The 72,089-nt window shown below is 45.0% G+C and overlaps 1 protein-coding gene across 1 annotated transcript; it reads left to right on the top strand.

Annotated features, from left to right (window-relative positions):
* The first annotated feature begins 21,450 nt into the window (after positions 1-21,450).
* On the top strand, positions 21,451-67,621 carry HIF1A (hypoxia inducible factor 1 subunit alpha). Its single transcript, XM_083167322.1, has 15 exons — positions 21,451-21,811; positions 51,484-51,674; positions 53,096-53,241; positions 54,442-54,526; positions 54,920-55,032; positions 55,407-55,609; positions 56,152-56,258; positions 57,495-57,642; positions 57,965-58,191; positions 58,283-58,548; positions 59,189-59,311; positions 59,624-60,000; positions 61,261-61,369; positions 64,903-65,023; positions 66,301-67,621. Exons 1-15 carry the CDS (start codon positions 21,780-21,782, stop codon positions 66,450-66,452), a joined length of 2,400 nt encoding a protein of 799 aa, XP_083023448.1. The 5' UTR covers positions 21,451-21,779; the 3' UTR covers positions 66,453-67,621.
* The last annotated feature ends 4,468 nt before the right edge of the window (positions 67,622-72,089 follow it).

Genomic DNA, 72,089 nt, shown 5'->3' with positions numbered 1-72,089 from the left:
ATAATGGCCATTACGGTGTGTGGTATATTGTGTATGGGTATTACGGTGTGTGGTATAATGTGTAATGGGAATTACGGTGTGTGGCATGTTTCATGTGATCACACCACTTCATGACAGGTGACCACCCCCTAATGACAGTTTTTGGCACATGCTACTGATCAGTTGGCATAGCAACATGCAGCCAATCGCATTGCTTCGTGATGCAAAACAGGGACCCAGAAGACACTACTGGTCAGAGACTTAAGCACAGAAACATCTAACCCTAACTCTAAATGCAGCCTAACCTTAACTCTAATTGTAGTAACTTAACCCTAACCCTTATGCGCAGAATCAACTGTAAATATAACCAGGGGGCCCCAAAGCATATTTTTGGACCTGGGCATACAACTGGCTGGTTCTGTCTCATGCTTGTGGAATCCAAAATACAGGTGAGTAGAGGAACATAGCACCTTTTTGTCATCAAGTTTCTCTTGTCACCCCAAAATTCCATTCACTTTCCTGTTAGTGGGTCTTTGCAGTATCCCTCTTCCCAAACTATTGTATTGTAAGGCCCCAATATACAGAAGCATGCATGGATTCACCATATACTCCCAAACCTTTTTTCCCTATCAGCTTCAGACTGGGATTCCGGGGGTATGGATCATTAGGTCTACAACACAATGGTCTACACCAGGGGTGTCAAACTCAAATTTATCGGGGGCCGCATCAGCAGTTTGGTCACCCTCAAAGGGCCGGTTGTATCTGTAGGACTATGTGTCCACTCTTTATTATCATAAATTATTGTCACTGCATTCAATTATTGTATACTCAGCAGTAGCATTTCCCTCCTGCTATTGCTGTGAACTGCAGTGCATTAGGGCACACGCTGCCTGCACAGGGGGGCAGCACTCAGTCTTAGGGCATATGTCCTGCTTATTATCATGGGACACAGCAATTAATGATGGGCTGCAATGTGCCAGTGCACACACACACACACATAGGCAGAGAGTTTGACACTTACCCGCTCTGATGCGTCCACTCCAGTCTGAGCTGCTCTCACACAGGCGCATTTCCCCCTCCCTCCTGTGAGTAGCGCTCCTCGCACTATCTATCCAGGAGTGGGGGCAGCGTGCTCCCGGTCACTGTGCAGTACACACTCAGCAGTAAGTGACCTGGAGTGCACAGCAGCAGCAGCACCATTCACCACGACGGACCTGCTCTTTCCTCTCTCTGGCTCCTATACAGCAGGTGGGAGCGGAGGAGGTGTTGACGACCGGCGGCACTGCGCTAGAGGGCAGACGTTCTCTGGCTTGTAGGCTGCCGCACATGCGCTGAAGAGGCGGCTTTCTTGTTTAAAAAAAAACGAGAATAAAAGGTGAAGGCTGGTGGCGGCTGCGCGGGCCAGATGAAGAGGTCTGGCGGGCCGGATTTGGCCCGCGGGCCTTGTGTTTGACACCCCTGGTCTACACCATTAGGTCAACATGCAGCAAGGTCAACATGGGTCTAGGTCGATATGAGTCAAGATCGGCACGGGTCTAGGTCGACAGGTAATTAGGTCGACACAAGCATTAGGTCAACATGGGCAAGGTTGACAGTCAAAAGGTCAACATGGGGTTTTCCACTGTTTTTTTACCCGAATTTTGACACAGTCAACATGGACACTGATGTGGATGGTAGGGCATGAAATACAGCATGTCGGCACATGTCAGCTCAAAAAAACAGTGAAAAACTCCATGTCGACCCTGCCCATGTCGACTTAATGCTTGTGTCGACCTAATGACCTGTGGACCTTGACCCACGTCGACCTTGCTGCCTGTCAACCTAATGGTGTTGAGGCAATGCTTGTAGACCTAATGACCGTATCCCGATTCTGGATTCTCCAGAATGAAGCAGCAACTGCCTGTGTTTAGGACTCTTGGCTGAGAACACACAGGTGAATATATCTGCTTTTATATGGATATTCCACTGACCAATATTCTCACTTACAAGCACTTGTAAATCACAGCTGGGCTGGTTTGGGAGTGCCCTGCACCCCAGATGTGGACCCATAGTGTAAGGGGCATTTCTCAACAAGGTTGACCTCAACGTTGGTGGACAGGTTCATATCTATGGCCAAATATATGCTAATGCTAACTTCTTATATTATTAAATGTAATTAAAAGTAATATATATATTATGTGAGCAGTAATGATTGCATAGTGCTCCTGCATCCCCCTTTCTTGGTTGTGGCATAGTGTGTAAGGGGCAAAAATGTGTTGCATAATATGTAAGGGGCAGTACTTTTTGGCCTAATGTGTAAGGGGATACTATTGTTTGGCGTAATGTGAATAAGGGACACGACTGTGAAGCGTAGCGTGCATAAAAGGTACTACTGTGGCTTGAAATGTTTATAAGGGGATCTAAAAAGTGGCATTATGGACTCTACGGCGCAGTGTAATGTGAATAAGGGGTACTACTGTGCTGTGTAATGTGAATATGGTTGCTGTAATATGGGTTGCCATCCCTATTTAAAATATAGGAGGGGGCACCAATGCTTTTTCTAGCACAAAAAATACTAATTTCGGCTGTGTCATTAGAAATAAGTGACATCACTGGCTAAGAGTGGCATGCTATATCAACCCAAACAGGGCACTCCAGGATTTGATGTAAGGAGTAGTTGACACATTTGGTCTTCTCTAAGCTGGGTACTCAGCTTGCTTCTGGCAGGATGATGGCCGAGTGGATATATACTTTTAAAGGGGCAGTCATTTATAAGGCAAAACCATGCCATGTAAGTGACTTTCCCTTTTAAAAAACTTCTGAGTACCTTAGGCGGGATGCCGGACTCGCAGCGCATTCCATCCAGCCCTATAGAGGTCATTCTAATTGGCATGCCCTGCCGCACGTTCACACAGGGGAGCGATGTTTAGGTACTGTGCATGTGAATAAGCATTAATGCACATGTGCAGCCTCTCTGTGCGAGAGGACACAGCGAATTTATTATTTGCCACCGTGGTTGCATGCAGCAGTGCAGACAGGGGCGTGGGGCGGTGGACATGGGTTGCGTGCATGGGAATGTCCAGCATTATTCGGCGATGACGTGGTTGCTGGTGTCGGGCTGGTGGCGGGCAGCTGGCGTCACCGGATGTGAGTTGCCCACCCTCTTCCCGAACAAAGTAGCTGCAAATCTGACATACCAGAGAGTGCCTTAGAAATCATTCAACGGTCGGCGAAAATTCCATTCACATGCGTGCTGCTGAAATGTGCGTGCGACGGGTAGTGTTTACTTGACTCATAAAGCTGCGCATTTCGTAGCTTTGCGAGTCAATCAGAATGACTTCCTGTATGTTGATATTTGGATGAGGGTTTCAGACCCTTTACATATAGGACATTTGTATAGTTATAAATGTAGATTGCCTAAACTAAGGTATTGATATATTCAGGTAATAATTTATACCATTTTTTCTCAACTAAATAGCAATTACTATTCAAAGTTTTGCTTCATAGTGTTAAATAATTATGTTGTTACTATGCCGTTATCCAAAATGATTTAGCTGATTTTACACAAATAATGTGAATGCGTGTGCAAGAAGCAAAATGATTCAGAAACATATGAATAATGCTAACGTCAGGGAAATTATGGCCAAGGTTCTTCCAAAAGTTTCAATGGTTTTAGCCATTTGGAATGCAGAAAGAGTCATAATTATAATAATTACATTCCTATTTTAGTACAGGGGGTGCAGACATGGTCCAGTTTTCCTATTAAAACACCATTTTATTGCGACTAATATGAATATCCTTTTTGTCATGTTTATGTTTAGGCCGGTTTCACACAGTCTGGCTCTTGCTGGATGGCGAAATCCCGCACGGCCAGGGAGCCGTGCCGCACACATTAGTTGTGAATGGACACTAGTGTGTCCATTCACACGGGAAGGCCACGGTCCGGCCGCACGGTTGCAGCTGGATCCCGCCACTGGAAGGGACGGCTGCCAGGCTGTGGCCATCCCCTCCATGATAAATTACTGTGTGCTGCACGGCTTCCTGGCCGTACGGGTTTTCGCCGCCCGGCAGGAGCCGAAGCGTGTGAAATAGCCCTAAGGGTTTATTTCAGGGTTGCCTACCTGACTCTCTCCTTCAGGGAGAAAATGCTCTGTTCCTGGACTGTCCTGGTAATTAGGGAAGCCAATCCCGGGATCGGGATCGGCGGGATCCCGGGATTTTGGCCTAAAAAAGGTGGGATTTCAATCCCAGGATTGAGCCTTCCAGTCCCGGGATTGCGGGATTAGTGCCCGATAGTAAAATACCGGCAGACAGCAGTGTGGCTGATAGGAACAGTGTGCTGTAGCGGCATCATGGCGGTGGCCGGGCTGCGCAGCGTGACCCCTGACATCACGTCACGCTGCACAGCCTGGCCGCCGTCATACCGCTATAGCACACTGTTCTGTACTAGGTCACCTGGCCACACACCTGCCCGCTGTGCAGCTCGTCCTCCTTGGCCTCCCACTGTGCAGCTCGTCCTACCTGGCCACCCGTTGTACAGCTCGTCCTAGCTGACCGCCCGCTGTGCAGCTTGTCCTACCTGGCTGCCTGCTGTGCAGCTCGTCCTACCTGGCCACCAGCTTGCTGGAGATGTTCCTGCTACTGCCTGTCACCACCACCATGTGGCAGTGCAGTGCAGGCAGGGGGATAGTGGCGGGATTAGTCTGCCTTTAATTGATGTACAGGGTGGGGAGTTTGGGGGGGATGGGGACAGCTGTGTGTGTGTTTTTTTTTTTATCAGGGAGGCCAATCCCGGGATCGAGCATTTTTCAATCCCGAATCCCGGGATTGAAAAAAAGCCCCGGGATTGGCATCCCTACTGGTAATGTATGATTGCCATCACCTGTGGTGAGCTGGGTAATTGTTAAGATAGGTATTTTACCACAGGTGCTGGCAATCAAACATTACCGGGGAAGTCCAGGAACAGAGCATTGTCTCCCTCATGGAGAGGGGCAGGTAGGTAAGTATGTTTTGAAAGTCATAACACCTTCACCCACTACAAACAATGAGGAGATACAGTGGTAGCCACTCTCATCCATTCCTATAATAGGATTAAGTGAGTAATTGGATTACTATGCTATTCCCCTACTATATTGTTCTATGTATTGTATTGCAGCTGAGAACAATAGGATAGCCATGGTGAGCCATGCTGGGCCATGGCTTAAGGAAGATGAATGAGAGCGGCTCCCAACATGACCCCTCCAGGAGGGACACATTGCTCTGCTTCTGCACTTCCCTCTTATTGTATGATTGCCATCACCTGTGTGGAAGCACCTTTCTTATTAATTAACCTGTTCAACAAAGACGAAGAGTATCATGCATTAAGTAGTAAGTCTAGGAGCAGAGCATTGTGTCCCTCCTGGAGAGGGTCATGTTATGAGGAATGTATGACATCTACCATCACCTGTGCTGAAACACCCTTCTTGTCAATAAGCCTGTCCAAGACAGTGATGGCAATTAAACATTAAGAGGGAATTCCAGAAACAGAGCATTGTGTCCCTCTTGGAATGGGTCATGTTGGGAGGTATGCAGATGTATTATACTTCCTGCTTCGCCTCATAGAGCTCTGGTCATAACCCCCCAAGGTGGTGAAATAGGTGTGGTCTCATGGGAGTGTCACTAAGTCACACCCCCTTTCAGATATACCACGCCCCTTTACTGGGCATATCTCCAAAGTTGGGAGGTATGGGAATGAAAAAGCAATGGTGCAGAAACAGGCTATGTATACAATGTGGTACAAGCAGTGGAGGGGTAGGAAAAATGTTGTTACAGATTAGCAACAAAATATCAAAAGTACAGCAGCACGGGTACAGATATCATTTGGTAGGGGAAATTGGTGCAGCAGTATGATGAGACGTTTCATCCCCATCCCTAAAGTAATCTGCAGTGTTCAGTGTCCTCTCTCCGGGCTTACCTGGAGAGGAGACTGACAAAGTAGGTAAATTCAAACACACGGGGCAGATAGAAGGGGGAGGGATATTAATGTCTGATGCAGATGTCCAGTGGGACCCCCTTACCAGCCAGCAGAAGCAGCTCTTCTCAACCCAGGACAGGATGCTATGTTCTGGGCTGCTGTGTGGTCAGAGAGGAGCTTAATGTGCTATTGTGTTCTCTATTTTATTCTAAGGGTGTGTGGCCATGCCCCTATAATTAGCTTACAGCTCTAAAGTTAGTGCAAGTGATCTATCTTAAATCAGAGCCAATGCCTCTTTGCCACCCAGTTAGGGCCATTCAAGTGGAGCTGCAAGGGAGAAGCCTTCATCAGGGTGTTCATGTCCTTAGGCCCCATCCTCGACTTGGGGAAAAGCCACAATTTGCGGGTACATGTCAGGACTACAAGTACGCAAGTTATGTAATTTGGAACATCCCATCTGTATTTATTTAAAGTTTCTTATACAGCGCAGCAGATTCTGTTGTGCTTTACAATTGTACAATTTGTACCACATCCCCTGTTAATCCTTTCATCCTGCCCGCCATGTTAACAATCACAATGTAAACATATTTTGAATATGTCAGTATTGGCTCCTTCAAGTGTGCCTGATGATGACTATCAACTTTCCCGCCTTCCTGCACCGTCTAATCCAATGACAGCCGCCCACTATGTATTTAGGGGATCTGTCCTGGTGAACTGGTGTCAGTGCAAAGGTTTCCTAGCCTTGTGCAGTTGGAGACTCCTGGCTCACTCCTGTCCACTGCAGCCTTCACCTCAGTCCACCCTGCTATTGACTCTGGGAAACCTGACCTCTCACTGCCTTCTTGGTTGTTCGCAGGTGGACCCGGTGCCGCCTCTCCATGGGACCTCTGCCTGTACCCCGAAGTCCGTCAGCATCCCACCAAGTTATGCCACCCTCTGGAGTACCCTGTCGCCTGGAGACCACCCAGTTACAGTCTTCTCCGTACCTTCTGGATCATCACCCACTTCTTTCCCGTGACCTTGCTTGGACTTCAATTACCTCCATCATTGCCTGTCTTTGCCATAAACATCCATTTCATCATCAAAGCTCTCTTTCCCGTATATTGGATCTCCCTCAGTCTCGCTGGTCACCTCGTGAGTTTATGCAAGCCGTATTGCCATATTATTATTATTTCCATTATTTCTAAAGACTTTGCTCAAAGACGTTATTTGGGACTTTTCCTTGTTTTCCTTATGTCAAAGCTGTTATTTGAATAAGAGATTTATTTTCATTTATGAAACCATCTATAATAAAACTAGCTCGCTTTAACCCTACTCCATCTGGTCCTAAAGTGATTCCTGAGCACCACACGATCCATCCCAGCCCTCCACCCGTGACAGAAGTGATAGACAAAGAGGGTGTTGGGGAAAATAGAGGAAGAGAGGGGTGGTCAGGAGAAAGGAAAAAGAGGGGGCTTCCTGAAAATAGATTGAGCAAGAGAGTGAGTGTCAGGGAGAGGAAGGGAGTGAGAGAGACAGCTCCAGTTTAAGAGAGGGGGGGGGGGGGGCGTGAAAGAGCAAGGAAAAGACTGTCAGGGAGCGGGAGTAAAGAAAAAGAGAGACAGAAAGAAAGAAAGCATGGGGGAAAAGGGGGAGAAGAATGGTAGAGGAGAAAGAGAAGGGAGAGAGAGAGAGAAAAGATAGAGGAGTGAGAGAGGGTTGAGAGAAAGAGAGGGGAGGGGGAAGAGAGCAGGGGAGAGAGAACAGAGGAGTGAGCAGGGGAGATAGGGTGACAGACGAGGTGAAGGGGGTTCACAGGAGAGAGAAAAGGGGACTGAGCAAGAGTGAAAATGAGAAAATGAGTGTGGGGGGGGGGTAAGACAGAGAGAGGGGGTGAGTTGATGGGGTGCGAAAAGGGGCAAAGTGACAGGATGAGGTGATGGGGGGAAAAGAGGTGAGATGATGGGGTGAGAGACAGGTGAGGTGTCAGGGTGTGGTGTGATGGGGGACAAGCTGAGAGGGGGTGAGGTGTCATGGTGTGGTGTGATGGGGACAAGCTGAGAGGGGGTGAGGTGTCAGGGTGTGGTGTGATGGATAGGGGATGATGTGACAGGGTGATGTGATGGAGGGAGAGCTGAGAGGAGGTGAGGGGACAGTTGGTAACAGGGGGTGAGGTGACAGTTGGTGAAGGGGTGAGGCGCCCTCCAGGCCCTCCTGTTCCCGGCTGTTACTGGTCCTAGTTCTGGACACTGCTCCTCTCCTGGTCCCAGTGCTGGGAGCCGCCGCTGCTCCTCCTCTGGTCCCGGTTTGCCTCCACCACTGATTCTCTCCTGGTCCCAGCACCTGCTGCCTGACAGCTCCTCCGAATAGACTGCAGCAGAGCGCGTCCCCAGGAACCTGCTTAGTTTGTAAAGCTAAGTCCCGGGTCCCCAATTAAGGGGAAAAAAACATGATATAGTGCATATTTGCGATTACTGACCTGTATGGATAGAGGGCACTATATAGGTGTGTATTCAGGGGACTATACACATTTATTTCCCTGCAGGCAATGTGGGACCAATTATGGCTGACTTGCTTTTAATTCTGTATCAGCAACACAGTTTCAAGCTGTATTTATTAAAAGGCTGTCCAACCAGTGCTTTCTATAAATGGGCTAAAGCAAAGTGCAGTATTATACAGTAAGCATGTCCATGAAAGGCTGGGCAAGGCTCATTTCTGAGCAACAGTTAAAGTTTTTGCAATTCATAATTGGCATCTCTGCTTCCTCTGATGAAATCTAAAGTTAAATACTTACAGGGCTGCAGAGTGTTGGATGAAACCCAAGCGACTGATTCTGGAAAACTGTTACTGTAAGAGCAGCATAGAAAACTGAACGGGATGAAAGCCGCGGTGTGATGCATTCCGCCAGCTCGGTCACAATAAAACATTTTGAATTACGTTTTCATTCATTTAAATTAATTACTGTAAACGTGTGGTTATCTTTTAGACAGATTTGAGCATTAACAGTCAATGTATGATGTCATACTGATGGAGGGAATCCTTAGAGGGGTCAGGTACCTTCCCCCTGCCTCTCTCCACCCCTTAACCCTCCTGCCTCGCAACCCAATTCTCACCACCCCCACCCCAGCCTAGCCCTAAGACATCCCTTTAGTGCCTAACCCTAACCCCCATACCCCGCTGCCTAAACCTTGCGTGAAGCCTAACTCTAAACACCTTCTAAACACCCTCACTTCCCTCAGCCTAACCTTTCCCCCAGGGGGCCCCGTACAGCCTAAACCTTAGTCCGTCCCCCCATCCTGCCTGTCTGGTCAGGGCTGAATCTGCTTGGAGCAAAATGAAGGCTAACTCTAAAGAAATGACTTCTTATTAAGCTTAAATCAGATGGTGGCTGTTGTTAAACTTCTGAATTGCTGCCTCCACACTTTCACCAGTGGCTGAAAAGTGGATATTAGTGCGTGGGTAGGGGATGGGGGGTATTAGGCTGAAGTTTTGTCTAGGGTGCTAAGAAACCTTACCCATAATGCTGTTAGCATGGCCCTGATTTCAATAGGGCAGAGGAGAACAGTAAGTAAGTAAGTAAGTTTTATTTATATAGCGCACTTTCTCCAACAGGACTCAAGGCGCTTTACAGACATTAAAAATAATGCACATACTGTAATACAAAGGGTTGTCAAAACGGGCAACAATGGCAGTACAGATATACATCACACATACAGATATGCACTAGATGCATTCTAATGAGGGACATGGACAACATATTTACTGAGCTGTACAGCACCCAGGCAGCCATTCGTCGGCGCCACATGGTGATTGCACCAGCCAGAAGGGTAGACAGGTAAGACAGTACAGATATAGGACACATACAGATATATACTAGATGTACTCTATTGAGCGACACGGACACGGGAACATATATTTACTGAGCTATGCAGCACCCAGGCAGCCAATCAGCGGCGCCACATGGTGATTGCACCAGCCAGATAGGTAGCCAGTAACAGTACTGATATATATATACTAGATGTATCCTGATGGGGAACACGGGGACAGGGAACATATATTTACTGAGCTATGCAGCACCCAGGCAGCCAATCAGCGGCGCCACATGGTGATTGCACCAGCCAGATGGGTAGACAGGTAAACAGGTAAAACAGTACAGATATAGGACACGTACAGATATATGCTAGATGTATCCTGATGGGGGACACGGACATGGAGCACATAGTGTAGGCCGCTGCTGTCAGGCTATGCACAGCAGAGGCGCAACACGCGGTGCGGGATAACAGGAATAAAATTTAAGAGAATACTACAGTGGCATACAAGGCAGTATTAAGACAGTGGTAAGGTCAATAAAATTATATTTCACATGTTTCAGGGAGCAGCAGATGATCTTTGTAGCAATAATGGAGCAAGGTGGTCCAGACGCGCGAGTGGATGATATAGTCAGAAGGGTATACAGAGCAAGTAGGTAGATGAATGCGGTCCTTAGCAGAAGAGTTAGCTGACAGGATAGTCTCCATTGTTCGTCTGATGTTTCCCTTCTGTTTAACTCCTGTATAACTCCAGCTTCGATATAACTATTGTAATATCACTTTGAACTGATCAGCCTTGGCTATATCAGCCTAGCACTCACTATAAGTAGGGCTGCTATCAGGTGTCCACACAAAAATCACCCCACCCCCACTAGCCTTCCTCCAACAACAAAAGGTCACCAGTTAAGTAAGCAAATGGTGAGAGGGCAGTCTATACAATACAGAATCAGTGATTTCCTGCCTTAATTCAAAGTTTAAAATAAGAAGGGGAAATATGCTGTAGTCAATTACCAATAAATTTCAAAGCTGGGATATACAAATTCAAAGCAATAGGGTTTGTTGGGTGTTGTAGTCAATTACCAATAAATTTCAAAGCTGGGATATACAAATTCAAAGCAATAGGGTTTGTTGGGTGTTGTAGTCAATTACCAATAAATTTCAAAGCTGGGATATACAAATTCAAAGCAATAGGGTTTGTTGGGTGTTGTAGTCAATTACCAATAAATTTCAAAGCTGGGATATACAAATTCAAAGCAATAGGGTTTGTTGGGTGTTGTAGTCAATTACCAATACATTTCAAAGCTGGGATATACAAATTCAAAGCAATAGGGTTTGTTGGGTGTTGTAGTCAATTACCAATAAATTTCAAAGCTGGGATATACAAATTCAAAGCAATAGGGTTTGTTGGGTGTTGTAGTCAATTACCAATAAATTTCAAAGCTGGGATATACAAATTCAAAGCAATAGGGTTTGTTGGGTGTTGTAGTCAATTACCAATAAATTTCAAAGCTGGGATATACAAATTCAAAGCAATAGGGTTTGTTGGGTGTTGTAGTCAATTACCAATAAATTTCAAAGCTGGGATATACAAATTCAAAGCAATAGGGTTTGTTGGGTGTTGTAGTCAATTACCAATAAATTTCAAAGCTGGGATATACAAATTCAAAGCAATAGGGTTTGTTGGGTGTTGTAGTCAATTACCTGTGGATGATAAGAACAGGAGAGCCTACCCCCTATACAACTGAGCCCGGACCAGCAGGGTGCACAGCAGATGGGCAGAGTAGAGGATTAAGATAGTGGCCAGAGCAATACCCATTTGCTGCTGCTCTTTTGCAACCTCCTGCCTCTTGGAGCTAGGCAACCCTGCCATAAAACAGGTTAGACCTTAAGAAAGCATTGTGAAGTTTTTTAGTGATAGGACATGACAGCTGAGGTATTTTAACAAAATAATATATCATTTATAATGTTCTTCCTATTCGGCTACTAATATAATAACGCAATATGTGCATATTCACATAGAATTCAATCAATTATTTTTAGATGCCCTTTGCACCACATTAGTGAACAATTGACTGTTGTTTAGCTGGAATACATGTGGAAGTGAAATCAGTGCTGATACCAGTTCTTGTTTACAAGTGGCTATAAGGTCAGGCATTCTTTTCTTTTCTGCTATTGTGACATTGTTATTTTAATTTGTAAATGCTGTTTTTACTTGTAGATTTACTTGTAGATGTTCAGTTATTTTCAATGGAACTGATTCAGAGTCAGTTGCAGTTTTGTGAAACTTTGAAAAAAACTGCAACTACTGGTGCAAAGCTGTGGGAAAGGCAACCTGGCTCCCTGCGAAGTTGCCGCAATATTTTGCAGGCACATCGCTAAAGTGTGAGCGCTTTGCAAAACAGCGAAGTACTCAAACAGTAACGGCTGTGCAGCCTAGCTGCCAATCCAGGTGCAGACTGACCATGTGATAGGTTTATAAAGTATTGTCAGGCATCTGGGGGTTGACCCTTTCACACAAGAAAAGTACCTGTTTTGAACAACAAACTAGTGGGTACAGGGCCGGTGCAAGGCACCGGAGCGCCCCAGGCGAGTCAGGGTGGGGGCGCCCCGGTGCCGGGGGGAGGGAGGGGGGGTGGTACCTGTGTAAAAAAATTGCTGCCCCGGCGTCCCTGCAGTGCTGGGGCGGTCAGGGGTGTCCGTGCCGTAGGGGTACCTGCGGCGCCGTCATGTGTATAAAGCTGGCTGCGGCCGGCGGGGTCCCTGTAGTGAATAGCAAATAACTAGCGCCTCCCGCGCTGCCGCGCTCATAGCGCTAGTTATTTGCTATTCACTACAGGGACCCCGCCGGCCGCAGCCAGCTTTATACACATGACGGCGCCGCAGGTACCCCTACGGCACGGACACCCCTGACCGCCCCAGCACTGCAGGGACGCCGGGCAGCAATTTTTTTACACCGTTCGCTGGGGGTGAGGGGCGAACTGCCGCCCTCCAGGTACCGGCGCCCTAGGCAAATGCCTAGAGCTGCCTAGTGGTGGCGCCGGCCCTGAGTGGGTAAAAATACAAGGATGGTTGTAAAGACAACCCAAATGGGCGCTGTGGTGGGTTGTGATGTGGGGCTGCTTCTAATAAAGGGATTGAGAGTCCCTTTAAGAGAAGACATAAAAATAGTAGCGCTAGACAATATTTAAATTTAACACATTTAATACATATAGTGCACATACAAATTAAAAATTAAGTATTTGCACCAACACCTCGAATATATAACTGCCTACAGTAGGGTCCATTCCTAGTATGCTGCCTAATTTTCAGGAAAAGAAAGTCTCCTTATGATAAGGGAGTGGAGGTATATTTACCCCATAGGTAGTTCAAAAGTGTATTATTCCATTTAGGATTGCATATCAGCAGAGTCCAACAATTGGTGTTGAGGAGATGGACCCCAAAGTTCCATATAAGCGGTTTTTGAAGATGGAAACACTCCGGTGGCGGCTGGTCTGGATCCTGGATTGGTAGATAGATAGCACGTAGGTGGGCGGCTGGTGCAGTGGTGCTGACGCGTTTCGCTGCATCAAAGTGCAGTTTTATCAAAGGATATTGCAAGGCATTTGTTGAGGGTTTATATACCTCTCCTATCAGTTTAAAAAAACATAAAAAACATAAAAACGAGGAGAGAAATATATATATATATACAGTGGTCGAAGTGGAAATGTTGAAGTGGGGGTATGGAAATTTTGAAGTGGGGGTATGTAAAAAGTAAAGAGTGAATATAGTGCGCACCTTCGTACACCCCCCTGTCCATCAACGTCCCCTGCCAGACTGCCCCGTTGTACAGGGGTATTATAAAAGCACAATATGCGCTGCTGAGTGATAAGAGAGCATCCTGAGGGGGGAAAAAAAGTTTTTTTTTTTATCTTCAGATTAAAGTGGCGGTATGGCATACCCCCGTATACCGCCCCACTTCGACCACTGTATATATATATATATATATATATATATATATATATATGTGAACAAGGAGGCAAAGTACATATATAAAGTATTAGAAAAAGAACATAAAATAATGCAATCTAAGGTTTTATTATCAGAAGGTTCAAAGATACATGTAGCATGATTAGTCAGATTCTGCTGTCACTAGTTCCGTATATGAGTCGGTTACCATGGATACATTAAACATTTGGGGTAATCATAAGCACATGTGCTTATGATTCCCTACCACTATTGGTTCTTACCCCGAATGGTTTATGTATCCATGGTAACCGACTCATATACGGAACTAGTGACAGCAGAATCTGACCAATCATGCCACCATATAGTGCAGAAAGCATCACTGTGACCACCATATAATGCAGAAAGCATCACTGTGACCACCATATAATACAGAGAGCATCACTGTAACCACCATATAGTGCAGAAAGCATCACTGTGACCACCATATAATACAGAGAGCATCACTGTGACCACCATATAATACAGAGAGCATCACTGTGACCACCATATAATGCAGAAAGCATCACTGTGACCACCATATAGTGCAGAAAGCATCACTGTGACCACCATATAATACAGAGAGCATCACTGGGACCATCATATAGTGCAGAAAGCATCACTGTGACCACAATATAATGCAGAAAGCATCACTGTGACCACCATATAATGCAGAAAGCATCACTGTGACCACCATATAGTGCAGAAAGCATCACTGTGACCACCATATAATACAGAGAGCATCACTGGGACCATCATATAGTGCAGAAAGCATCACTGTGACCACAATATAATGCAGAAAGCATCACTGTGACCACCATATAATGCAGAAAGCATCACTGTGACCACCATATAATGCAGAAAGCATCACTGTGACCACAATATAATGCAGAAAGCATCACTGTGACCACCATATAGTGCAGAAAGCATCACTGTGACCACCATATAATACAGAGAGCATCACTGTGACCACCATATAATGCAGAAAGCATCACTGTGACCACCATATAGTGCAGAAAGCATCACTGTGACCACCATATAATACAGAGAGCATCACTGGGACCATCATATAGTGCAGAAAGCATCACTGTGACCACAATATAGTGCAGAAAGCATCACTGTGACCACCATATAATACAGAGAGCATCACTGTGACCACCATATAGTGCAGAAAGCATCACTGTGACCACCATATAATACAGAGAGCATCACTGTGACCACCATATAATGCAGAAAGCATCACTGTGACCACCATATAGTGCAGAAAGCATCACTGTGACCACCATATAATACAGAGAGCATCACTGGGACCATCATATAGTGCAGAAAGCATCACTGTGACCACAATATAATGCAGAAAGCATCACTGTGACCACCATATAGTGCAGAAAGCATCACTGTGACCACCATATAGTGCAGAAAGCATCACTGTGACCACCATATAGTGCAGAAAGCATCACTGTGACCACCATATAATACAGAGAGCATCACTGTGACCAACATATAATGCAGAAAGCATCACTGTGACCACCATATAGTGCAGAAAGCATCACTGTGACCACCATATAATACAGAGAGCATCACTGGGACCATCATATAGTGCAGAAAGCATCACTGGGACCACCATATAGTGCAGAAAGCATCACTGTGACCACCATATAATACAGAGAGCATCACTGTGACCACCATATAGTGCAGAAAGCATCACTGTGACCACCATATAATACAGTGAGCATCACTGTGACCACCATATAATGCAGAAAGCATCACTGTGACCACCATATAGTGCAGAAAGCATCACTGTGACCACCATACAATACAGAGAGCATCACTGGGACCATCATATAGTGCAGAAAGCATCACTGTGACCACAATATAATGCAGAAAGCATCACTGTGACCACCATATAGTGCAGAAAGCATCAATGTGACCACCATTTAGTGCAGAAAAAAATCACTGACCGCCATATAATGCACATGAGCATTGCAGTAACTGCCATATGTACTTGTATATTATCACAGCGCCCAGTTTTGTTACGTACGTTAACTTAGTGAAATTACATCGAAAGCGATGCAATGCGATTTTACCCTTCCCGCTCCATGTCATTCCCGCCCCCTGTCACATCTTGTCAGAAATTCACTCTGAGGTGATTTTCTGTGGTGACAAGAGGTGTATTTCAGAGCCAGTGATTTTTCAGTGTTTTAGTTATTTCGAAGGTGATTTGCAATTTTTTTGGTGAGATGGCAACATCATCAATAAGCCTATTCACGCTCCCTCAGACTGAGGAGGACGCTGTTCATTTTTTCCAGGAGCATCACCTGCTGCCAGTGACGGCGACTTGCACGAATGGGCACCCCATGCGCGGTAGTCCATCAAGGAGTGTATGTGGAGGTGTGGAGGGGCACGGAGGTGCCCCCTCCCACGGCTTCCAGACGCAGCTCCAAGGCCGGAAGCCGTCCGAGGCCCCCCGAATGCGTGCGCTCACCCAGCGACGGCGCTCGCCCTGCCCCAGAAGCCCCCGCGGCGGGCTATGTAAGGAGAGACCCCCTGCAGGAAGGCTGTTTTGGTGTCCCCACGTGGAGGAGCAAGGAGCTGGACCCTGGACCGGACTGGACGGAGCTGCTGTGCCCTGGAGCAGTGAATTGCCGGAGAGGAGAAGGTAAGCCCTCAGTGAGGCTTTCTTTAACTGCATTTCATGTGTTCCTTTAACTGCATTGCTTGTGTAGCTAGGCCGTGTGCATTGTAGTTAGCCTGCGTTGCTTGTGTAGCTAGTGTCACGCTAGCAGTAGCACCAGCTGGAGTGTAACGGAGGCTTGGTGCCTTGATGTAAGGTTTTTGCATAGACAACAGAAGGGAGGGATGCAATTGGATAAAAGAAAACCAGTTTCAATAAAGATACTGCAATACAGAAGATGAACTGTGGCACAAAGGTAATACTGAAGATATGAAATAACCAGAGTCAGGGAAGGCAACAGGTTTCAGAACCAGGAAGTGTGTGCAGTACACTCCCCGTGGGTTTCCTCCGGGTACAATCCAAAAATATACTGGTAGGTTATTTGGCTCCAAACAAATTAACCCTCGAATGTCTGTGTGTGCATGTACATGTGGTAAGGAATATAGGTTGTAAGCTCCACTGGGGCAGGGACTGATGTGAATGTTGAAAATATTCTCTGTAAAGCGCTGCAGAATATGTGTGCGCTATACTGTATAAATAACTGGTAATAAATAAATAATAATTATTACACCACCTCCCCTACAGTATTAATCCTCTTGTCCAGAGGGAGGATCTGCCTGGTCTTTTTTTCAACAAAAACACCATAGGGCTTATTTTTGGGGTAGGGATTATTTTAATAACATGCCCACAGTCCTTTTTAAACAGCCCACAGTCCTCCTTTCATTACATGCCCCCAGTCCTCCTTTCATTACATGCCCTCAGTCCTCCTTTCAGGGCCTCCGATAGAGGGGTGCTGTGGGTAAAGCTGTCCTAGGCCCCGGCCTATGGAAGGGCAGGTCCCAACCAATGCAGGACGCCGGCAGCCAATAAAAATGCTGCACCGGCTTATGAGCCAATCAAAGCTCGTGTACCGGCTCCTGGTACATGAGCTCTGATTGGCTCACCAGCCAGGAGGGGATGAGGGACTTGGAACAGAAGTCGGGCGGTAAGTGAAGGGAGAGTAGATGAGGGGGAGATGGGGAGGGAGGACTGGAAATCAATCCTGGGCCCCTAAATTCCTAGTGGCAGCCCTGCCTCCTTTCAATAACATTCGGTAGGGTAATGCTCACCAAAAATAAAGAATTCTTATTCTAACTGCCCCATAGCTTCTTCTTGGCTGTGCGCGCCACTACTCCCTGCCTGGCTCCCTCTGCCTGCTGCAGCTGCATGATGTGCTCGGTGACGTCACACGCTGCCCGCAGTGCATCCCTGGGACCGGGAGCTGTCTGGGAGCAGAAGTCAGAGCGGCACCTTACAAGCAACGCGGAGGTGAGGGGGGGGGAGTTAGCGGGGGTGTAGAGGGTGTACCGTAGAATTTAGTGACTGCACTATGGAAATTTTGAAAGGGCTTATTTTCGGACTAGGGCTTATTTTGAACCAGTGTCCAAAATCAAGGGTAGGGCTTAATTTCGGGGTAGGGTTTATTATCGGGGAAACACGGTATTACACGTTTGTGTACTACTCATGGATTCAGTTTTCTAAATCTGCAGATATCTTTACACCAATTGGTGACTGAGATGGAAAGGGGCAACCTAAGATTAGAGGGAATGCTGCAGAGGTAGGTGTCAAGGGGATGCCCCAACACTCAGGGCCGGTGCTAGGCACCGATGCATCCCAGGCGGAGGGGGCCCAAGCGCTCACCCGCTCCACGGGTGAGTATCTCCACGGGGGCGGGGGGGATGTGCGATGCGGCGTTAGCATGGAGGTAGGGGGGGAGGGGAGGGAGGAGGAGAATGTGCACTCACTTACTGCTGCTGGTGGCCATGCTGCTGCCGCCAAGTTTTTCCATGGGGGGCAGGGGGAGGATGTGTGATGCAGCGGCAGCACGGGGGGGAGGAGGAGAGTGTCCCACCCACTCTGTGCCCCCTGGACCCCAGCACCCATTCTGCACCCTACACAAGGCAATGCCACCCACTTGCCAGCCCCTTACAGCAGACCTGAGCAGGGTACTCACTCTGCCTTCCAGGGTGGCTTTGCAGAGAGTGGCCGGCTTTTGCTGCTAGATCTGCGGGGAGCTCCAGGGCCCAGGGCTCTGGCCAGTCTCCGGCTCCTCGCTGTGCTGGACGGCCAGGGGTGCTGGTGCCCCTGCGGCTGGGTCTGAGCCTGGCTGCGGGCAGGGCTCTCCATGGCCCACCATCTGGATGGAAGACTGGGCTGCTCGGGCACAGGCTGGGTTTGGAGCGCAGGCTGGCCAGCCACAGGTAGAGCTGGGAGCGGAGGCCGCCGGGCACAGGCTGCGGTTGGCCCCGTGCTTCTCCCGCCGAGTATCTCCACGGGTGGCGGGGAAGATGTGCGATGCAGCGAAAGCATGGGGGAAGGAGTAGAGTGTCCACTCACCTCCTGCTGCCGAGTCACTCCACGGGGGGCGGGGACGATGGGCAGGGGCGATGCGGCAGGCGAGGATGACACCTAGTCCAACTTCCGCCCTCTAGTGGCTGGCGCCCTAGGCAAATGCCTAAAGCTGCCTAGTGGTGGTGCCGGCCCTGCCAACACTACATTGTTGAGCAAGTATATAAACCTTTGGGGCAGATTTTTCAACAAGTGTTATCAGTCATTACAAATGATAACTGGTTCAGCAGCCAATCAACAACTATAATGTTTTTGAAAAGTGACAGGAACTGATTGGCTGCAGCACAATTTATCAATGTAATGATGGTTATATCACTTGGTAAATCTGCCACTATGTTTTGGAGTTTAAATGTGTTTAACCCTTTGATTTCCATCTCTGTGAAAGATGTGCAAATTATCCGTTAAATATGCCAGAGTCGCTCACATTTCTTATATAAATTCAAATAAAAAATGTGTCAAAAGAGAGTATGTTTTCTACATAAGGTAAGCAATACAGGTCATTATGATGATTTAAAATGTTTGCCTGGCAATTTTTACACCTATTTTAATAAATTCACTTGGCACTTAAAGGGTTAAATGCATAACTAGCATTTTTACTACTGTAGATGAGGGAAATAATATGCTGTGAAAGGAAGGTCCTTAAATGTGTTTTAAAGTATGTTTTGTAATCCTTGGAATGAGAGCTTTAAAACGTTGCATCATCCAGATGATTCTCAGGAAAACAAAGTCGAACAAATGATTTGTAATTTGTTCGGAGAGAAAAAACACGTCCCTTCCACACTCCAAAAATGGCAATCAGATTACTCTGTGATATCACAGTGAGGCCTCACCCTGCTGCTGGGCTGTATAAACATGAGCAGTGATCAGCAGTGTGATCTCCCCAGTGATATTCCTATTTCAGAACTGCCTGTTAGTATTCACAAGATGTATTTTATTATACTTTGCCCTTACAGTTCAGGTTTATGCTTGATTCCCGATGGTTAAACCAAATCTACTGGGGTATCAAAAAGTCACCTGTGCTCCATTGTGGATATCCTTAAAACCAATACCGTAATGCGGTGCCGGACAGTTTCCCGACACTCAGGATCCTGACAGTCATTACCCCGACCTCGGGATCCCGACAGTCAAAACCCGACACTCGGGGTCCCGACGCCCACCGGCTATTCTCCATCGTGGGGGTCCATAGAGGGACAATAAAATAGGTGGTGAGCTTAGCGAGCCACCATGCCCGCAGCGTGGTGAGCACAGCGAGCACGCAAGGGGCTTTGTTGCGCTTGCCCCGCTGTCTAAGTCCGGCCAGTCGGGATCCTGACGTCGGGCTAATGGCTGGTGGGAACCATATATCACACCCACCATAATGGCAGAGTTTGGGAAAATCCACATTATACCCACACTTGCCTACTTTTGGAAACTAGTTTAAGGGAGATTATAGTTGGTAGTAGAATTTTGCGCAGCGCCCCATTGAGGGTGCGTATCATGCTCCACCCAAAGGGCGTGTCTAATCCATATATGGAGAGATTGTAAAAAGATATTGTGAACGTGGCACCTAGAAGCGTGGGTGTGTACTGCTGCATCTGAGAGGAATCTTTTAAAATTACTCATATCCAAATGTAGATGAGCCCCAAATATATCTATCTCTCATTCCTTTTTAGCCCCAAAAAATGTAACAGTGTAATGTGGGCTAGGTGACATGAGGGAGATTGCTAGATTAATGAGGGAGAGAGGGAGATTGTTGCTATTTCAGGGAGTCTCCTGCAGAATGCAGGAGGGTAGGCAACTATGTTTATACCTATTCCAGTAACAACAGAGGAAAACAAAAACATAAAAGAAAAAACCTTTAAAATGTTGTTGTCATAGAAATCTGTGAATTGAATTTGTGAAATTAGGATCCGTGTCTATAATAGACAAAACTGAACTTGGAACCAAGCACTGGTCTACTTGTCACTCTGTATTTCCGACTTCAATCAAGGGGGATTAAGCCCCCCATATAGCACGCGATGTATCTCATGAAGCGTTGCATGCGCATGGACTCGCTGGACTCCTCAGCGACTAGGATCACATACGATACATCATATGCTTCTTTTTTTGCATACGATGTATCGTATGCGATCCCAGTGATGACAATCTCCAGATCTGATCTGATGTGTATGGGATTGGATTCGGAGGTCACATACCATAGAGAACTTTTAACACGTATCCAATCTTTGCCCCATACGCATTGGATGGGATCACCTTTAGGTTTATTATCTGGGGTAATGTTATTGTGTTGCTCCTTAACTCTGGAATACTTTCCCTCTCCCTATCAGATGCTCCACCTCTTTGACTACTGATGCAGCGCAGCAATGTTTATTAATCTTGTGTAGTAGTATTGTATTTTATGTCACTGTTTCCTTGAGTGCTCATTTATTTACTTCTACAGGTACTGCATTTGCAGAACACTTGCGGGGTCATATAATGGATATTATTATTACATCAGTTTAATTTAACCCAGGATATAGCATATGGAAGGCGGTTTTAAAAATATCAGGTTGCAGACATAACCAGGCCTCTGTGGCTGGCAGCTACAGAGTTAACCTGTAATTTCTCGCACTCCCATAACCTCTCCATGGTTAGTTACACCCCCTGCACTGATCAGCTGACTCCATATGTGGGCGTGTACGGAGAACCGGGGGCTCGGCTTTCGCCTACCCTGATTGGTCCAAGTGGTGACGTCAACAAGTGCTCCGACCCTCACGCTCACTGCGGTGACGTAAGCGCAGTCCCAGCGTTTTGTTTGCGTGTGAGAAAGTCGGAGAGACACCGGAGCGTGAGAGCGACGTACCGGCTACGCACCGCGTCACCACCACCAACAGGCGTCACGGCCTAGTCTTCTCAGTACTAGTTAGCCAGGCCAGCCCCCTTGTCAGGTCACCGGACTCGGGCTTCTGTTACTTGAGTGGACTGTACCCAGCTTCTATCTCTAGGCCTCAGTGTCTGAGCGGCACAGCACAGACCCCGCGCCTGCCACAGCTCCGGACACCTCCTTGCCTCGGCTGGCATGGAGGGGATAGTCGTCAACGACAAGAAGAGGTGAGTCTGCCGTATATATGCGTGTAGTCTGCCGTATATAGGCTTCTCCTATGCCATTGCGGGCGCTCGCCGCTAGGGGCCGCCTGTGAGATTAGGGGTAACTGATCTTTCAGACAGGGGCAGAATATTGGCCTGATATTGGGGAGATGATTATCTCCCCATCATATGCACTCCTTTTGTTTTGCAGTATCTGAGTTCCTCAAACTTGCTTCCCCTAAGCTGGCTGTAACTTTCATCGGTTCAGTAGTATAGTGTGTATTATACTAATGATTTCAGCAATTATTGCGCCCATCTGATACCTGAGCGAGTGATCAGGGCATTTAACTGCATTAGACAGTGTCCAGGTGGTAGTCATTTTTATTTGGAGTTCATAAACAATAAAGTGCTCTATTTATAAACCACTAGTTCCACAGCACTATACAATTGATACATGTATTGGGTTTATGTTATTGTTCAGCATAGTGAAAACTGGAGTGGTCCCCATGCAGAACTTGCTGTAGTGTCCTACTGTTTGTATCATCTCTGGTGGTCTCCTTGTTTGCATCTGTTGATGGTGGGTGGTGCTCATTACCGATGCCAATTTGTTATGGAAGTAATTAGCACCCATGCCTTATGGAGAAGAATCCCCTCTTTGTGGAAGATGAGTCTGTGACACTAGTCCTTGGTTTGCTGTAAAAATCGGTAATTTGTGAAACCAATGTCTGCGTTCGGTATTTCTGTCCTTATGTTACTGGTTTATGTTCTGCGGGCTTATGCCATTTGTACAGTTTATCAGACAATTTTACCTTTGTAAAAAGCCACTTATATTATTGCATATCACTGATCTTTGATCTCTGAAAAATATTGCTCGTTATATCCTAATTGTCATTAGGAAACCTGTGTTTTGTTGCAGCTCTTTGCAGCATTCCTATGCAGTGTTGCTGTTTGTACTTCCTGTTTGTGTGTAGCAATGTCTGTACCTTGCTATGAAATCCTTGACCTTGCTTCCATTTCATGTGCAGTTTTTGGGCCTTCTCTGCTTTTTTTAATGTTATTAGTTTAAATCAGATTAATAAACCCGCTTTTAAGGAATATTATAGAAGGGCAAGTTTGGGTCTGGTTTTGTAGATGACAAAAGTACTGTGGCTGGTGTTAGCCTGACATCTAGTAAACGATTTGTGCATTGCTAGTAAATACCAGTTTTTGTGTGTACATTTTTTTTTTTTCTTGTTTGTTTTTAATTTAAATATTGTATGTTTCCAAATGAAAATACGTTTTTCCTCATTAATGGTGTGTTCAAATGCATCACGTTTTTTTTATTTTCTCTTTTGCCCAATTCCAACCCCTTTCGATTTGGCCTTTGCTTTCTATTCGATTTCGATTTGCATTCAAGGCACAGTGTACACATTCGATTTACTGAATCGAATTCGACATTTTCTTGCCTGCACAGTCTTTCTTTTAGATATAGCGAAATCGGGAGAGCGCATCGGATCGAAAGTGTCTTAACCATTCGATTTGGATTCGATTTTGCCTTTATAGGCAAAATCAAATTGAAAACCTGTGAAAATCGAAGTGTGTGTACACGCCCACGTATGACCATTGTATCTATATTTATTCACTTTCATATCATGTATATATTTTACGCAGTGCTTACATGCATTACAGTATAGAACAGAGTTTTGGTGACATTTTTGCTATATTTAGGATATTACTCTAGTTAAGGTGTGGACACATGGTGCAATATGGTCACTGAACGATTTTGGCTTATTTTCAGTCAGCGATATATTGCACAGTGCACTTTTTCTTTTCCAGCATTGTGTGTGCAGGGGATTAATACAGTCACATCATTCAATGTCATGTCTTGGTGTAAAACTGTTTTGTTATTTGCTATAATTTTATTTTTATTTAAAGTATAGTTTTGATGTTTGGTTATCAATCCTTTATAATATAGTAGTATATTGTATAATGCACTTACCCAGTCAATAATAATTATTTCTGTCCTTTGCATGTTGTATTATTTCTGTCCCTCCTCCTGGTGATGGGGAACATAGGGGATGCGGTCAATTTGCCGGCAGTCGGGATCCCGGCGTTCCATTGGGGCAGGGATTTATGTTTGACTAAATATTTTGATTATTTATTCACCACAGGTTGTCAGACCTTTTTCATAATATTCTGTTTGATGGGGCAGAGAAATGTCTGTACAGCTTTTTGTTATGCAATACCACAAGCTACCTAGAAATACAATAGAATTGCATGGGGTCTGTTTGACCATTTACCTTTTTTGCTAATCCTATTTTAGTTTTGTGTGTTTGTCCAGCATTAACATGTTTCAGTTAGTTTGCATTAAATGAAATGTTTTGATTTCTAATGCTCCATACAAACAAAAAAACACTTGTTGAATTTATAGGTAATTGGGCCTCACTTCAGGGAAGCTTTTGAGATCTATTCATTAATGGATGTCAGAGCTCCTTTTCTTAAGGAACTTGTCAGAACTGTTGGCAGCCCTAGTGAACGAAGTACTCCGTGCTTTGACAGGCTTTCCCACACAATATTTACCAGTATTCTTTTCAGGCAATGCCAAACTTGAAGCAAAGCAATGATTATTAGAGTGTAAGTGTGGGCATGGTTACTTATGTCCATTTTTTTATTTTTTGCTCTTTCAATTTGGAGCACGTGCTTCCTATAACATTTTCTTGATGCACAATTTCCAGCAGGTTTCAATGCTCTTGTGTTTGAGTGCAAATGTGTATAGTGGAAAACAAAAGTTCCACAGTATAGCGAGCGATCTAGGCAGTCTGGCATACAAGTAAATTAGCAGCTATGCTTTTTCAGCAGTAACAGATGTCTTTTCATACTAGGATAATAACTATAAGCCCTATTTATATAGGCCTATGATTTATCGAGCGTCTTTTACCAAACACCTATTCCTAGATTGATTTCGTTACAAAATAACAACTAATTGTAAGAATTCTTGCTTGAAAATCAGATTTACTTATTTTAAAATAATTCCAGGTACTTGTGTATTATCAGGGCGCCCATTACGTAGTTTACATAGTGGTGTGTTGAGAATACCAATACAGCGCTATGCTGGCTACATAAGTGGCTCTATCTACATCGTATCCACGTCGGCGTGGAGTTGATTTTATAAAGTGTGGTGAGCCACCGAGCCCGAACCGTGGCGAGCGCACGCGAATACGCGTCCCCTCGCTGGCTCACTGCACTCGCCACACTTTATAAAATCAACTCCACACCGACGTGGATAGTGGGGGTAAAATGCCTTGTCTATACTTACCCTCCTCTGGCCCGGGCACCGCGTCAATTCCTGCTGACTCACGCTAGGACTCCCCGGCAATCGCAGTCAGTCCCGCCCGACTCCCCGGCAGTCTCATTAAGTCCCCCTGCTCCGGCACTTGCCACGGACGCTGTACGCAATTAGCGTAGTGCCGCTGGGGGAGCAGGGAAACTATGTGATTCGCCGCCAGCGGCACTACGCTGAATTACTTACAGCGTCCGCTGCGAGGTCCGGAGCAGGGGGGCTGAATGCGACTGCCAGGGAGTCACCGTGGATCGAGGGGATCGACACAGTGCCCGGGCCGGAGGAGGGTATGTATAAACCACACCACCCTACTGCGTCCTGTATTATGACGGCGCCGGCTACACTGACAACGTAGCTTAGCCTACGTTGAAAACGTAGCGTTGCCGGGTGCCCTGATAATGCACAAGTACCTAATTACAAAATTCCTCCCAAATAAGTAATGTGTATTATGTTAACTGTTGTAATTGTAATGTTAATTTATTGGGGTTGGATATTTGGTCTTTTGATAAATGGTGTCTGGCAGAATTTGTAGATAGTTGAAAAGACTTTAGATGGGCTTTGTGACTAAACCCCATCTATTTGGGCATGGCAAATACTATCATGGTCGCATGGAACAACTGAATTGATCAGTGTGGTGCCCATTAATTAGCACCGTCTACAGAACTTTGCTGCAATGTTCACCTTTCTAGTGCCAACGGTACTGGAAACATTTCTCAGATTCTGTTGAGTTGAGATCTAGTGGCAGTTCGGTCAGAATACTGACAGAAAATTCCAGACGGATCCTGAAACAAATATTGGCCTTCTGGTTAGGTTCTAGTGTTAGCCTGGGGGGGTTAGGATGCTGTTTGGGTTAAGGGTCAAAATACTTACTGCGATCCATCTGGATCTGCTGTCAATATTCACACTGTTGGTATCCTGATTACCAGGATTTCCTACCTAACTGCTGCTTTCTCTGGAGGCCACTGTTCTACACTGAACTGAATGGGGGGGGGGGAGCACACTTATGGGCCCTTATTCAGATCTGATCGCAGTACAATTTTTTGTTCTCAAAATGGGTAAAACCATGTTCACTGCAGGTGTATAGAGAGAGTTAAGGCCCCCCATACATTATGCCAAGGACAAGTCGGCCTAATGTCGGCCCCGACTTCCCCTGAGCTCCCCCGGCAGCTCCCGATATGATTTGGCACTTGATGTAACTCTGGGGGAGCTTACAGGCGGTGTGGCGGGGAGCAGGCTCCAGTCCAGCTGCAGGGGTAGTGTGCTAGCGACAGGACTGGAGAGGTAGCGGCAGGCGGGGAGCGGGGACCGCATAACAGAGTCCGGGTAGCGGCGAGCTGGAGAATAGGAAACATCCTATTGAAAAGACTGGGTGGCCACTGATTGGCCGAGAGCTCAGCCAGCCAGCGGCCGCAAAGTCTTTTGAATAGGATGTTTCCTATTCTCCCGCTGCTACCCGGACTCTGTTATGTGGTCCCCGCTCCCCGCCTGCTGCTAGCACCTCTCCGGTCCTGCTGCCGCTAGCCCACTACCCCTGCAGCTGGACCGGACCTCGCTCTCTGCCACCTCTCCTGCTGCTAGCTCACTACCCCACTAGCACAGCTCCCACGGACTGGACCCTGCTCTCTGGTCCCCGCTCCCCCGGACCTGCTCCCTGCCGGCTGCACATAAGATTAATCTTATGTGCAGACCGTCCGACATCACGATCTGATCTGATGTCATACCCTACACGATTTGGGCCCAAATCACGTAGTAAGTTCCTTTGTGTCTGTGCAGGGTAAATACTGGCTGCATTATTTTTACACTGCAATTTACATTTCAGTTTCAACACACCCCACCCAAATTTAACTCTCTCTCTACACATCTGTTACAACTGCCCCACCTGCAGTGCACGTGGTTTTGCCCCTTTTGAGAACAAGTTTGTACTACGATTAGTTCTGAATAAGGGCCATGGTATACTGCATTACTACAGTGACCACAGTACCACCGCTCGAGAGGTTTAACCCCTTCAGTGGTAATCCTAAGAAGTTTCTGGGCTATGCTGCAGTGCCCAGGCTGGCAAACCCAGAAAATGATCGTGATCGCTGAACTGTACTCCAGCGCTGCCCTGCTCTGGCTGCTCGGCCGCACCTCCCCCCCTCCCAAATGACTGTCGGTGTCTGTAACGCCACATCGAGTTGCCGGGGGCAGAGCAAGGCAGCGGCTGATATAGGGCTCAGCGGCCCTGTCTGGCCCCAGGAGAGTGGTGGCTTTTTTTTTTTTGGAGCACTCCCCCCTGAAAAAAAAAAAACTGTTAAATATGTGTGGTGGTGTATGTGGTTTATTTTTTATTTATTTAATCCTTTTTTGCTCTAGAGATTCCATCTGAGATCTGCTTCTAAAGGCCGCCATACACGATGCGATTTGGGCCCGATTTGACCCAATTTGGAGGAGAAATCGGGCCAAATCGCATGTGCAGACATCCCATCCGACCCGATGCGCGGTCCCGTGTGCATCGGGTCGGATTCGGGAGGTCGGACGGGCTGCACATAAGATTTGTTAAATCTTATGTGCAGCCCAAGGCGGGCAGGAGACGCAGCGTATAGTACGTGCGGTGGAGGGAGCCGAGCGGGGGACTGTAAGCAGGGAGCCGGGCTAGAGAGGCGGGGGGGAATGCCGCAAATAGATACTTCCAGGCGGTGAATGCCGCAAGGGGTTTAGAGACCGAGACCGGGTAGCGTAGGGGAAGCCGGGCACATAAAAATGAATGGACAGCCAGTAATTGGCTGAGAGCTCTCTGACTGAGAGAGCTCTCAGCCAATCACTGACTGTTAATTCATTTCTATGTCCGCCCGCTGCTGCCCGGCTTCCCCTACGCTACACTGTCTCTGCTCTCTGGTCCCCTCGCGGAGTTCACCGCCTGGACCAGTGCGCCCACTGCCTCCCCTGCCTGGCTCCTTGCTTGCAGTCCCCTGCTCGGCATCTGGCTCCCTCCACCGCAGGTACTACAGGCTGCGTCCGCTGCCTGCTTGCAGCCCCCATTCCCGGCTCGTGCTGACAGCAGCTCCCCGGGCGGACTGCATGTGATAAATCGCATGCAAAACCTGGCACATCAAGTGCCAAATCGTATGTGACCCCCCCCCAGGGGAGTTGTCAGTAGATTAGGTCCGACTTTTCCTTCGGACAAGTCGGCCTAATGTATGGGGGCCTTAAGGCCAATATGATCTGGTGTTGGAAAAAAAAAAAGTGTAAATTTAGATGATGACCATTATACGCACAAAACTGATAGTGAATTCTTAAATGCATGTCTCCTGATAGCTTTGCGGATACTTCAGTGTGTGTGTGTGTGTGTGTGTATATATAGTGTGATGTTTTTTTTAGCCAGTTTCTGTGATCAATTCATCGGGATGCTGCAGTGATGTGTCGTCACACAATGTGTATCCTAAACCTGGTTCACACTCATTTGCATTTTACCTCCTTCCTAGTGTTTGTTTAGCTTTTCTGGAGACCTCTGTGCATGAGTAAGCAGAGTGTCTCATTGTATTACTTTTATCACACTTCACTCTCTGTACTTTGTATTTTGCTTTTTAACCTACATTTGTAGCTGTTCATTTGATTGATACTGACGGAGACTTGAGATGTTTCTGCTAATGCCCCATATACCACAACACACAGGAGTGTCTGCTGTATACACTGGCTGCGTAACTTGGGGGCATTCGGAAGGGTTTTGAAATTTATGTTTTTGGTTTCCTTGTATGCGCTTCCTTCTTCACCTGGTTTTTCCTAATCTAGCAAGTACTTGTCAGGTTCATTATGTTTCATGACCTTTATGCTAATTGACTATTCAACTTGATCTCATTTACAGATTAAAGGATAAAACCCTTTGAAAGCACAGGTGCCTTAACGCGGTGTTCACACGGTGCGATTTTGCGTGCAATTCGATCCTGATTCATTCCAAATTGACTGGCAAGAAAAACGCATTTGATTTGGACCAGCTAGAACAGATCTGTACTATATAGTCTTGCCTGCACAGTCTCTTTCTATTCGATTTCGATGCCGCTGGGCCGAGCATCAAGACTGAATCGGCAGCAAATTCGACTAGAAACCGTTCAATGACCTTTCGATTTTGCTTATATACGCAAAATCGAATATAAATATAGACCAAATCGAACCATGTGTATGGGGAATTAACCTAGACAAAACACTTTTCTGTTAACTCCTACATATTAATAATAATATTTATCAGTTTCTCATATAGTGCTGCAAATTCTTTTTTGCTTTACAATTGGAAACCATGATGCAACAAATTAGGTATTTAGAGACCGTTAAATAAGTAGGAGGGCCCTGGTCGCAAGCTTACAATATATACAGTTGGGCAAAAAAGTATTTAGTCAGCCACCAATTGTGCAAGTTCTCCCACTTAAAAAGATGAGAGGCCTGTAATTTTCATCATAGGTATACCTCAACTATGAGAGACAAAATGAGGAAAAAAAATCCAGAAAATGACATTGTCTGATTTTTAAAGAATTTATTTGCAAATTATGGTGGAAAATAAGTATTTGGTCAAAAACAAACAAGCAAGATTTCTTGCTCTCACAGACCTGTAACTTCTTCTGTAAGAGGCTCCTCTGTCCTCCACTCGTTAACTGTATTAATGACACCTGTTTGAACTCTTTATCTATATAAAAGACACCTGTCCAACACTTCAAACAGTCACACTCCAAACTCCACTATGGCCAAGAGCAAAGAGCTGTCAAAGGACACCAGAAACAAAATTGTAGACCTGCACCAGGCTGGGAAGACTGAATCTGCAATAGGTAAGCAGCTTGGTGTGAAGAAATCAACTGTGGGAGCAATTATTAGGAAATGGAAGGCATACAAGACCACTGATAGTCTCCCTCGATCTGGGGCTCCCCGCAAGATCTCACCCCGTGGGGTCAAAATGATCACAAGAACGGTGATCAAAAATCCTAGAACCACACGGGGGGACCTAGTGAATGACCTGCTGAGAGCTGGGACCAAAGTAACAAAGGCTACCATCAGTAACACACTACGCCGCCAGGGACTCAAATCCTGCAGTGCCAGACGTGTCCCCCTGCTAAAGGCAGTACATGTGCAGGCCCGTCTGAAGTTTGCTAGAGAGCATTTGGATGATCCAGAAGAGGATTGGGAGAATGTCATATGGTCAGATGAAACCAAAATAGAACTTTTTGGTAACAACTCTACTCGTCGTGTTTGGAGGAGAAAGAATGCTGAGTTGCATCCAAAGAACACCATACCTACTGTAAAGCATGGGGGTGGAAACATCATGCTTTGGGGCTGTTTTTCTGCAAAGGGACCAGGACGACTGCTCCGTGTAAAGGAAAGAATGAATGGGGCCATGTATCGTCAGATTTTGAGTGAAAACCTCCTTCCATCAGCAAGGGCATTGAAGATGAAACGTGGCTGGGTCTTTCAGCATGACAACGATCCCAAACACACTGCCCGGGTAACAAAGGAGTGGCTTCGTAAGAAGCATTTCAAGGTCCTGGAGTGGCCGAGCCAGTCTCCAGATCTCAACCCCATAGAAAATCTTTGGAGGGAGTTGAAAGTCCGTGTTGCCCAGCGACAGCCCCAAAACATCACTGCTCTAGAGGAGATCTGCATGGAGGAATGGGCCAAAATACCAGCAACAGTTTGTGAAAACCTTGTGAAGACTTACAGAAAACGTTTGACCTCTGTCATTGCCAACAAAGGGTATATAACAAAGTACTGAGATGAACTTTTGTTATTGACCAAATACTTATTTTCCACCATAATTTGCAAATAAATTCTTTAAAAATCAGACAATGTCATTTTCTGGATTTTTTTTCCTCATTTTGTCTCTTAGTTGAGGTATACCTATGATGAAAATTACAGGCCTCTCTCATCTTTTTAAGTGGGAGAACTTGCACAATTGGTGGCTGACTAAATACTTTTTTGCCCCACTGTATATATAATACTTCTTTGAAGAAAAACAAGTGGTCTGTCTGTTGCATTTTGGGAGGGTAGGCAAGCCTGGTACTTGGTGGCAGAATGTCTCATTTGATTGAGTATCCCATATATGATTGATTTGGATTTAGATTTGCTGATCGAAAAAACCATTACCTATGAATAGAACATTGGTGGCCCCCCCCATGTGTACAGAGTAATGGATAGGGGGATACCATTTGTGAATCTCACTCACTCTCTCCGAAACTGCACCGCATGGGCTACCGTTGAGCAAGTAATTAGGCTTGTTCTTGTCTCCTGGGGGAATAGCAACTAAACCAAGTTGGGATAACACCTAACATTATGGAACTACCAGAACCAAAGGGGTTTATTCTGTGTTCTCTGACTGACCATACTATGATTTATTTGCACCACACTTTCAGCATGATTCTGAGGAGAGTCTTGATAAGTAGAGTCGCCAGAACATCTTTGCTTATACTTGTACCTATTCAGAGTTGCTTGTGTAATGACAAAAGCTTTCCAGAAACATCCACCAGAAAAGTTTGTTTTTCGAATTTTTAATTCCTGCTCTTTCTTCAGACGTGCTTCTGCTATGTTACATAGGTAATGTAGAATACATTACAGTTGTTACTAATATGCAATATGTTTTCTGTTATACAAAACTATATCCAGCGGAGGAGGGAGGCTGACGCGATGTAGGTTCCCCACCCTGCGCTGGCACTGCAGCTCCCGACTGCCAGTCTTGGTTCCCCTACACGGGGTTCGGCGCATGCACAGTAGCTTATTCGGTAATGCACATGTGCTGGCCCCAGCCTCTATGGGCTGCTTTTGCAGGGTCCGGCGCATTTGCGGTATTGTCCTTGAAGTGCGCATGCACCGAGCCCAGTTTTTATGGGCTGCCGCTCAGCAGCCCATATAGAGGCATCCTGGAAGGAGGGAACACCTCCCAATGGGACTGCCTTGGGGGGCTGGCAGGTCGGACTTCCAATAGGAAGTCACAGTGAAGCCAGGGCAGTCTCACAGACAGCATCTGGCTTCACTTAGGCAGAAAACAGTGGCGGATTATACCTGGAGGGGCAGCAATCCTGCAGCCCATAGGTAATAACTGCCACTGGCTATATCCCACTCTACTCTTGGTGTACAATAAACAAGTTAAAGTTATATAGAATTCTATCAAATGTTCGGTTTGGTATAGCAGCTGGCAATGTGGATCTGTTTTTTAGTTTATCAATGTGTAGTCTCTGTCATTGGCATGTAATCTTATTTCTAGGTGGCTTAAGTGCCCATACACTTATCCGATTTGGGCCGTTATCGACGGATCGGGCCAAAATCAGCCCACATCTGATGCATTTGACATTCCCTTCGACCCAATGTGTGGTCCCATGTGCATCAGGTCGGACCCTTCCGATTGAGCCTGCTGCAGGTTCAATCTGTTGGATCCTACAGATTGGCACATTGCGGGTGCTTTTTAGCACCTACAATGTGTTGGGTCCAATCCATAGGTGTGTGCCAGCGGTGAAGCACTCTCAGCCAATCAGATGGGACACTGCTGATTAGCAGTAATTATCTCAGTCATTAACCGGTCAACCAGTCTTTTGAAAATATTTTGCCAGCTCCCCACAGCTACCAGCTAGCTGGACCCTGCAGCCCCCCGTGGAGTTATCATGCAATAAATCACATGCGATTTATTGCATGTGAAAAGGGCACATCAAATGCCAAATCACAAGTGAGCCTCCCAGGGAACGCAAGGACATATTGGTCGGATTTGTCCTTAGGACAAGTCGGACCAGTGTATGGGGGCCTTTTAAACACAATCGAACAGAAGGAACTACAATCTTTTAGTGTGCACTGTGTATTTCATACAGTGTAAAAAGAAATGTGCATACAATCATGCAATAAACTGCATTCCCCTTGCAAAACTGAAATCCGTTGATGGAATGAGGGCTGGGCTGTCTGGGGGCATATCAATACAGCACAGATTGCATTGCAATAAATCTCCCGTGTTAAAAAACCACATGTGATGCGATAAATATTAGAGGCAGCACATAATATGTTGAGATGCAAGACTCTACCAGCGTGCCCGCGCATTGCGTCAGGTGACGCATGCGATCCATGCAATTTTTGGGTGTGATTGATCAATCTTGTAATTGTACCGAGATCTCAAAATAAAAATAAAAAAGTGTATGAGCAGCATTAAGAGCGTAAACTAGCAGTTGCAGAAATGACTTTTGCCAACTGTAGAAATCTGTTATTGAAATGACTTGTGGCTGTATTACAGACAGGCCAGAGGTTTATCACCATCAACAAAATGAAAGATCTAACCAGTCATAAAATTAAAAACCAAGCTTCAAGATCAGTCTCTTGTGACATGAGGTTCTGTGAAATTGCTCACACTTCAAGTCAACAGATCAAACTAATTCTATATCTACCAACTTTCGCAGTCACTAATGTGGGATCTGGCGCACTGGAGGTGATGCAGCTCCAGATGGCGGGCTCAGGTGGAGGTGGTTCTCTCTGCACAGCTCACCCTTATCCTGATGTGTGCCCCACCCCCCTTCCGGTTCATGTTCCTGCATGGTTGGATTCCATGCTTATGCGGGTGGGACAGCAGGACTGTCCTGCTGTACTCGGGACAGTTGGGAGGTATGTGTATTCCATATATAGTGTTTTTTTTTTTTTTTTCTGGTACCATGGGATATTGTAGGTCCTCTTGACCAGGCACCAAGGAGTTAAACTTCTTAGAGTGCAGCTGGGATGGCCTCCTTAATACCCTGCCCCCAGGCTAATTTTTTTTTTTTTTTGGTGCCTCAGGAAGAAAATAAACATACTTGAGTTACGAGTGATCTTCCTGGTGCTTCAAGGGGCAGGGCCAATTCTGTATTGCGGTGCAATCCGACAGTGCCACTGCGGTAGCTTACATCAACCACCAGGGGGGCATCCACAGTTGGGCAGCAATGCACTAGGTGTTCCAGGTCCTTCACTGGGCAGAGAAGTTTCTTCTTGCGATCTCTGCTGCGTACAATCCGGGTCTTCTCAACTGGGAGACTTACTCACGCAAGGCCCCTGTCTTCATCCCGACCTTCCCCGTCTGAATTTGATGGCATGGCGGTTGAGTGGTCGGTCTTAAAGGCTAAAGGTTTTTCAGACCAGATTATTCATACTGTAATTTCCACTCGTAAACCATCTACAGTTAAAGATTACCACAGGGTGTGGTGGACTTATTTTGCATGGTGTCTAACGCGTTATTTGCCTTCTAGGCAATATTCTTTGTCAAGGTTGCTGACTTTTTTTTATACAAGAGGGACTGGATACAGGATTGCGTCTGGCATCCTTTAAAAGTCCAGGTCTTGTCTGTTTTATTTCAAAAGAGGATTGCTCAGTCTTCTGCGTTAAAGACTTTTTCCTGCAGGGTGTTTTACACTTGCAGCCTCATTATGTTTCCCCAGTTCACCCTTGGCATTTGATTGTTCTCAAGGCTTTACAGAAGGCTCCGCTTGAGCCTTTGTCGAAGGCCGCTTTGTGTTGGTTGACATGGAAGATTTTTTTTTTTTTTTCTCATGGCCAATGCTTTGGATCTGGGTGCTTTATCAGCTAAGGAACCTTTTTCTGGTTTTCCACAAAGACCGGGTACTCTGTGCTCGTTTGGACTATGGCCCTTATTCAGATCTGATCGCAGTACAAATTTGTTCTTAAATTGGGCAAAACCATGTGCACTGCAGGTGGGGCAGATGTAACCTGTGCAGAGAGTCAGAATTGTGTGAGTTATTTTGTTTCTGTGCAGGGTAAATACTGGCTGCATTATTTTTTACACTGCAATTTAGATTTTCAACACACCCCACCCAAATGTAACTCTCGCTGCACATGTTACATCTGCCCCCACCTATAGTGCACATGGTTTTGTCCATTAGAGACAAACCAACCAGAATCACCCCCTAAGTCAAGTCACAGCTCATTACAAACTGCAAAGGCATGCTATGGATGAGTGCACACCAGCACAGTTAAGGCTGTGTGATCAACTTCCCACAAGGGGGATCATGAGTCTATAGCAGACACTCCTGACATGAACAGCTACAGCAAATCTTAGTGATTTTATAGCAAAATACTGGATAGAACTCCTTAGTGGCACCCCTGGCAGAATCTGAAGAATATGGGAGATTAGAAGGGCAGCAGGAGATTGTTGTAATGCATGTTACATCTGACCCACCTGCAGTGCACATGGTTTTGCCCATTGTAAGAACAAATTCGTACTGCGATCAGATCTGAATACGGGCCATAGTGCAAACGAGTACAGAGTTCCCGGTCTTTGTGGAAAACCAGGAAAGTTGCCTTAACCGAAAGCACCCAGATCCAAAGCAATGAACAGGAGAAAAAAAAGTCTTCCATGTCAACCAACGCAGTATAAATGGCACTATAATGGAAACTACTAAGGAAGAGAGGGATCTAGGTATCTCTATTTCAGGGGACTTAAAGGCCGGTAGGCACTGTAACAAAGCAATGAAGAAGGCAAGTCAGATGCTTGGTTGCATAGGGAGAGGTATCAGCAGTAGAAAGAAAGAAGTAATAATGCCACTGTATAGGTCATTGGTACGACCTCACCTAGAGTACTGTGTTCAGTTCTGGAGGCCATATCTCCAGAAGGATATAAATACATTAGAGACTGTACAAAGAAGGGCAACTAAAATGGTGCATGGCCTACATCACAAAACGTATCAGGAAAGACTAAAAGATCTTAATATGTATACTTTGGAGCAGAGAAGGGAAAGGGGGGACATGATAGAAACTGTCAAATATATCAAGGGTTTTAACAAAGTACAGGTGGGAGACATTCTTCACAGGAAGAGGAGCAACAGAACACGAGGACATGCACTGAAACTAGAGGGCGGAAGATTCAGGGAAAATTTGAGGAAGAATTACTTCAGAGTACTTAGTAGATAAGTGGAATAGCCTCCCATCAGAGGTGGTAGAGGCAAATACAGTAGTACAATTTAAACATGCTTGGAGCAGGCATATTGATATCCTTACAAAGAACTAAGGATCAAATATGGTTTGAGGTAACATGTTTAAAAAAGGGGCAGACTAGATTGGCCAAGTGGTTCTTATCTGCCGTCAAATTCTATGGGCCTTATTTTGGTTCATTCTTTCTGACAAAATCCTTCTTAGATGGACAAAACCATGTGCACTGCAGGGGGGGCAGATGTAACATGTGCAGAGAGAATTAGATTTGGGTGAGTTATTTTGTTTCTGTGCAGGTAAAATACTGACTGCTTTATTTTTACACTGCAATATAGATCTCACTTTGAAGTAAAACCCCACCCAAATCTAATTCTCTCTGCACATGTTACATCTGCCCCACCTGCAGTGCACATGGTTTTGCCCATCTAAGAAGGATTTTGTCAGAAAGAATGAACCAAAATAAGGCCCTATGTTTCTTTAACAATCAAATTTGTACTGCGATCAGATCTGAATAAGGGCCTATCTCCATAAGGTGGTATCCAGATTCCACATAAATCAGGAGATTGTTGTCCCAGCTTTTTTGCCTTTAGGTTCTTCTTCCGAGGATTCGGATTTAGTTACTTTAGTTGTTGGGCATGCATTATTCCTTTAAGTTCGAAGAACCAAGGCTGAAAAAATGATTCTTTGTTTATTCTTTATGATGATTGTAAGAGAGGCGGGCCAGCCTCTACACAGTCCATTGCACGATGGATCAGAACGGCTATTCATCAAGCCTATCTTTTTCTCAGGTAAGCCAGTTCTGGTCTCCATTTAGAGCCCATGGAACTCGCTTGGTAGCAGCGACCTTGGCGGCAGGCTGGGTGCTTCTGCGGAGCAGAGCAGCTACCTGGCCTTTTTTACATACGTTTATCCGATTTTTACAGTTTTGATTCCTTCGCCACTGCTGATGCGGCATTTGGCAGAGGAGTCCTCAGTGCAGTTTGGGAGCTTTCCCACCCTTGAGGGAGTGCTTTGGATGTCCCATGGTACCAATGGTCCACCATAGGCTGAAGGAAAGTGTTGGTCTTACCTGTTCTGTTTTTCTGAAGCCATATTGGATCACTGGGCACCCACCCTTCGCTCTAATCTACTGCGTTTGAGTGTATCTCTGTCTTGGTTCTTCAAGACTTTGGTATGGGTGTGTGTATGGACCGGCTGTGCCTTTTCCTGTTCCTTGGGCTTTGCTAGTAAGTAAACTAATTACACTGGGTACAGGGCAGCGTAATATGAATGCCATCCCAGCTGCACTCTAAAGGTGCCCACACACTAGAATGATTTTTTTGGCCGATTTTCGATAAATCGGCCGATATATCGTACAATATTTACCGATAATCGGTCAAAAATTGGCCGATATCAGTCCGATGCGCGCTCCCGTGGATCTTTAGCTGAATCTTCTGATCTTGCGTGCTGCACAAAAGATCAGAAGATTTAACAAAAGATCCATAGGAACGCACACGGGAGCTTAAGAAAAATCTTTGGTAAAGATGTGCGCTTGCCTGAAATCTTTGGTCTAGGGCGGACCAAAGATTTGAAGGCTAATTTATGCGCACATTTTAAGATTGCAGATCTTTCTAGTGTGTGGGCACCTTTAGAAGTTGAGCTCCTTGGTACCTGGTCTGGACGACCTACAAATTCCCATGGTACCAGTTAGGGTGGCCAATCCCGGGATCGGGATCGGCGGGATCCCGGGATTTGGCCCCAAAATGTCCGGGATTTCAATCCCGTGATTGGACTATCCAATCTCGGGATTGTACAGTCTATTGCCGGGCAGCGTCTGAGCACACGCTCAGACGCTGCCCGGCTGTTACCGACGCGGGGTACGGCCGAGAGGGGTCAGACGGGGAGAGTGTCCGTGACACTGACTGGTGCGGAGAGGTGACGAGCGGGTTTCAGCGCCGGAGGTGCAGCGCTGTGGCCTGCGCACCGTGACCGCGTGACCTATGGGTCACGCTGCGCAGGCCGCAGTGCTGCACCGCCGGCGCCAGAACACACTCACGGGCCACGGCCGCACACAGCATTACTCTTTGTCAGCCACCACCTGCCCCGCTCACCACTCATGGGACGGACGCTGCAAGCCCCGCTCCACCACTCCTGGGGGACAGCCGCCGCCAGACAGACGCTGCCAGCCCCGCTCCACCACTCATGGGGGACAGCCGCTGCAAGCCCCGCTCCACCACTCCTGGGGGACAGCCGCCGCCAGCCCGCTCCACCGCACTAAAGTAAGGGGGACAGGGGCGGTTTTCTTTTAGGGATGCCAATCCTGGGAATCCCGGGATTGAGCATTTTTCAATCCCGATTCCCGGGATTGAAAAAATGCCCCGGGATTGGCATCCCTAGTACCAGTGATCCACTATGGCTGCAGAAAAACAGAATTAACCGGTAAGACCAAAATTCCTGTTCTATCTAGCCCGCTTGAAGCAAAGAGATGTAGTTTCACTCGCTGCCAACAGATGAGTGTTTCAAAGGCATTCTAATGGACACTAGACCTATATATAGATGGACTATAATTATTCAGGACTATGTAAAATTACAAGAAACAAGTTTCAGCCTAATCTACTCATTTCTCATAGTGAAGGGGAATTTGCAGGTTATAAATGGAAAAATAATTCAGGTAACATTATATAGAGCAGTGAGTAGTCCTCCAGTACTCTAACAGATCATGATTTCTATATAGAAACAAGAGCTGTTCAGGGTTCTTGAAAACTGGAATTGAAAATTGCTGGTAAGAGGTTTATTTTTTGTGCACATCACATAGCACAAAAAGTATGTGCAGTCCATACTTCTTGTACTAGATCGCATCGCGTCTAGTACACAAATCACGCTGCTGTAGCACATACCATGCTTTTTGTACTAGATGCAATACGATCTAGTACAGTTATCCCAGATATTGGATAGCCTGTCAGGTTAAAAATCATGGTATTAGCCTGTTCCAGCCATGCAGTAATCTACCACTGACAATAGGATACCGCCCATATTTTTTGTTATTTACTGTTTAATTATATTTGCAACACCTTGTGATTTAACCATAGTATTGGGAAGGAGTATTACCTGTTTTGGTATTGGGTGTTATTTTTGTATGGAATCAGCGGTAAGGTAGAAAAAAAAACCTTTATACTCTATAAGGTTTTTATGATTTTTTTTCCTGTCGATAGTGTCTCGTCTACTGCATTTTAAATAAACTGTGTTGTGAGTCCGTGCTTTCCTATAGTAAGTAAAAACTCATGTTGAAATCAAGACTGACTAGTTTCACCCCTGCTTTAGTGCAAGCACAAATGCATATCCACTTAGCTGCCCTGTACTCTCTTATCATTCTTAAGGTGCCCACACACTAGAAAGATCTGCGATCGTAAGATGTGCGCATAGAAATCTTTTGTCTGTCCTGGACAAAAGATTTCAGGCAAGCGCACATCTTTACCAAAGATTTTTCTTAAGATCCCATGTGCGTTCCTATGGATCTTTTGTTAAATCTTCTGATCTTTCGTGCAGCACGCAAGATCAGAAGATTCCGCTAAAGATCCACGGGAGTGCGCATCGGACGATATATCGGCCGATTATCGGAAATCGGCCCAAAAATCGTTCTAGTGTGTGTGCACCTTTTACTAGAGAATTTAGTTTTTGCCATTGCACATTAATGGCACTAGCGGCTGAACTGCTGCTGTTCCGGGCATTTGTGCTGATAGATTTCTGGATATAATAATGTGCATGGGATAGGGTTACCTTTTTTAGTATAAATGTCAGTAGCTGGAATACACCCAAGTTTTGTTACAAATTATGAACTTTATCCTTGCTGGCGTTTGGTGCCCCATTGACGCTGTGTGTGACCTTGTCTTCTACTTGTGTTCTGCTGTATATGCAAAATATAAATGTCATGTAGTAAAACATTGAAGTTCCGTGTAGCTCTAACACAACAACGGACTGTGGATGTAAGTTTCTCCCTTCCCTGTCATCAGTCCAGCATTCGTTCTACAGATGGCGCCTCAGTCATATGACCTGCCTATGGCATTAGTCTCGCAACAGCACACCGAGTCGCACAGCAGCGCAATAAGTCACACATCATGGCGTTACCAGGTGAGTGCAATACCAATGACCATCCACCAGACGCCTCTTTTTAAAATCACCACTGCTTATGCGTCAGATGTACAGTACTGTTCAGTATGTTAGACACTTTTCACATAAAATACTATTACATAGACGTGCATCTCGCTGTGCTACTAATAACGGGCTATGGGGATAAGTGAGCAAGTATTCAGTATGTTCGCTGAGAATGGGACATGTGTGCGTGTTTATTGTAGTGAAAAGTGCCTGGGTCCCGTGGAGCCCTCCTCCCCTCCACAAAAGTTCTGGGGCAGGCAGGGATACTGCAATCTCCCTGCCTGCCACCGTCCCACGGCTCCCTGCCGCGGATGCTCGTCCGCAGCAGGGGTTAAGATTCGCCGCGAGGGGCAACTCGCCCCTCCGACATTGAATACAGGGAGAGCGAGTGTCAGCCAGCCCTCCGGAACACAGCGAAGTGCAGCGAATCCTAAACGAGATTCGCTGCACACGGCGATATTTTACATTGAATACTGCCCTAAGAATTGAAACCCGGGTCAGCAGTCATGGAGAGCAGCACAATTATCCACTAGTGTACGACACTTGGTGATAGCGACCTGTGCTCTTGAGTTAATGTAAAGAGTGATCCCATGCTTACTGTATGCTGCATCGGCTATGGGAACAGCTGGGCACTATTTTTATGAGATGATTGATTTAGGGGACCGAGATGCTCCACCGCACTACTGTACATTACGCGGCCCATTTGTCAGAGCTTGTATTGTTCTTTATATACTTTAGGCTGTCAATAACATACAACATTGACAATTTGTATATATTCCTTGATTCAGTGTTTCTATTTATATTGTTCCTTGAGAGGAGTTTGTGTATTTTTAAAAATAAAGATTGATGTTTTAATATAGACTAATCATTCCACACAGCAACAAGGTCTTCTATTTCTAAAAATTGAACGGTACTTTACAGATGGAGCCGTAGCACCGTTCGCCGAGAGTCCCATTCTTGGCGAATGGCGTGGCTCCATTTGTACTGTGTATCCATCTGCCGCTGGATTAGTGGAGCATTAGCCACCCATTGGTGGACATGTGTATTGCATGCATATTGTATGGCACAACAAAACACCTGCCTAGTCGCACTGGCGAAATGAATGAACACCCCCTTGATACCCCATCAGCCACTGCAGCCTCCTTAAATTCAACCACCAGTGCATGTTCCAGTCTTAGCTTTCATGCTTCTTTGACAGGTCTACTGGAAATTATATATGAATTGCTAATTTAATAAAGCTATATATCGCATTGGATTCTGCATGAAAAGCCGGCGGTCGGGATCCCGGCGTTCAAAATCCCGAACGCCGAAATCCCGACAAGGGGGGGGACGTGGATCGCCCCCCCTTGCGGGCTCGCTGCGCTCGCCACGCAGCGGGCCCGGTGCCTCGCTACGCTCGGCACACTAATTTATTCTCCCTCCGAGGGTTTCGTGGACTCCCACGGGGGGAGAAAGTGTCGGGATTTCGGCGTCGGGATTTTGAACGCCGGGATCCCGACCGCCGGGATTTAAACTGCATCCCATCGCATTGATAAAGATTAGTGTGCATGATCAATATCCTGATGTACACTCCCATATGTATTCATCGTTCATGCCCCCACCCTACATACAGGTCAATTTTGACTATGTAGCCACCTACCTGGGGGTGGGTGAAGTCACTAAACTGTATCGGTAATGGCTAATGGTCGGTGTGTGTGTGCGCTATGTAGTTTGACCAGTGCATATGGGGCTTAACAAATTTGATTTCATTTCTTTCATGAACAGACCCTTTAGGGCTGTATGCTTTATAGGCTGCTCTCCTGAAGGTAAGTGGCCTTGTTTATGAGCTTCATTTCTTTTATTGCTGAAAACTAGAGGCTGCAGCCGATGAACAGGAAAACAGGCGGTTTATGGTTGGTTGGTCTGAGATGGCCTTTTGCTGTACAATCCGTATTTTGATAACCTCGGTTTCATATACATTGGTTATAAGAAACTATACCACGGCATATAATTAGTCTGGTTTAGGGGTGGTACAAGTTAGGAAAAGACCTGTTTCCTGAAATTTTGTAGGCAAGTGATGGAATAGAGAAGTAGGGGTGAGACTACAGAAGTCCTGTTCTTGCTGCACACAATCTCTAATTCACAGATCTGCACAAACGTATATACCATAAGAAGGACTTGTTTATCAGCCTGACACAGGCTGCACTGTAGGCGTGTCCTCCCGCATTGTCCGTCCTAAACCAAATAAGATTTGTTATTCTAGCGCTGGAAAAGCAGGTCTAAGTGCTGCTCCTGCAAGACTCTTCTGCTCTTGTTCTAAAAGAAGGTCGTATTGTTTGTTTTAGGTTTAGTATTAAAGCACAGCATACTTTGAAGCAAAAGCTGGGAATGTCCTGACAACCCAAGCAAGAACCTGTTGAATATTGATATTTCTTTATATCGCTGTAGAGTAGTGGATTATTTTGCCTGGGGTACGCGTACATTTTGGGAGTGCGCTGCTAAATTGTTGTGGGTACTTGAAAATAATAATATTGGGAATGGTGTAAGAAGTAGTAGTCTCCCAATGGCAGAAGATGTCTCCCATTGTCGTGGAAATGAATCTCATTGCAGGACTTCAGGTTCCGTCTGCTGCATCATTAACATCTCCCCGTGCTCTTGGTTGGCCAGCAATACACTGGTTGCTACCTGCAGACATCAGCATTCACCTGCCCCGTGCTAACACGGGTGGAGGAAGCCGCAAAATTAATCCTACAGGCGTTAGCAGGAAACCTGGAGACAGTACACAGCCAGCGGCCAGAAACGGAGGGACACGATGCCTGACTACACGCTATTCCTTAATATGAGGATGCGCGTAAGGACACTCATACTGCTCACTTATAAGTACTGTGGATATTTCAAACTGAGGAGAGAAGGGTACTCATAAATGAAAGGCCTAATCAAGGGGTACAGGGGGGGGGGGGGAGGCATCAGCCAGATGGTCGTCGGCAACATGGAGCTGCGACCCCATGCTGAGAAGGTTGGGACCCACAGTTTCAGAACCGTTGGTCTAGTGCACTAACTAGTTACTTAAACATCTTGCAGTAAATTTAAGTTATTCTTTATTTGTAGGGTGCTACATGGAGCTGCAGTACTCTACAGCGGACAGTACACACTTGCCTAATTGTTATATAAATACGTAATAATATAACCATAAATGCAGTGCTAAAAGCAAACACAGTGAAAGGGCCAGTGGAGTAGGACAGACTCCCAGTGGCTTGCAGAAACAAGTATTGATGGGTCACACATGATGGGGTAGGGAGTAAACAGCACTTGATAACCCATAGTCACTAATACAGCTTTCACATTGCACACTTGGGTCCGAACCAGCATTTTGAACCCGGGGTACCCATTATACACGCTGCAACCCGGATTTAACCCAGTTTCAAATGCTGGGTTGCTCAGCCTAATTTATTCATTTTGGTGCTTTAACACTGCATGTCGACCCAGCAATAACCTGGGTTATTTATGAAAGGGTTATAAGTGGGTGGGCAGTCTGGATCAAAGTCACCAGTGGGAAAAATGAACTGAAACAAAGGCTTACTTTTAGCATAGAAGGAAAGCTTGATATGCCAATGGGGGCTTAATCTAGTACAGAGGTTCATAGAGTAGTGATCTAGATTTTAGGCCTGGGGGTCAATTTAGTTGTGGGCATTGCCTGCAATCTAGTGCGCCCCAATGTCACATACCCCTTTTACATGGGAGGGAGCTCGGGCTAAAGATGTACTTGCCATTTCACACCACCGCTCATATAGGTTGCTCAGAGAGGTCGTTCTCTACATGCACTGCTAGGCCAGCCAATATACAGCCTTTGTCATTACCCATGGCATCAATGATTTGGGTCTGCCGTTCATGCTGCAGCCAACATATTGCTGATGGGAACTAAGGCCCTCATTCTGGTTGACTTGCAATGCAGCAGATTTTGCAGCTTTTCTACACCTGATTGCAAACTGGGCCTGCGCATGCGCAGAAACTAAACACCACTCCCCTGGGCGAATACAAACTCCTAAATGTAAGTGGTGGCTTTGGTTTTCATTATAAGCCAGTGGTTTCCAAACTTTATTGAATCATATTGTATAACACATGTTTTATGATTGCCAGCCGCTAGTACTGGTTTTGCTTATCACTTTGTCCATAAATAATTCAATTTGGTCCAGGACTACCAACCCACGGCATCCTAGGGTGCCTAGTCACACTGCTGGGGAACTACTGTTATAAGAGGGATGTCAAAACTCTTGTTTTTAAATGTTTTTAATTTGTGTCAGCTTTCTATTCCCATGTATCTGTAATGTGCTGTAATATCCCATGTTGAACCAGAAAGAGCAGGTCCACTTCCACAGTTACAAGAACACAGAATATCACTTAAATGCACAAATTCTCTTGCTTTACCCTTCCTTAATAAAGAGAAAATGTGTGCAGTGCTGTGTAAACTCCAGTAAATAGCAGACTGACAAGAAACTGATGTTATCGCACGAGCACACTCCAGTGTGCGCTATTTATGTACTTATCAGTTAAGGTCTGAAAAGCACATTAGTGTTGGAATTCAATAAGCCCTCAAACTCCACTCTGGGTGTATCTTTTTCTCTGGATTCTTAAACCCCGTACACCAGTGATTTTCAACCTTTTATGAAATTGCAGCACACCAAACAAGGCTAAAGTTGTCATGGCACAACGTTGGTCCCTCATAGAAAAATAAAACCCACATATTGGCCCCCACAGTAATTAAACAAACACTAGCACCCACAGTAATATAAATTGGCCCCACAGTCATTAAATACTGTACATTGGACCCCAGTAATATAAGCATACTGGGCCCCCGCAGTATTAAAACAAACCTATTGCCCCCATTATTACTAGACAGTGACTCCTACGTCTAAAGACAGGTGTGACAGCAGACTGTAACTAATGCGGGGTACACACCAGGACGACCCGCTCACGATGCACATCGTGAGCGGGTCGTCATTGTCTCGTCCGACCCGCTCACGGTGACGCGGGGGGGGGGGGCACGACCCGCTCACGATGTGCACCATGAGCGGGTCCGATCCAATGGCGACCTGCACCCGGCAGTATGGTCGTTATTCAGATCCTACCTGCAGCAGGTAGGATCTGAATAACGACCGACCGACCCGCGGGACCGCGCATCGGATCGGTATCGGTCTACACCAGGACAGAAAAGGGCCCAATCACCACACAATCTACATCCAATTGGTCGGAATTGGATCTAGATTGAGGGGATCGGGCCCTAGTCGTCCTGGTGTGTACCCAGCATAAGGGGTAGATGTATGGAGAAGTGACCCAGACCAGAAGTGGCTCATGGCAACCAATCAGCACTGAAGTAATATCAATAATTTACATAATATAAAATTATACAGAGCAGCTGTGTCGCATGTGACTTGTGACCATATATTACGGCACGCGTCTGAGCAACTGGCTGGCCTGAAATAAGATCTTTAGTGGCCACGCACGTGGCAGCCCACTTGATAACTGCTAGTGTGCTGCGGCACATCAATAGAAAAGTAAATTGCTGCTGTACACACTGTGAAAAAGGCAGATTTTTTTTGCACTATAATTTTGTTAACGATGGTGTCGCACACAGAATGATGATCCCTTCGAAATGATGAATGAGTTAACCACTCCGGTGCGCTCCACTAGTGTGCCGCCCATAGCGCTGTTATCGATACCAGCATATCGTTAGCATTGTGAGCTGCAGCCTCGAAGCGAGCATAAAAAGAGGGGTTTTTTTTAAATATAGGCTCTAAGTATAGGCTTCTCTGATCTGTTTTCTCATGGACCTGCATATTCAATTGGTGTTCAGTTGAAGTCTGTTTCAAATCCTGTCCTTGAGACCTACCGACAATACATGTTTTCCATATTTCCTTGCTAGAGCAAAGGTGTAGTTATTACTCGCTGACACATTTTAAAAGAAAAGCGGTTCCAATTATTTAATTTGTGATAGGATTTTGTGCATTGGTGAAGGCAAAAGCTTACATTGATCATCATGATGTTTATATACTGGGTGCTGCTGGTTTTTAGGGGGTATCTTAACTGCCCAGTATCCCTTGTTTGTTGGTACACCCCTGCTTGAAATATTTTTGTTTTTGTTTTAGTGGTTTAGGTTGTACCAACTATTAAGTAATTTACCAAATCTCCATACGTGTGCTTGTGGCCTTTGTATGTTCTGGAAACCAAATCATTAAACAGGAGGAAATAGCGTATAGTTGTATTTACTGGTGAAAAGTTGGGTGGTGGAGCGCCATTAATTTAAATAATGTATAATGTGACCAATTGGGTATTACATTTAGTCAACATTTTAATATAACATATCACATAGAAACCATAAAATCACAATATATACTGTGCATGCCTTTGATAAAGTAATCTGTGGATGACGAAACGCGTTAGCTTACACACCCTACTGGACCCCTGTGGAATACAAATTTTTATCCTTACTTGGACCAGCTCTCCAATTTGAATATATCAACTGGACTCACAAATAAAGGGACACCACCACCTGCTGAACTCTTGAAGGCCTCCATTCCGTGAGACGTGTACCACCTTTCCTCATGACGGGAGTTTACAACATCAGGCTACAAGTCAGGTTTATGGACACCCGCCAATCCAGTAACATCTTCCAAAATTAAGAGAGCGATACCAGGAACAAGTGAGACTTTTTATATCATTCAATTCCACATCCAGGTCTTCCATATAGGGGTGACTATTGTCTTTTTTATGAACATTGTTTCTTTTGCACAGTATATATTGTGATTTTATTTTTCCTATGTGATATGTTATATTAAAATGTTGACTAAATGTAATACCCAATTGGTCACCTTTATACATTTTTTTTAATTGTTAGCGCTCCACCACCCAACTTTTCTCCTTTTCTAGCTCCAGCTATACAGGGGCCTTACCACCCCAGGTGTGAGCAGCTCTGCAAATACATACTCATCTCTCCAAGCGCCTCTTTATATCCTCTACCATCTAGGTGGTAGAGTATATGTGACCCTTCTTTTTTCCTTGTATTTACTAGTGTATGCAATCTGGATTGGTTTTCTCCCTCTGCACAGGTAGTAGTATTATTGGGTAAATAGAAAGTTAGGAAGCGCTTGAGAGATTCAAACAAAGTTATTAAGTAGTTTCTGTAACAGTGTGGACAATATAAATGTTGCACAATATCAGACCGGTGTAGTGAAATAACGTGACACCTGCAGTAATGTCTATAGCTATGCTATGTATATATGGCTTGATGGAACCAGAGTTGGAGGAATGGATTTAAATCTTCCTCCTAAGATCCCATATCCCTGACACTTCCCATGTGTGACGGTACCACGCTCTGCATTCCCTTACATTGTGCTCCGTCCTGTCAGTGTTCTGCTCATGGTGCAGTAAGACTTGAAAGTAAAGTTCCGGCTTGTGCCCAGCAAGTTACCCTTGCACACAGCCTCTATTCACACATCCCAAGTGTTCCAAACCTCTCTCTTACATTTTATTAATACAGGAACACTAATGCGTTTGAGCTTTTTTTTTTATTTTACCATATGCGTAGCTTTTAGTTAATGGTCTGTCAGACTCTAGTCTGGTATGGGTCATTAGGTGGACCAATATTGGGTTGACATGCATTGGGTTGACCACTAAAGGTCAACACTGGCAAGGTCAACATGAGTTTTTCATGATTTAGTCCTGAATGTCGACATGGACAATGTCTAAGTGTACTGCATCTCCTTGCACGGCCCTCTGCGCTCACCATGCTGTGGGCGCGGTGCCTCTCTACACTTGACACACTATTCTATTCTCCCTGCACCCCCCTCTCATTTCGTCCTAATGTTTGTGTCGAACTTCCAACCCTGTCGACCCAATGGCTGTATACCCTCTATTCCCCTGTTTTTTGTTTTGTCATTTATATTGCCACTGTTTTTAAATTAGGCAGTATTTATTATTGTACATTTCATTGTAGAAGAGTTCATGTCTTAATACTAGAAAGCTGCTGATGGAAGAGGGCGGCGAGAAGGTGCGAGTTGGTCAGTTTGAGTCTTGGCTTCTGTTCTGGGTAAGGGGTCCCTTTTATTTTATGACCAGTGGAAGGGGATAAAATGTTGAGACCGATTCATAGCAGATAGTGTTTATAGGGGGTTTTAAATGTGTGCAGATAAGATGAGTACCTATTTAATTGTTCCAACAGTGGGAGAACCCAGGAATCTGCAAAAACAGCCACAGAATTCATTTTTAGCTGCAGTTTTAGACCCTGCACATTTTTTTTTTTATATAAAAATTACACTCTGCATGACTGACAATGAAGCCGAAACTGGACACATTGAACAGGTGTGTGGTAATTTTTCTTATTTCCGACTGTCGGGAATATCTGCACACATAGAATAGCCTCTAAATCTGAGAAATGGCATTTTGGGTCCCTTACCACAAAGCGATATATTTCTGGCACATATAACCATTAAATAAATACCTTTTCTTCCCTTTGATGCAACCGTTCCTTTACTTATTTTACACAAGACCTGCTATCTGATGCTCTCATCCAGTCTTAATATAGCATCACAAACTTGATCTTTTTTTTTTATACTTGCCTGTATTTCCAACTTCAAGAACAGACTGTCCTCCACTTGACAGGTGCCATTGTAACAAGGTAATCCATGACACTCATTCACCTGAATTGTATCATATTATATTTTAAGGTTCCCACAATTTTACGCGACTTCTCCCCTGGGATACATTACATGCAGCCCTTCTGCACGTGATCCCCACTTTCTGCCATCTGGAGTGGGTCCGACACAGATCATGTATGATCTCCAGGTCCGATCCAATTCCCACGAACCGCGCATTGGCTCGCATGTCAGACACATCCGATATGGGCCCGGTCTGTCGGAATTGGGGGAAATCGGGCCCAAATTGGACAAGTGTATGGGGGCCTTAAGCTTTGACTATTAATATACTGTAGTTAAACATACATTTGTCTCGTTATTTAAGTACTCTGTTCCCCTTTTTATGTACTGTACTTCTGCATCTCCACGCTGCTGTTTTCTTATTTTACATTGGACAAAGCCATTTTCTTCATTACCTCCATTAACTAATGCAAACCTGATTCCCTTGAGTACAGCTTTGACTTTAGGGGAAAACAAGAAGTCACATGGTACAGTACTAGGTCTTGTGAGCATTGAGATTGTTCTAGCACTGTAAAAAGCTTTTATTGGCCATAAGCTGCTCAGAGAGCTGTGTGGGCTAGTGTATTGTCCTGATAGAGAACGAAACCATTTTTCCACAACTCTTGCCTCTTTTTGATTCTTTACTGTAAATTTTTTTTTTTTTTTTTTTTTTTTTTTTTTTTTTTTTAAATTGTTGTTGTACTGAGGATTCACTGGTGCTCCTTCTGGTGCAGTCTGCCAAAGGAACACCCTTGGTATAAAAACAAGAACATGGCTTTGAATTGGCTTTGACTTGATTTCTTCATTCTTAGTGATGGTGTTTTCAGATGCATGGACTGGCATTTTATCTCGGGATCATACTTGAAGATCAATTGTTCATTGCAGGTGGTAACTTAATCTAACAAATGCAGATCCCCCAAAATCGGTACAAATTTGCCTTTTTTTCTTTTTGGAGCCTTAAAAGCACAAACTTAGGATCTTGTTAAAATCTTGGTGCAAAACTTGCTTTAAACGGTTTTGTTAATGTTTACCATTTCTGCTATCATTTGTACGCGGAGTCAACAGTCAGTCCGAACAATTTTTCAAATATTTTTTTTTCCAAATTTTCATTGGTTTTGATGTGCAAGGCCTTCTGGGATCATCCTTACGATGCTGGGTACATATTAGATGATATGCTCCATAAATTATATCATTAACTATTTCCTTTGAACTCCCTTGAGTGCCAGAACAAAATGACCTGCGGGAACGTGCATTTTTTGTCGACTTAGTGTGTGCATGCTAGACAATTTGCAAAAATCTTAGAATGTGTATCCAGCTTATGTCTTGGTTAAATATTAAAAGACTTGGTGGGCATTATTGTACATTTAACCTATACGTTTTTTAAGTTCATGTATTGCTCTACTTTTGGACAAAGACGCATGGACAAAGCAAAATTTATTTGAACGCTGTGCGAAAGTAAACAGTCTGTGCGAGAGGGCTGAAACTTGCAGAACCATTCTGGCATAGTCCAAAGTCAGCATTGCCTCCATTCCCTTATAATTCACTCAGTCTGTTTTTACAAGTACAGTCTTGTTTAATAGCCACACCTTGTATATTACTACGTATCACACATTGCAGAGAATAGGATGGACCTATTTAGTTTCCACCTCTCCGCATGAGATTCCACTGTTTAGGAAGTAGGTGCTTCTTAAGATGCACAGGCGACCGGTAACAGTTTGGCAATTGTACTGTGTAGGTTGGCAGTTTCATATGGGGGGGGGGGGGGCTGGCAGATTCTGTGTATACTCACCGTTTTAAATGGCTGCCATCTCTGCTGTGTTCACATCAGGAGCGGATCATAAAGATGTGGGATGCTCCTCAGCCGGGTATTGGACTGGGAAGGTAATATCCTGTCAACTGCAAATTTGTTTATATTAGATTCCGGAGATCATGATTCATTTTCTTTGTTGTCTGAAGTCACAAACCATAAACTCTATTTGGGAAAGGTGTGTTTTTGTACAGTGATGTGCTGCTCCTTACGGTCTACAACCAGAATGTAAAATGCTGGCATTGTAACAACGGATACCCCCCTCTACTTTCATTGTATTGTAGAAAGTGCAAAGTTCCCTAGAACGATCTTGCATGTAAAACAAATAGGCTAAAACATACTGTGCAGAACTGTACTTTGGCCAGATTCAAATTTTTATTAAGACTGAAAGGAGAGAGAGAAAAAAAAAAAAGCACTGTGGATTGTTTTGCATTCATTTTATTTATCCATAAAAATGGTGATTCCATTGACAAATACAAAAAACAAGTCCTGCAACGATATGGGAATTGTAGGAGTGCATACGGAACACTCAGTTCTACAACAGTAATATTGTATTATGGTAGTTACCGCCTCTTAGTACATTTCTACCCAGAGCCGGCTTGTATGGCTTTGTGTTAAGGTGCCCATACACGCTCCGATCCCGGCGTGCGTTCTGGGCTAAAATAGCATCCATCGTATCGCATTGCATGCCTTGTGCATGCGATGAAAAGCCAGTACAAAAAGTATGTGCAGCACATACTTTTTGTACTATGAGATGCCGCGGGAGCGCACACATCGCACCGCCGGGATCGGAGCGTGTATGAGCACCATTAAATGCAGAGTAAATTGCATCACATTCTGTCTTCTTGGCTCAATGTATAAAATCTAATTGCAGGATCAGTTCAGAGCGTCGGAAGGAGAAATCCAGAGATGCGGCAAGATCTCGGAGAAGTAAGGAGTCTGAGGTCTTTTATGAACTATCCCACCAGCTACCATTGCCTCACAATGTCAGCTCGCACCTGGATAAAGCCTCCATAATGAGACTCGCCATCAGTTACCTGCGCGTTAGAAGACTGCTCGATGCTGGTAAGTGTGAGGAGACACCGGACAGTTTGCGTGTTCTGTGCTGGGATTCCATTCTCTGAGTGCTGGCTATGCATCTAAGGGATGCTCCTAGCAGAACGGCTAGTTTCTCCAGTGATGGCAAGGTTCTAGGGCTCGGACATTAAGCACTTTGGCTATTACTCTTAAGCAGCATCATAATAGATGCTGGATTCAGCCCAGCACCAGCTTCCATGATGTTGGTGTTTTTACAGGTTTAGCTGCACAGATTTAGAAACTACTTAATCTACACAACAGCAAAGCAGCTTCTAAAGCCGAGGGTTTCAGCTGTGTTCTCTTGACATTGAGGAACTTACTGTTTAACTCCCAGTTGACGTAAAGAGAAAGACAGTAGTAAACAACTTTTTATTCCCTGTTAAATAATATCCATGGGGTTGGTTCAGTTATGTGTGAGTTTGCAAAAGCGAGTGTATGAAACACAATCATTTCTCATGCGTGCACCTAAGAATGCAGGATCAAATTAGGAATGCCGGTTCGCCTACTCACTATGAGGTTGCACGACTTCTGCCAAATAAGCATGGGAAAGTAGGGAAATTGTCCTGGGGCTCAAAAAAGTGACGACTGTTCTAGCTGGACCAGAAGGCTGTGACCATAAGGAAAGTTATTTTTCTTACAAAGTGTCAAATGGATTATAAACAAATGTGATTCCTCCAAATGAATGTCTTTCCAGCATTTGGGGTACAGAAAGGAGGGGGGGGGGTTTGAAGGGAGTCCCAAAATAGAGGGAAGGTGGTACTGTCTCAGAACAGACATTCCTGATCTCTCCCCCACAGGATGCTGGTGTCAGCATGTTTATGGTCCTCAGACTGGCACACTAGATATAAGGCCACTGGGAGATAAATGAGCCAGGTGTACAAATGTCTGGTAACCCCCGTCCATAAGTAGACAGGGCAGCATCATCATTGGCAGGGGTGTCGCGATCACACCAGTGTCAGCTGCGACTTCCACCTGCTGCAAACGCTGCCTGCAGCTACATGGGGAAGGCCCAACTCTATACGACTGCCCCACTAACCAAGCTGACTCTAGATCAGCAGGGAGCCAGCTGGAGCCTGCACATGGGACCTGGTGTCTGGGAGGATCTTGCGGTGACCCCACGTGCTACAGGCTTCCAAGAGAAAGTTCCTGTGGTCTGTGCGTAATTCATCGGGTTGCGGTGCCCCAATTTTTGTACTTTTTTTTTTATATATATATATTTTTTTTATTCCACCTGCCGGGTGGCCCGGAAAACGTGGATTTTTCGGGCGTACTTGATGAGCAGGGTTGAGAATAACTGGTTTATAGCAATTCCAAATAACCATAATCAATGTTCTGCTATTACTATGATCCTCCTTTTAAAATTGACATATGGTTCTTGGTCACAAGTGATATTTACTTATTTATTTTAGGCGACTTGGATGGGGAGTCTGAAACGGAGAAGCAGCTGAATTGCTTTTATCTGAAGGCATTGGAAGGATTTGTTTTAGTACTGACCGAGGAAGGAGATATGATTTACCTATCGGAGAACGTCAACAAGTGCATGGGACTTACACAGGTAGGCGATAACTCTTCTTTCCAGGGATAGTTTCAGTGCCTGAATAAAGTTTCAGGGCACCCAAGGCTAATGCCCATGCGACGCACCATGTAATACTGCTAAGCAAAGAGCATTGTGCCTATTCAAGCTCAGGAAATGGTCATCAATAAAACGCTTGTGCAGGTAGTAAAGTTTATACAAAAAAAATCCATACGTTCATTCTAACCAGCCAGATTGGATAGCTAGTCGTATGGTGTATGGGCATTTACAAGCCTTTTTAAGTCATGTGGCCACCACCAACAGAAGTCTTGGCTTCTAGGCTCTAGCCAAATAGGCTAATTTCCCCTACAGTCTCCCTCTCTGCTATACTCCGCACCCAGCCACTGGGCAGCCAGTTTGTTTGGTGCCAGTGGTTCCCCCAATTATTTTGCTTGAGAGTCGCATCATAGCGGCTTATAACCGCCGGCGTGGAGAACACTGGTGGTGGTCACTTTGTAATTTGACCAGGCTGCCGCTGAATGCAGCTACAGCTTGTCTTGGGGTCCACACAATATTTTTATCTGGGTGTGCTCGTCAGTCTTTGTACTCCCCTTTTGGTAGACTATGCTGATACTCGTTTTGTGTTAATGGTTCTGCTTGGATTGCGTTTATCATGTCTTCCCAAAGCAAAGCTCCCGGGGGGCGGAGGGCTCCTGAGCTGTACACTTGCAGAACCTGTGCGACTATTTTTGCCCAGGACCCAGATCATGATGCACAGTTTTAATTTCTTCTCAGCTACTCTACAGGCGATGCCCTAGGCCACCCTCTATTCAGTTGATTATGCATCTGTGCGGGCCAGTTTTCCTTCTCTTTGCTCCTGCCGTGGGATTGCTGAACTAACTGCCTGCCTGGGGGTGGGGGTATAGCTGAAAAAATCTTTCTGGTGCTCACTCTGATCTCTTCAGTCTATACCCGGTGCCCCCTATGGACTCTTAAAAAAAAAAAAAAAAAAAAAAATTTAAGGAAGGTTAAAAAAAATCCTGTGTTTGGGGGGAGTGGACTACAAACACGGCTGTGATGATTATGGATAAATTTTCATTTGTCATTTGTGGTAGGATTAGAGCTAGGAGCTCCTGTGGATAAATTCCACTGGTGAAAATTCAGGGCCAAATCTAGTGAAGGAATTATTGGACAAGTTTACATTTGGCTCACTTGCTAAATTGTTCTTGTTTTATTTGACAGTTTGAACTTACTGGGCACAGTGTGTTTGACTTCACCCACCCTTGTGATCATGAGGAACTGAGGGAGATGCTGACCTATAGAAATGGTGTGTACCTGTATCGTTTATATCTTTTAGTGACTTGCTGCCGCCATTACTCATATATACAGGTTGAGTATCCATATATCCAAAAACCGTGGTTTTCAGAATATTTAGTTTTTGTTCTTTGTTTCTGACTTTCTGATATTATTTCTAAAGCTTAAAATGCCTGTTCTGTGAAAAAAAAGTTCTTTGACTACAGCTTTTGTTCATTTGGTGTAAGTGTGTGTGTCTGTGTGTGTGTTTAATCTGAGGAAAAGATTATATCACTTTGCAGATCAGACTGCCCGTGGGGTGCTGTTTATCTGCGTTGGCAAGCCTCATTGTTGTAAATATGTGAAATTGTCCTTATTAAATATTTGTCATTCATATTAACCCATTCCTCTTACCACCTCCTTACAGGACCAGCAAAAAAGGGTAAGGAGCCAATCACAGAGAGAAGCTTCTTCCTACGGATGAAGTGCACGCTGACTAGTCGAGGCAGGACAGTGAATGTAAAGTCTGCCACATGGAAGGTAAGGAAAAATGTGACCAGTGTCCTCACAGGAGCCTTACTCTGTTATTTATTAACCATGGTCTCCGGAGTGACTTTATTATTATTATTATTATTAATAATTATTATTAGGGACAAAAAAAAAATGCTTTTCTGCCAAAGTGATGTGCGTGTACAGTAAAGCTGGCCCTACTTACTACAGTGCTAGCCTCATCTTTTCAGAGATGTTGGGTTGTGTGTGTGTGTGTGTGTGTATGTGTCTGTGTCTCTGGTTGGTTGGTTAGTACTGAAGTGTATCCATCGCCTTCATACAGGAAGTTGCTATTTTTAAATGTGTATGAACACCTCTGTATTCTTCTGTTCTGGGAGACCTGAATGATGATGTTCTGTTCTCAGGTTCTTCACTGCACAGGGCACATGCGTGTGTATGATTCCTGCAATAAGCAGAGCCACTGCGGATACAAAAAGCCTCCTATGACTTGCATGGTGCTGATATGCGAGCCTATCCCGCACCCGTCTAATATTGAGTTTCCATTGGACAGTAAAACCTTCCTCAGTCGCCACAGCCTCGACATGAAGTTCTCATACTGTGATGAAAGGTACGCAACAAAATGTAGGTTATTGCAGTTATCGTCCTCTACCCTGGTACATCACTGCCACCTATTGGCCACTGAGTATATTATATTATATGTAAAACTATACCTGGTCCCTAGTGTTTTTTTTTTCTTTTCCTACTAATGGAATGCCTTGAGAATTCTCATCAGGAGGTGGCCTGTGTGCAGTGGGCTCCCATTGGCCCCTCTGAATCTTGCCATGTGCCAGCATGCAGGTCCTCTTTCCTAGGCAGCACCATCTTCCCAGTGATATTTCCGAAGATGGCACACGCTCACAGGACAGCAAAAGCTGTAGCACAGGGACGGTGTCTTTGCTTTTACAGTTTGGCATCCTCTTCCTGAAGATGTCACTGAGAACATGGCACCCCCAAGGAGGAGAGGGGCCTGCTTGCCAGCCATGTATAAGTGTATTCTGGGGGCGGTATGCAGGGTGCCCATTATAAATATGCCTTTTACTTTTTCTTTATTTACTCTACTGTGCTAGGCAAAAGAATGTCCAGAAACAAATCTGTTTATTTTTTCTCTAGGGTGACAGAATTAGCGGGCTATGAGCCAGAGGAGCTGCTTGGACGATCAGTGTATGAGTATTATCACGCCTTGGACTCTGACCACCTGACCAAAGCGCACCATAACAGTAAGTGCTGGGAAGAGTGTTCAAATACACGGATATCTGAGGTGTCAGAACGCCAGCTCAGTGCAGAGTGCCCCTGATGTTATGACGTTACCGGAGTGCTGTGACGAGTCCCCTGCAGCTGCTGTATATCAGACTGTAATGCCGGGGTTACTGCTCTGTACCGGCACATAGGCTGCTCACAGCACCAAGTACAACCTGAGCGGCTCCTGGACGTAGTGTGTGGGGTGTAATAGTCTGATATGGGCGGTACAGAAGCTGTTGTGTGATGCTGCTGCATTAATATGCCACCCGAGTACGTGGTTCAGAGGCGATGCGCGCTCCCCTTTTGTCTATATCAATTAGAAAAATAGACAGGCAGGCAAGACTATATTGCATACAATCTAGTAAATCGAATGTGTTCACTATGAAATCAATATCAAATGGAAAGATCTAATGCCAAATATAATGGAAAATCAAATCGAACATAGAATCTAAAGCAAATCGAAGCTTGTGTACAATCCTTCCGTCAAATCCCAATAATAAAATAAAGGGAACACTCCCTTCATACACTAGTTTTCTGCCTACAAAGCAGCCCCCCCCCCCCCCCCCCCTGATCCTGTTCTAACTTGTTGTTTGTACCTAGTACCCACTGTTACAACACCAGCTTATCTTAATGGTCTGATGTATGCTGTGTTATTTATGTGTACAAACTCCTCAGGGCCTCATTGCAGTGTGTATAGAAGGCCTATTTGTCAATCTGTTAAGGGGCTTGCACGCAGGGTAACACTGCTGTGCAATGTAGATCCCTCGGCACACAGCGCTGCACAGCAATATGTCAGCACTGTGTCAGGGCCATTGAGAACACTGACTGGCGATTTAAGTAGACTTATTTAGCATCTCCAGGCGATAGTTGGGCCACGTATCGCTATGACTCCTACACACGGAGCGATGTAGGTCTGGTGAGAATGCTTAGTTAATGCCCTGAAATCGCCCATATGTAGGCCCCTTTAGGAAACCTAGTCTATGTATATAGATGTGAGAACTACTACACTGGGCCTTAAACAACAGCAGTTAGGCATGCAGAAATCATTGGATCCTACTGGTAACAACCAGTTGCATCACTGTACAGCCACTTCAGGAAAGCATAGGGTGGGCAATTTTTTTTTTTTTTTTTTTTTATTAAAAATAGTATGTATCTGTATTTTTTTCTTTTAAATGAACCAAGAGATTTTGTTAATTTGGGTTCTATTTCCTTAGTGTTCACAAAGGGACAGGTGACAACAGGGCAGTACAGAATGCTGGCCAAACAAGGCGGCTATGTCTGGGTGGAAACACAAGCCACTGTTATATACAACACCAAGAACTCGCAGCCACAGTGCATTGTGTGCGTTAACTATGTTCTGAGGTAAGTGCTTCCCATCAGCACATTTCCTGTATCACACCGATCCTACATAACCTTGCAAAGCTGAAATGCTAAGAATCCTCTGGCCCTGCTCCCAGGGGTTCTACTGCTATTGGTCAGAGAACAATACCTTCATTATGAGAGGCCATTGTTATTTTAATTAAACCAATGAGCCGTTTAAACACTGCATGTGAATACAAGTCTTTGTTGAGCTGCAGCTTGGAATATTCTTGGTTTGACCTATTTAATCCACATGTGCATATGCCTCGATAGCGATTTAATGATGGTCTTTTGTTGTATTCTTTTTTTTTTTTTTATTCATTAGTGGCATCGTTGAGAAAGAGCTGATCTTGTCCCTCGGCCAGACAGAGCCCACTCCTGTACCCGCTGAGTCTTCCGAAATGAAAATGCCTCCAATCTTCACTAAACTGGATGAAGAGAATGTCTCTGCTGACAGCCTGTATGATGAACTGAAAGGAGAACCTCATTCGCTCACTGTTCTTGCCCCAGATGCTGGAGATGAGATCATTACATTGGACTTCAGTTCTAGCGGTAAACCTTTTTTAATATTATAAGATCTTTCTGGATTCATGCTTTATTTATGTATTATATTTAATTTATTTTAAAACCTCCTTTTTCTCAGATTCTGAGCAGCAGTTTGACAGTGTCCCATTGTACAATGATGTAATGCTGCATCCAACCACTAAGCCCGTAGAAAGCATGCTGGTGTCACCGGTCCCAGCTGCGGAGAAGCCAAAGCCTCTACGCAGCGATGCAGACCCAGCTCTCAATAGAGAGGTGGTAGTAAAGATGGAAACAAGACCAGAACAGCTGTCATTGGCATTTACCATTCCCCAACTCTCCAAGTCTTCCAGCCCATCGCATAGCAGCAGCCAGAACTCTACAGAGGTAAGGACAGGGCTGAATTGGGCCCTTTAGCAGAAATACTGGCGTACTTAAGTGCCCATTCAATTTTGTAGAGCATTGAGATTTCACAACCAAAAGCAGAAATGGCGCCAACACATAACACACTATGCTATCAAGTGGTTATGACGGACAATATCAACACATTCCCCAAAAAATTATAGTAGCGTTGCTTTAATTGTGGTTCAATCAATAGGTTTGTTAGATTATGAAGTGTAACTTAAAAACTCCTTAATGTTGGTTAGTATTCTTTAAAAAAAAGTCATTTGTATAAACCACATCAATTTTTGCAATTTTCTGGGGTAGATGCATGAAGCAGCAACAAGGGAGGAGAGAAGTGAGCCAGAGGATAAGTGGCCCATGGCAACCAATCAGCTGCTCTGTATCATTTTATATTATGCAAATAGTAGATGGTCCTTCAGTGCTGATTGGTTGCCTTGGACCACTTCTCATCTGGCTCACTTCTCCCTTATGACTTCTTCATACATCTAACCCTCTTTTCTTTGCCCAATTGTGGGTTATAATTGGGGACCTTATGAAATGTTTTCTCACATTCTATAAAGTGAATGAACCATTACCGTGCCATTAGTTTTATTAAGCAGCTATTCTTGTCTTATTTCTGCAGCCCAGTACCCCTGCTGAATATTGTTTTGAAGTGGATGGTGAATTTTCCGGAGAGTTCAAGATGGACCTGGTAGAGAAACTTTTTGCTATAGACACAGAAGCAAAGACTCCATTCTCTACACAGGTATTGATTACACTGGCCGTGTAGCTGGAGTATTGTCCTATGTTCATGCTGTGTTCTGATTATCTGTGCCACAAGCTCACATGATTGGGTGGCACTTTCAGCCACTGAGCTGTAGCATCTGCATTGGCAAAATACTTCTGTTCTGACATTATTGTCCTCTCTGTGGTAGCTCTTTGAAAACTCTTAAAAATATTTTCGATGTAACCCTATATTTGAGTATAGGAAATGTTTTATCTGGTTTAGCTAAACATGAAATGTTACATAATTACCCTTAGTCGAGGCATTGTGCTGAAGAATGTGTTTCTACTACAGGAAACTGATTTGGATTTGGAAATGTTGGCTCCATACATCCCAATGGATGATGACTTTCAGCTGAGAAGCTTCGACCAGCTTTCTGCCTTAGAGGGTGAATCCGTGCAGCCCCTAGGAATTATGACGAATTTGTTCCAGCCGTCCACCGCAGCCTCCACTGCTGACTTAAAGCCAATCACTACTGAAGCAATGAGCGACCCCAAAACCATCATTGTCCAGTCACCCGCACGAGGGGTGAAAGAGATTCCGAGTGCCCCAGCCTCCCCGTATAATGGGAACCGTAGCCGCACAAGTTCTCCTGTAAGGATCGATAAAACAGTAGAAAAGGACAGGTCCCGTCCCGGAACTCCAAGTATACCTGCTCCATTAAGTAAAAGGTAATTCGTGTTGTTGAACTGCTTCTTTAATCATCATATTAAATCAAGAGGATTGCCGACGAAATATCACATGGGATTGTGCTTTATAAAAGGTTAAAAAGCCAAAGTCACCTGTGCAGTATTTGAGATAATGTAACTAAAGACATTCTTCATTTACATAACATGTCACGCAATTTCAACATGTTGGAAACCTGGAAGTTTTATTCAGCTTCTGAAGTAGTTGAGCCTTTGGCGTCTTAGCAATGTAACTTAGCAGCCTGCTGTTGTGGCAGAGTTAAGGGAATTCCGTCTAGGTCTGTACTGGCAACTCCGGTATTTGGCATAATGGTTGGTTTGCTGAAGATGCAATGGACTATTCTGGGCTCTTTACCATTAATACAATGAAACAGGATACGGTCACTAGGTCGACATGGGGAAGGTCAAAAGTGAAAAGGTCAGCTTGGAGTTTTACTTTTTTTTTTTTTTTGAACCGACGTGTGCCGACAGGCGGTATTTCATGGCCTACCATCCACTAGGGCATGGGTCTTCAACCTATGGCCCTCCAGATGTTGTGAAACTACATGTTCCAACATGCATTGCCACATTTTTTCCTATAAGAGCAGGCCAAAACTGTCAGGGCATGCTGGGAAATGTAGTTCCAAAACATCTGGAGGGCCACAGGATGAAGACCTGTGCACTAGGGCATGGTGGGAGAATAAAATAGTGTGCCTAGCGTAGCAAGCAATGCTAGGGGACGCGGTTCTATGTTTCAGTGCACATGTTGACCTAATGACCCTGTCGATCTTCAGTCATGTCAACCTTGTGGTGTCTACCTAGTTTAGTTACTGTCTGAGCAATGATTCATACCCAATGAAACTGCATAGCCTCCCAGTCCTGTTACTAATAGGAATGGTTACTACCACCAGTGTCTGTCTGAGGTACTGTATATAGATGATACCCATGCCAACAGATAGGTACATATGTGATCTCTGGTTACATCCTCTATGGCCCTGCTTACACCTCTGTATGCTAGTCTCTGCCTGTTCTATGACTTAATTTGCGTTGTGAAATGATCCTCTGCAAATATAAACTTAGCAGCAGAACCGGGAATAGCTGTGGAATAACAACCTGACACACATGGCAAAATACTAGATACAGGGGTTGGCTCTTGTGCAAAACTGACTCTAGCTGTGTAGAACATTATTTCCAGGTAATTCAAGCACACTGGTAACTGCATTAAGCTGTTTACATGTTGACCAATGTGGGTTTTCTTTTTTACAGACTTACAGTCCTGGATGAGGAACTAAATCCTAAAATGATTGCATTACATAATGTCCAGAGAAAACGTAAAATCGAAAGTGATGGCCCTCTGTTTCAGGCGGTGGGAATGGTAAGTTTTGGGAGGGCACATTTTACATTAGAAATTTAGGTACTTGTTTCCTAGCACGGCGCCCGTCGTGGTAGATCGCATACCTTAAGTTAAGGTATGCGATGGACGCGACTTTCTGTCAATTAAGTGGCTTTATTGCCGGCAATGAGAAAATCTTGTTGATCGCGTCCATCGCATGCCATTATAATGGCATGCGATGCGACCAACGCGATTTTACATAGGGCTCAATATTAATTTAGCTTTCAATGATAAAATTGCGATAAAATGCGATTTTACATAGGGAACAATGGGAAATGGGCCAATGGGCCCAATTTTTGATTGTATATGCACCGTCATGGGTTTTAAGTATGTGAAATGTCCCCCCATTGTTAACGCCACCCCACTATTGACGGCAACCCGAAGCGTGGCGAGCGCAGCGAGGCCGCGGTACGCGTCCTCCAACCTTTTCATACCCCCACTATCCGCGTGGAATTGATTTTATAAAGTGTGGCGAGCGCACCGAGCCCGAAGCGTGGCGAGTGGACGAGTATACCTGTGAAGTTATGCGCTTCCCCTCGCGGGGCTCGCTATGCTTCGGGCTCGCTGCGCTCGCCACACTTTATAAGATCAACTCCACGCCGACGTGGATAGTGGGGGGGGGTATGAAAAGGTCGGAGGACGCGTACCGCTGCGCTCGCCACGATTTGGGTTGGCGTTCATCGTGGGGTGGCGTTAACAATGGGAGGGGCATTTCACCCATGAGGGGGTATGCAAATAAAATTGGGGTTTCGGGGGCTTTTTACATTGGGCCCAATGTGAAAATTGCGTCCATCGCATGCAATTTGGTTGCATGCGATGCGATCGACGCGATTTTTTAGGTCCCGATGCTTGAGAAAAAAAATTGCTGGTGCCGTGCTAGGAAACAAGTACCCACATTTATATTACAAACCGAAAAAAAATACTTTGTTCTGTCCATTACATATTCTGTCGGCACTGTAATGCCTATTTCATATTATACCAGACACCATAATGCCTGTTACACATTACGGGACACAAGTGCTGCTTAACAACATGCTCGTTGCCAAAGGGGTTTCATGCTTGTTGCTGACTGGCTATTACATGCTCATTGCCCTGCTGTCTGTGGAGGGGGGTTTAGCCGGCGGGAAGAGCTGGAGGGGGGTTTAGCCGGCGGGAAGAGCTAACAGTCAGTGCTTGTCAGCGCAGCGGGCTGCAGCTTGAAGAACTAACACGCCGCTATCCTCAGACGACTTCAGCGTAATATAAATGTAACATTTAATAAGCATGTAAATGTAACCTTTTTAAGACCGCTATGGTCTTTTCATCGGGATATACAAAGGGGATGCGGTCATTTGGTCTACTGCATTATGGTCGACAGTCATTAGGTCGAATCCATTAGGTCGACATGCTAAAAGGTCGACATGACTCTAGGTCGACATGGGAAAAGGTCGACATGATTCTAGTTCGAAAGGTCATTAGTTCGACAGGTCATTAGTTCGACAAGGTCATTAGTTCGACATTGTCTATGTCGACATTCACAAGGTCGACATGGAATTTTTCACTGTTTTTTGAGCCAACATGTGCCGACAGGCGGTATTTCATGCCCTACCATCCACTAGGGCGTGGTGGGAGAATAAAATAGTGTGCCGAGCGTAGCGAGGCACCGTGCCCGACGCATAGCGAGCGCAGCGAGCGATGCGAGGGGATGCAGTGCACTTTAAACTGTGTCCATGTCGACTGTGTTGACATTCAGGTAAAAAAACAGTGAAAAACCCCATGTCGACCTTGTGAATGTCGACATAGACAATGTCGAACTAATGACCTTGTCGAACTAATGACCTTGTCGAACTAATGACCTTTCGACCTAGAATCATGTCGACCTTTTCCCATGTCGACCTAGAGTCATGTCGACCTTTTAGCATGTCGACCTAATGATTCGACCTAATGACTTTCGACCATAATGCAATAGATCAAATGATCCCAACCCATACAAAGATACTAATATAATGCCCTGCTCCGCACAAGGTAAGGCTGCCATGTACTGTAGTTCCTGCTTTAAGCCTGCAAGTGGCGCTTATGCTGTAGTGAAATGCTTGGTATACACATCCATTACATTAGTGGGCTCCCAAGGTTGTAAAATAGAAAAGACCTAATATCATTCTCCACAGTAAACTTTTTAAGTCTGACTTTCCTGTGATTGTGGGAGTGTCTTTTTAGGTTGCGCTTTATAATATTAAAAGAAAATCTGTGTAATGCTGGCCATACACTAAACAAATAAGCAGACAGTCTGATCAGCGGGAACAATGGGCTGTGAATAATTGAGTAGTTCTTCTATACACTGTACCATTTATGGCAGCAGTGGGGAACCTCCTGCCTGCGGGCCGTATATGGCCCCCAGGAGCCGGTCTGTGCAGCCCGCCCACCCTCCCGACGGTCGTACAAGTCTCATACAGGCGAAATCTCGCGAGAGCTACCGACCTCTCGCGAGATTTCGCCTGTATGAGACTCCCTGCACAGCCGCCTGACCACACAGACCGGCGACTCGTAACCTGCGGCAGCCGCCGGAGCGTGGGGCGGCTGCCGCAGGATGATTTGTAAGTTGTTGTTTTTTAAATGGCCCCCAAGGCATTATGCCTCCTTGAAAATGGCCCTCAGACCTCAGAAGGTTCCCCACCCCTGATTTATGGTCTTGAATGTAATCAGCAGAATGATCAAGACAATCAAGTTATAACTACCATTTTTTTTTTCCTGCCATTCTCAGCATTGCTGATGTGTATATACACTAAATGATAATGGCTGTCTATACACTTAATTGGAACAATTATTGTTTAGTGTATAGCTAGCTTTAATAAACTGTATCTGGTTCTCATTATTCATAGCGTCTAAATTATTAAACCCCCCCCAATGGACGTCCTATATATAATGCTTCCTGACAATAGTCTTTGGTCTCCCCCTATCCTTTTGGAACCCAAATTTATATGCATGGCTGGCTCCTCCCTAACCATAAGGTTAAGATAGCACTTACCCTAACCTCCAAGAAGGAAAGGAATAGACCAGCACTCACGTTTTGTTGAAGAAAAGAATTGTATTGGCAGTTACAACATAATGTACAAGCAGGCTGACCCAACAGCCGTTTCAACTGGATACCTTTCCAGTTTTCATCAGGGACCCCTGATGAAAACTGGAAAGGTATCCAGTTGAAACGGCTGTTGGGTCAGCCTGCTTGTACATTATGTTGTAACTGCCAATACAATTCTTTTCTTCAACAAAACGTGAGTGCTGGTCTATTCCTTTCCTTCTTGGAGGTTAGGGTAAGTGCTATCTAAATCATTTTCTAAGGACCCTGCACCCCTCCTTCTATCAATGTTACTCTGAGTGCCGTCTTAAACATGCTCTTTAACCATAAGGTTATATAATTTTTTTATGTGATTGACTAGATGCCTCTCTTGTGTACTTCTAGAGCATATTATTTTTGTGTTGCACTTATTTCTAAAATTGCATTAATAATGATTCATCTTTTTTTTTTTTTTTATTAGGGAGCACTATTCCAAACGAATGTTGACCCAGGGCCAAACTCTTTGTGGAAACGTGTAAAAGGGGCAGACCTGGAAAAGCCAACTGGAGCAGAGCAGAGAACAATCCTCTTATTGTCCACAGGTAATGGACGATTTCCATTCTGTCTTCCATATTTTCCCCCACGGGCTAATTAGTCAAAGAAAATGGATGACCATCCATAGATAAAACCATCTATGGTCATCATTCGCATCCATGGCTATCCCTATGGGAAAAAGGACCATGCGCACACACCCAAAATTTTGGGGGCATGGCCTATACTCCCAACAACCCCCGTTTTCGCTGCTGTGAGGGAATGGACCACAGCCCCTCGGTCTCTGGAATAGACGCTGTGTGCATGGCACAGCATCTATTTACCACAGCAATGGGCTGGGGAGGAGAGGTAGACACATGGAAAGGTAGACCTGAGTTTTTGGTGTCAATGTGGACAAATTAGTGTAACGCTTGCGGTGGCCTTGCTTCGGGCTTGGTGCCTCGCTCTGCACGTCACACTATTATATCTCTCTATGCCAACATGGATGGAGTAAGAACAAGCAGGTATAAACAAAAATCATGAATAACTCATGATGACTTTGTCAAGCGTATTCCTTTTTCACGCTGACCTGTTGGCCTATTGCAGGACTACCTTTTGGGGTAGACCTATTGGGGGATATTCAATCCTTAATCCGACTGTCAGGACAAATCCTACAGATGGATTAACGGCTGTTTTCGACCCGTTCCAACTGCGACTAACCGCTACGAGTGTCGTAACGGCCATGTTTTTTGGTCGGAATCGGCCGTGAACTCGACAATTGGCGACTGTTTCCGACAGTTCAGATTCAACTTTTAAAAAAAGCTGAATCTGAAAGCCTTCAATGTTGTTGGAAACTGCAGCATTGAATAGGCAAATGAATATCTCCCCCCCCCCCCCCATTGACTTCCTATCTAGCCACTGTAGAACTATCAACCGGAACCAGTTGTTCTGGAGTGCATTGTTTCACCAAATACATACAGAGGAAAGTGTACTTTGATTAGGTGAAGTAATCAAATAACATATTCTCGTGAAATCCTTGCGGGCTTCCAGACTTTCTGCAGAGAGATTTCAGGAAATTGCTGTACTGTATGTCTATGTACTGTATTTGCTGGCGTATACTTTTTTCCCCTGAAAAACATGCCTCCAAGTGGGAGGGTCGTCTTATACGCCGGGTGCACTTATATAACAAACTCTATATTTTGAGTGGAAATGTTGGGGGGTCGTCTTATACGCCGGCAAATACGGTATATATAATATATATTTAGCCATTTAGATTTAAAATGTAAACTTTTAACATGTTATATTGAAGCTATGTCTGTTTTTTAATTTTTGTGTGTTTTGCTTGTAGATATGGCCAGTCGATTGCTTGGACAGTCATTGGATGGCTCTGGGCTTCCTCAGCTAACCGGTTATGACTGCGAAGTGAATGCTCCAATACAAGGAAACAGGAACCTATTACAGGGAGAGGAATTATTGAAGGCCCTCGATCAAGCTAACTGATTCATTTGTTCTACTTCTGGACACTTGTGAACCTTCTCCACCCAAAGCAGTGTATTTATATTTTCTAGACCTTATATTAGCAGCCTGTCTACAAGACCGCACAACTTCAGTTAGCACCATTTTCGATTCCACCCCTGCTCTCCAATCCGCTCCACATTTTGGTTTTTATTATTTTTCTTTTTTAATAGTACAAATCTCTTCCTGTTTTATCCATTCAGATACATATTCTTCATACAAATGTATATCAACTCAAGTTTTAATATGCACCTTCTGTTTGTTTTTGTTCATGCTTAAAAGAAATGGTCACAGAATATTCTTTAAGTCTAAATTTATCTATTTTTTCCTTGTTATTCCAGCAGAATGTTAGCTTCTTTCTGTTATTAAATGTCGTCCTTACATCTCCTGTCTTATGCACAAGAAAGAACGCTTTAGCAGCGGTGCATTGTAGTCAGTCGCACAATATATATTTTCTTAAGAAAACAAAAAATACCAGCAGTTCTTCGCGCAATATAAATTTTAGTTTCTAAAAATATCTTTTTGTGTTGGATTCCTTTTTTAGTTCTTATTGTCTCTGATCATGTTAAGGCCTGATGTATACCATTGTTAAACAAGTTATATAGACTCGTTAGTGCAACGTAAAGGTAGAGAATTAAAAGACTATTCGCCACATGGTTTGAAGAGGGTTATTATCTGGTCAGCTCAAAAATCATTACGTAATTTTCCTTTTAGAAAGGGAACCTTCACGTTTAGAAGGCTGAAAGTAAATTCCTTGCTTGTAGTTGTAAGAATCCATGCCAATTGTATATGAAATCTGTAGTCTGCTGCCCACTTGTAGTAACTTCAGAAAACCATGTATTGCTAGCAGAATTGTATGATACATCCAGTTTGCTTGGTATTTGATTTTAAGCACTTTCTCCGCTGTCAACATCCTCTCCTTTTTATTTTTTTATTTCACCTAAAGTTCGATTTGTAAGACTTTTTAGAACCTTAAGGGGTTCTTTTTTATCTTTCAGAGGTTGTAGTAGTTACTTAAAGTATCTGCTCAGTGTGATTTGTATGTGCAAAATGTTTTTCTCCATTTATCTTTTTTGGCTCTTTGTGGTTGGATCTAACACTAACTGTATTTTATTACATCAATAAACATACGTGGACCAGGCCACTAAATGCTAGCAATGCCTCTTGTGTCATATAGGTCTTCAAGTCTTAATTAGCGAGTGCGTTCATTTATTAGGTGCCATTAATGTTCCACAAAAATATATACCGCTAGTTTCTGATGGAACATCGTAAATATTTTGATTGTAGGATGCTGAGACTGTCTGGACTAAACCAGGAGGGTAATATGAATTGAAACGCTACTGAGGGAATTGAAGAATATTTGATCTAGCAATTTAAGATTCCATGCGGCTTGGATAAAGAATCATGGGGAAGGATAATGACATTTGTTTATAAATTTATATTTGTGACTGGATGAATACGTTAATCAATATGGAACCATGTTAGTGTAATCTAAATCTTAAATAAACCCTTTTAAAACTCTTTGAAATTTTGAAGACTAAACTTGGGATTTCAGTTGGTTAAACGAATCCAATATTGGTTGATGAATACATACTGGTAGACGCTCATTCGGTTCAGTTATATCGAGTGCAAGAAAAGGAGGGGTAATACAGAGGAAGAAAAAAAAAAACAATTCCCCCAGCACAATGAACATCAGTAACCAGATTTAAAAACTGAATGGTAGTGGGATTCAGAAAACTTTTTATTACATATATTTGCCAACACATGGTTAAGCCCCCAAGCCACACATTGGGGGTCCCTATTGCTATATCTATTCATAAGATTGAGCGGTTGCCAGTGGAGTACTCCAAAGATTGATGCTTGAACCAGTAATAGAGATTTTTATTGTGACGTGTCAATCATTGTATTATCAAGTTAAAGACTGCCTTTTTGTAGATGGCATAGTTTATGTTCAGGTTCGACAAGCTGCCAAAGTACAGATGATACCTTCTGCTCTGGAAGAAAAGTATTTGAAGAACAGAATATGCGCAAAAACTGGAGGATAGGAGGTTTAGGGACAATTTGAATAATTACCCTACTAAAATGCTAATGTGGTGATTATAATTTAATCACGCTTTTAAAATATATTCTAAATCTGGGGAAATTGCCAATGTTTAAATATGTCAATGATACCTGGGTACTACTATGGATCAGTGCACACAATCACAACTACAAGGTATGATTATGTAAGTTGGGATCAAGACATACCAACAAATAAGCTTATTCAGGACCATATATACAAACAAAAGGGCAAAACAAAGCCTTTTCCCATATTAAAGATGGCAACCCCAGGTTTTCTTCAACACCCACCGCTCACTGTGACATCATAAGAAAAAGGAAATGGTACTTGTGTATTATCACAGCGCCCAATTTTTTTTTTCTCTGTGATTTTCTGCCGATTTGCATGCTATTCCATCCTTGCACACCCCCAATATCCAAGTTAGCCCGAAGCGTGGCGAGGGGACACGTCCTCCCGACCTGTTCATATCCCTACTATCCACGTCGGCGTGGCGTTGATTTTATAAAGCGTGGCGAGCGCACATGGATTACAAGTATTCAGCATCCCCTCGCGGGGCTTGCCACGCTCTTTAATCAATTCCATGCCGACAGGGATAGTGGGGGAATGAACAGGTCAGGAGGACGGGTACCGTGTCCGCTCGCCACGCTTCGGGCTGACTTAGTGCAAGGATGGAATAGCATGAAAATCTGCAGCTAAATCGTATGTGATTTAGATTAAATCGGGCGTCGTGATAATACACAAGTACCAAGGAAATAAAAGTCAACAACTAACATGGGCCCTTATTCTGGTTCGGACGGTACGGCCCGCGTGCGGCCGTACCGCCGATGTTTTTATTCTGCACATGCGCAGAGGTCAATCTGCGCATGTGCAGCCCCCTTCGCCGCAGACGTATTTCGTCCGCCGCAAAGGGGGCGTATAGGGGCGTGAGGGGCTTCAGACCCTCATTTCCCTATGTGTACGCCCCGCGTTTCATGGGCGTTCCCATGCAAACGCGGGGCGTATGCATGGTAATGAGGGTATGACGCAACTCATGGGGGCAGAAAGCTGACGTCGCCGGATGTCAGCTCTCAGCCCCCATACAAGCTAGCACACGGACGATTGTCCGTGTGGTCTCAGCTTGCGGGAGCTGCTGGGGCGTGCGGACCTGCCTTCGATGGTCGACGACCATCGAATGCAGGGGGCAGCTCCCACCATGGTGGAGGCGTACGCCTCCACCATTTTTATGCGGATCGCCAGCCGTCCGTGTACGGACGGCCGTGGCGATCCGTCTCGTGGGCGGGGATTGGTTTGTGCGGCCGGAGCACCGTGTGCGGCTCCGGCCGCACCAACCAGAATAAGGGCCATGGCCACCCCTTGGATCCCTGAAGAAGGCCCACAAGGGCCGCATCGAGTTGGAGAGGAAAGACTACTCCACACCCAGCACATATATACAAAGTGTCCTCTGACTGCAGAGCGCATGGCACCCCGCATGTACAGTGACCACGGCAAGTGAGATATCGGGATACCGATATCCTGGAAGTCTCGTCCATCTGTGCGAGGTGCTGTGGTATGCAAGCCCCGGCAGAAGACGACAAGCCGACGAGGGACGCTCGAGGAAAAGGACACAGAATAACCGATAAATTGGGTGCACCACTTGAGGTTGGGACGCAAGTCTCTTGTGCTACCTTTCTGCCTCAAGCCCTGATTTCCAGTAACTTTCACCCCCCTTCCTCCTCATCCGAATACCTTCTTCCCCCACACCCACTAACTGCACAATCTCCGCCGTGAGAGTACCCACTGTGGAGAAGTTCATCCACTGCCTGCACCAGCAGCATAGAGTATTGCCTGCGTTATTATCATTAACAAGTATTCCATGTTCTTTTTATACAACCACTTTCTTTTCTGTTTTTGATTAATCACCTTTTTACTATTCACTTTTGGTACTTGTGTATTATAGCGGCGCCCCCGATGTGCATTGCACAATGTTTATATCGCGTCGCTTGCATTAGCATGCGATGCGATTTTTGCCCCCTATGCGATGAAAGATCGAATAAGCACCATAAAGGGTGCTTTTAAGCACACTAATGGGTGCTTACAATGTGAAATGCACCCCCACACCACCCCCCACCCCCCCACACTATAAACGTGAACCCGAAGCGTGGCGAGCGGACGCGGATACCTTCACAGGTATCGGAATCCCCTCGCGGGCTTCACAGGTATCCGCTGCGCTCGCCACACTTTCTGTTCTCAACTCCATGCCGACGTGGATAGTGGGGGTATGAAAAGGTCGGAGGACGCGTACCGCTGCGCTCGCCACGCTTCGGTTTCACGGGTGCTTATACAATGTTTAATCGCATCGCATTGTATGCCATGTACAATGTTATACAATTTAAAAATTGTATGACATTGTACAGCATCGCGTCGCATCGCATACCATCGTATGCCTTATGGTATGCGATGCGATGGGCGCCGCCAAAATACACAAGTACCTAACTTTTTTTTTCTTGATGTATCATTTGACCAGCTCAGTGTGTGCGTAATACGGAGACAAATATCAGCATTTGGTTGTTATTGAGATAAGGCAGTGAAACCAATAAATGTCTGATAACATTTATGCTACACACCTACTCAGTTACCCTTATTTGTGCACACCAGATGCATAATAGAGCAAATTCAATGATTAAATAGGATCACCTTCGATGTGTCACTGATGCGTCTGATCCGACAGATCATATGTGCTGCAGGGTCTGATGCTCATGGGAACGCGCATCGGATCAGATGGCAAACCCATCCGATTTGTCCTGTTTTCATCTGATAATCTATCGAAATTGGATTAAAACTGGTCAAATCAGACCTGTGTATGGGGGTCCTTAACCGTTTGAGTGCCCACATGTGCAGCATACTTTTTGTACTGTGTGATGCTCGCGAGAGCGCGCATCGCATTGTGTATGGGCACCTTTCGAGAAGTATTTTTGTTGAACGTATTGCAAATGGCAGGTGTTTATCTTTTAAGACGCCACCTCTACCCATTCACTTGAGGTTCTGGAAAGCTGATATTGGTGTGTGGGTGGTGGTAAAGCACTTGCACCGGCCCTGGTGTGTATGCAGCTCCTTACCTCTCCTCCCCAGCCCATTGCTGTGGTAAATAGATGCTGTGCCATGCACACAGCGTCTATTCCAGAGACCGAGGGGCTGTGGTCCATTCCCTCACAGCAGCGAAAACGGGGGTTGTTGGGAGTATAGGCCATGCCCCCAAATTTTGGGTGTGTGCGCATGGTCCCTTTTCCCATAGGGATAGCCATGGATAGTGGTATACTATGCGAATGATGAGCATGGATGGTTTTATCTATGGATGGTCATCCATTTTCTTTGACTAATTAGCCCGTGGGCCAATCAGAACCTGGGGTGGGGCTAACAGGTGCCAGGAGAAACGCTATACCCCTTGTTCTGGCCCGTTAGGGGGAAAAAGCCTATTTGGTTATGCTTGCCATCGATGGAGGGAAACCATTTTGTGCTCACCCATTGATAACAAAACTATTCTAAATTGGGCATAAATCATCAATGATTTCGAATCAACGATGGTC

Source organism: Crinia signifera, chromosome 12, assembly GCF_055691185.1.
Source record: "Crinia signifera chromosome 12, ASM5569118v1, whole genome shotgun sequence".
NCBI classification, from domain to species: Eukaryota; Metazoa; Chordata; class Amphibia; order Anura; family Myobatrachidae; genus Crinia; species Crinia signifera.
The sequence above is the reverse complement of the archived record's forward strand: the minus strand, read 5'-3'. Positions and strand labels throughout refer to the sequence as shown.

Coding starts and splice junctions, on each gene's coding strand:
- HIF1A (XM_083167322.1), top strand. CDS start 21,780: ATGGAGGGGATAGTCGTCAACGACAAGAAGAG. Junction 58,192..58,282: donor ATTGGACTTCAGTTCTAGCG/GTAAACCTTTTT, acceptor CCTTTTTCTCAG/ATTCTGAGCAGCAGTTTGAC. Junction 65,024..66,300: donor AATCCTCTTATTGTCCACAG/GTAATGGACGAT, acceptor TTTTGCTTGTAG/ATATGGCCAGTCGATTGCTT.